This window comes from Musa acuminata, chromosome BXJ2-4, assembly GCF_036884655.1.
Source record: "Musa acuminata AAA Group cultivar baxijiao chromosome BXJ2-4, Cavendish_Baxijiao_AAA, whole genome shotgun sequence".
Taxonomy (NCBI): Eukaryota; Viridiplantae; Streptophyta; class Magnoliopsida; order Zingiberales; family Musaceae; genus Musa; species Musa acuminata.
Window position 1 is genome coordinate 12,222,180 of NC_088341.1, and position 72,089 is coordinate 12,294,268.

The 72,089-nt window shown below is 37.9% G+C and overlaps 2 protein-coding genes across 2 annotated transcripts; one reads left to right on the forward strand and one right to left on the reverse strand.

The window, feature by feature from the left end:
* Window positions 1-2,072: 2,072 nt before the first annotated feature.
* Window positions 2,073-2,420, reverse strand: LOC103981744 (uncharacterized). Its single transcript, XM_009398479.2, has one exon. The coding sequence runs from the start codon at window positions 2,418-2,420 to the stop codon at window positions 2,073-2,075; it is 348 nt and encodes a 115-aa protein (XP_009396754.2).
* Window positions 2,421-27,824: 25,404 nt separating this feature from the next.
* On the forward strand, window positions 27,825-39,152 carry LOC135610062 (splicing factor SF3a60 homolog). Its single transcript, XM_065104035.1, has 12 exons — window positions 27,825-28,129; window positions 28,267-28,383; window positions 28,697-28,801; window positions 30,965-31,107; window positions 31,850-31,946; window positions 32,546-32,710; window positions 33,528-33,599; window positions 35,471-35,620; window positions 36,446-36,523; window positions 38,216-38,344; window positions 38,597-38,743; window positions 38,863-39,152. The coding sequence occupies exons 1-12, from the start codon at window positions 27,956-27,958 to the stop codon at window positions 39,007-39,009; spliced, it is 1,524 nt and encodes a 507-aa protein (XP_064960107.1). The 5' UTR covers window positions 27,825-27,955; the 3' UTR covers window positions 39,010-39,152.
* The last annotated feature ends 32,937 nt before the right edge of the window (window positions 39,153-72,089 follow it).

Below are 72,089 nucleotides of genomic sequence, written 5' to 3' on the forward strand. Positions count from 1 at the left end.
GTCCAGCTATCTCGTTAGCTATCAACAAATTATCTCAATTTATGCATCGACTATCTACTATATATTGGTCTGTAATCAAACGAATCTTGCGATATCTTCGCGGAACCCTCAATCATGGACTTTTTTTTTCACAAACACTCCCCCCTTCATCTCCATACCTTTGTTGATGCTGATTGAGCAAGAAATTTTGATGACAAAACATCCACGTTAGGGTATATTATCTTTCTTAGACTCAATCTAATCAGTTAGAGTTCTAAGAAGCAAAAGACAGTTGTCCGTTCTACAACTGAAACTGAAAACCGTGTTATAGCAACCGCTGTTGTAGAACTCAATTGGGTCATGAATCTACTCAGGGAACTTGGCATCAACATCACCTCTACTCCTACAATATATTGTGATAATGTCTGAGCCACTTACCTATACGCCAATCCAGTATCTCACTCACGCATGAAACACATAGCCATCGATTTTCACTTTATACGAGAACAAATTGTTAGACATCAACTATATGTTTCTCACATAGATACGGTTGATAACTAGCGGACTCACTCGCGAAGTCTCTGACCCGTAAATCATTTTCATCACATCGATCCAAGAACGACATCCTTGATAGGCTGCTATCACCTCCTGGCTGCAATTGTGGTTGCATTTTTCACGTACGATCTTGCATCACAGTTTTCAGGTTTTTGAACATTGCATCTGCATGCGAGTGCGTAGAAGAAGAAGAAGCAACCATTTCTAACAACTTGCCTAACCAAAGAAACACAACACCTCCTTTAGTTCTCCCCGTGAAGCAATGCACATTGCAGTCAAACCTGGTTCACATTGCAGTCAAACCTGGTTCCTAAGGATGCTGCATTTTTCGCACCCTGCTTTGTCGTCCGTGCTGCAACCGCAGAGGGGACAACCGCAAGGAACAATGTCAGGAGCCATTTTCCGAACAAGACAGTTTAGTCTAATGATGCATGCATGCGTGCATGCATTGTTTCTCTGTTAGCATGCAACCGGCCACTGGCGGACGGACGACATGGGAACCAAACTCCAAAACAGCTTTAGTAGACCCGCAGAACCACACGTGCTGTGCATGCGCGCGCGCACACAACACATGCATGCACCAGAAGGTCTCTCTCGCCACCAACAACCCATATTCTATCCGTTTCAAATGAGATCAAATCGATGCGGACCTCAGATATTTGTTGTCATCAATGTAGCCGCTTTCTGCTGTTTCTAGTGTTCTTCATACGCTGTGCAGCCGATCCGTGTGAATACATATGTTCTTCCAAAGCCAAACAACTTGATTGTATGTATGTCGTTTTAGCTAATCTTCATTACAAGTGATTGTAAGTTGGATGCTAACGACTGAAACTTCGATTTATTTAATATCTTTTAGACCCCCATTGTGACACTAAAAGTAATGGGTTTGGGTTTCTTAGTTCTCTTGTATGATGCTAACAATTATATATATATATATATATATATATATATATATATATATATATATACGTAGAAAGAACCCATTAGCAACTCACGTATATTGGGTGGAATATATTAACAATTATGGCATATAATTGAGGATCTCTATGCATACACACCAAAGTTTATAATGATAAATATGTTATTTACAAACTTTTTAAAAGTATTTATATGTAGAAAGAACCCATTAAAAAATAACTAAATTGCTACCTCTTTCTTTCAAATCGAACCTTAATTTGGGTGTTCCTCGCCACCTTGATTTCCGTCCTGACTGGTGTAAAAAGGCGCCCGCAACTCTCTTACCAGAAAGCCATGCACTTCACCCCAATCATTTTTGGTAAGTAGACCGAACAACTCCAGTTCTTTGTTTGAGAGAAGTAATTATACTCCAGTATATATATTTATTTTTTGGGAATGTCGTTGGAAATTGATGTCTACATCCGATAAAGAGAACATAGAGAGGCCTCTCTGCCTTGTCTATCAATTCAAGCTTCCATATGGATCGAGACAGTGATATCAATCAAAGCGGCGGATTAATTCTGGGTACATGTAAGATTAATCTGCAAACCATCTATAACATTAACTTCATGGATCTAACGTTAATTCTCCGGTATGCTCTCGAGAGTGGGTCTCCAAAGGTCCCCGCCAGACGCAGGCTTTGCCGAGCTGAAGCTGCGGCCTTTCTCTTCTTTCAGTTCCCGCAGCATGCTTTCCACCTTTCTCCCATTGCTGCCGGCGAGCATGGATAGCAGCACGGCCGCCGCCTCCTTCGTCATCACCACCTTCACCCTCGCACCGACCTTGTTGCCGTCGTCCTCTGCTTGTGGCTGACCTCCTTTCTCAGGTTCATCCGCACGGTGGTGTAGTGGAGCCACGGCACCGTGAGGTCTGTTCTTGCTCTTACGTCTCCTGGGCTCATGAGCCAAGCTCGGCAAGCAGTTGCCCATGAGTGCCGAGGGAGAAGGGAGGAGAGAGAACGCAAAAAAGCGATGAGGTGGGAGATGCGACGAGCAGCTAACAACAAATATTTATATACATAGAGAGAGAGAGTACATTGAAATTAATATAGGGGAGCAAGGGCTGGAGAGAGACTGGTTCAAACGGACAGAAAAGCCAGACAATCCTTGGGACTGGAAGGTCAGGATGAAGAGCCAATGTAGGCGGGCAGACTGCAAGCGCAGAGGCTTTTACCGTCAAGGACGACGTCAAGAATTTTGATCGCTATAGGCCAAAAGGCGATGACTTGCATCATTATTCACATGTAGGTGCATGGAGTGAAAGATTGCCATTATTTGGAATCGCCAACAGGCTTAAGAAGACTTGACCAACTAGAAGAAGAATACTTAGTAGCGAGGCGAATCGTTAGGGTCGATTCAGCTTCTCCTGATGCAACTCTTAGCAGTCGGTCGATCGGTTCCAGGTCTTTTTTACTCATTATTCTGTGCTTTCGTTTGCTGACCGGTGGAACAAATGACGGTCGCCTTTGCATGTTCCATACGTTCATGGTATTTGAGTCGAAGTTGTCGGTATCTCCTTTGGCTTCCAAAACTTTCTAAGGTTATATTGTATATTCTGAACCTCCTTCAATTCCACGTTGACTGGGCATGGCCCTCCTACTTTGAAACTTGCAGCGCTCGTGATGACCGACGGCAAGTAAACTTGTCCTCTGCTCATCCCCAAAGCTTTCGTTCTAAAACGTTCAAGGCCCGCGTCCCCAATTTAATCGTGGTGACCTTTTCCTTTTCCGATCAGCTGTGGATGTTTGCAAATGGCGGAGCAAATTAGCACGAATCGAATGCATTCCGCTGGAGGAGTCCCAACTGGACGACGACTATCCAACTCCAAGCACATACGTATTCCTCGTATCATCAGCATAAGTTCCCATCATACACCGCTACAGTGTCATCTTGCTCGTGGATGCAAACATGACGTGCTTCATTCACTTATAGATGCGCGTTTTTGTGTAAAACACATCGATAACCATATATATATATATATATATATATATATATATATATATATATAGTGATGTTCATGGATCTGTGAACTGTGAAATATAAATTGAATCGTGATGAGATCATTATAATGAGACCGATTTATCTTTATACACAAATCATAAATAATCATGGTCAGAGGTTATTTGAGAGGGATATCGAGATAACTGGAGAGACTAATATGCTATATACTCATCCATATGATAGAGGCAGCTGGTCTTATAGCTGCTCATGTGGAGACACTAGGGATACAGTGCAGGTGTTCATTGGAGAATGAGTTCACCAATTGATTCACTCACGGAATGCTAGATGGTTAATTATACCTCATTGTCAAACAGTGATTTCGTTGTCCTAGTGATGTATATGGTCTTTAGACTTGAGACACTAAGGATGTCCTATATGAGTGCTCCACTCTTTGATACCAGACTTATATGTTTGGATGTTCCAAATCTAATACAACCGATCATCGAGAGTGACAGTCAACCTTACGAGGGCTATTGAGTGTCGATAGAGGATCATCTGCTCTCGGTGTCATGAGAGGAATATCCCATGTATTCTTGCTTAGACAAATCTCTAGTCAGGGTCATTCGGATTGAAAGAGAAAGAGTTCTCCGGGAGAATCTGATTAGAGCGAAACTCGAGTAAAAACTATACGGGTTTGATAGCACCATGCTTGGTATATGGTCTCTGAGATATTAGATGGATGATGGACTATAGGTATGTTAGGACTCTAGCTAGGAGAGTCCTAATTGAGTTTCATCGAAAGGGACATGCATGTAAAACCTACCTAGTCGACCTCTATTAAAGAGATGAAGAGGTCGAATAAGGATAGGATTACTTTGGAGGTTACTTCTTAAAGAAGCATTAAAAGTTGGCTAGAAATATGAGTCTTTAGTAGGAGTCCTATTATTAGTCTTGAATAGGTGTCCTATTAGGATTTGGGGTTTAGAAGCTCTATAAATAGTCATTTATTCATCCTCTTTTGAGAACAAATAGATGAATTTTTTTAGCAGCCTTTGAGCAGCAACCTGGAGGAAGGAACCCCTATAAAGTTCTAAGGAGGTCAATCCCCTAAAGAGATCAACCCCAAGCTTAGAATCCGCAAGGGTTCTTGCTAGTCATAGGGGCCCAACAAGCCAATCACATCAGTGACGGCACGTGTGACTTGACACGCAATCTCTGTTCACATACAGGCACGCTCCCTGCAGCAACGCCCGCAAGCACGGCGACCACCTGCGCACGGGCACTACGCCCACGCGCAAGGGCGGCGCTTGTGGTTGCTAAACCCGCGGGTAGAGGCGACACGCAACAACGACGCCCGCAAGCACTACCGCCTACGGGTGCTATTGCTAGTCATAGGTGCCCAGCAATCCAATCACGTGAGTGATGGCACGTGTAACTTGATACAGAGTCTTTTTGCTTATTATATTTTGGCATATATCACTTTATAACTATTGCATATATATATATATATATATATATATATATATATATATATATATATATATATATATATATATATATATATATATATATATATATATATATATATATATATATATATATATATATATATATATATATATATATTGTGATGTCCTTGGATTTGTGCAATGAGAATTGGATTGTGATGAGATCACGATAATGAGATCGATTCACCTTTAAACACAGATCCTAAATAATCCCGGTCACAGGCTACTCAAGAGGGACATCATGATAACCGGACAGACTGGTGTGCTGTATACCCGTCCATATGATGGACGCAACTGGTCTCATAGCTGCTCATGTAGGGACACTAGGGATACAGTACAGGTGCTCATTGGAAAATGACTTCACTGATTGATTGGCTTATGGAATACTGGATGGTTGATGATGCCTTATTGTTAGACAGCGATTCCGTAGTCCTAGTGGTGTATCTGGTCCTTAGACTTGAGACACCAAGGATGTCCTGTATGAGTGCTCCACTCTTTGATACCAGACTTATATGTTTGATTGTCTCAGATCTAGTACAATTGGTCATTGGGAGTGGTAGTCGACCTTACGAGGGCTATTGAGTGTCGATAGAGGATCATCCACTCTCGGCGTCATGAGAGGAATATCCCATGTGTTCTTGCTCAGACAAATCCCTGGCTAGGGTCATTTGGGTTGAGAGAGAAATATTTCTTTGGGAAAATTCGATTAGAGTGAGACTCGAGTAGAAACCGTATGGGTCGGAAAGCACTATGCTCGATATACGATCTCTGGGATATTAGATGGATGAGGGACTATAGGTACACGGTAACTGAGGATAGACAGGTCCAATGGATTGGATTTCCCTGTATCGTCTGGGGACTAGAGCGTAGTGGCCTAGTACGTCCGTAGTCGATGAGTCGAGTGAATTATTACAGAGATAATAATCCATTGAGTTAGAAGGAGTTCTAACAGGTATGACTCACGGCTAGCTCGATATTGGGCCTAGAGGGTCACACATATATGGTAGGCATTACGATGAGTAGAGGTTCGGATATGAGATATCCGACGGAGCCCTTGTCTTATTGGATATCCAATAAGCCCCTGAATTATTGGATCCCATGGACGAGATCCAATAAGAGCCCTTGAGAGATTATTGGATAGAGATCCACTAATCTAAAAGGCTTGGGTTATTGGATGGAGATCCAATACCCACTAGGGGAGGATTCATTAGGGTTTGATAGGGGACCTCTATAAATAGGAGGGATTCAAAGCCTCATAGGCTAGAGCCTTTGCTTGCCTCTCTTATTCTCCTTCCCCTCTCCACCTCAGAGCAAGCTTGGAGTTTTGAGGAGCGTCGTCGTAGCCCTGCTGTGTGGATCACCGCTAGAGAGGAGGACGCTTGACCTCCTTCACCCTCTCATAAAGATCTGTAAGGAAACAGGGATATACGATCTCCCTAGGTAACACAATCTACTCTATACGTAGTTTTCAGTTTCACGGATTTTGCGCACCAATCTTCGCACGACGACGAATATCTCTTTGGGAATCGGGGATTTTGTTTTCTTGTTCTTCCGTTGCGCATGTGATGTCGCCCCCAAGATTTCCCAACAATGGTATCAGAGCCAAGTTGTTCGTGCGAATGATTGGTTTTGAACTGCATGTATTATGTTTAGGAAGAATTTTGACGTCAAAATCGTTGACGCAATAACAAGGAAGGGCAGCAACAGTTGCTGCCCTCGATCTACGTGCAGGCAAGCAACCTACAACAACAGCCGCAAGGCCGCGCGCATGCAGCCAGCCCCCTATAGCGGCGCCCCCAAGTAGGGCCACAGGCACGGCGGCCACCTGCGCGGGCACTGCGCCCGCGCGCAAGGGAAACGGCGCTTGCGGCCGTTGCTCTCGCATGGTGACGCGCCGTAGGGCAGCGGCGCCTGTGGCCGCTGCTCCTGCGGGCAAAAACCCCGCAGGGGTGGCCGCCCGGTGAGGCAGCACCGCATGCGGGCGCTGCCTCGTGGGCAAAACAGCCCGCGGAAGGGGCCGCCCGCCCGCGGGGGTGCCCACCTGCATCGGCAGCGCCCTCGCCTCGCCGCACCGGCCGCTGCCAGCAGGGTGGCGACGGCGACGGTAGCAGGGGAGCAGGGCATTAGGGCATTCTTGGGTAAAAAGATAGTTTTACCCCTGTGAATTTCAGAAATTCAAATTCTGTCTTTTTATCCAAATTATGAAAATACCCTTATGAATTCAAAAATTCCCTATATGTCCCTGATTTCATAAAAACTAATTAATTAAAAGGTTTAGTTGATTATTATTTTTATCATTATCTAGTAGTCCTACTTGATGATGATTATTTATACATGTGATGTATGATGTGTGGACGGATGATCATGGACCGTGTGATGTGTGTACTTGTGATTATTATTATTGAGGTCTGTGAGCCTCCATTATATTTCTCGTTTATTGTCGGGCTTGCGTGCCTATGATTAAGTTGTAATCACATGAGGAGGCGCAGCGGGAGCGTGGATGCGATAAGGGGACCCACGAGACGGACGATCGTGATGCATGAAGATGCATCGAGATGTCGACGGAACCGACGAGGACGAGATGGATGATCACAGGGCATGGAGATGCACCGTTGCACACATAGATCTTAATGTGAGTGATTAGGCTTACTGGCTCGGGCCTAATCACATTAGGTTGTGGTTCATGATCATCTGGTGTGATAACTAATACACATACTAGATATGTATATATATTTGCATGCGATGTAAATATATATTAAATATGTATATGTGTGACATGTCATATTAGGAGACCAAATCATAAAAATATCTCTCTCGATAATATTAAGTCGATAAACGTGAGGTAATTAGATTGACCCACGTGGCCTTCCATCGTTATAAGTAGGAACCGATTCCCGGTGTAGGTTGAGTTGGTCGAGTCCCTCGAGACTCACCTATATCGTGATTCGCTATCTTGCTTACGACATAGAGATGTCACCGGTGACCTGAGGATATGGTATGCTTGGTCGAGTCCCTCGAGGGTATATCATCAAATCAGACTCATCTTGTAACGAAGGTGTTGACTTAACCGAGCATCATGGTTGGTCGAGTCCCTCGAGACCATGGTGATTCGGAGGCCGAATAGGATGGGAATCATAAGGAGTTATGATCGGCAAGAGTTGCCTACCTTTTAGGCTTAGTGTGATTGGTCGAGTCCCTCGAGGTTACACTAAGACGCTGATTGGATCCTGATCCCCACTAGAAGTCTGCCGGAGACTTCTATTTCACGTGCTAAGGGTGTCACATGACTCGTTAATAAAATAGTGGGAGCATATTAAGATAGAAGTCCATATCTTGATAGTCTTGCAAAATCTGCATGTTATTCATTTCTACTGCATCTTTATTTTCAGAAAATGTCGCTTTCAAATCCCTTACGTGGCATACTTGATGTCAACTGCCTCACTGGTCCAAACTATACGGATTGGCTCCGTAACTTGAGAATTGTTCTCACGATAGAGAAAATCGTATACGTCCTTAACACAATGATGCCTACGCTCGAAGAAGGGGCAAGCGAGGATGAGATCGCTCGCTACATGAAGTACATTGATGACTCCACTCTTGCTCAGTGCTATATGTTGGGCTCTGTGACTCCTGAGTTACAAAGACAATATGAAAAGATGGATGTCAGATCCATTCTCCTACATGTCTATAAATTGTTTGAGGAACAGGGAAGGACTCAACGATATGAGATATCCAAGAGCCTCTTCCGCGCTAGGATGACTGAGGGGATACTGATTCAGAACCATGTCCTAAAGATGATTGAGTGGATAGAGAAACTCACAGGTCTAGAAATGGTCCTAGAGGATAACTTGTGTGTGGACATTGTGCTTCAGTCCCTACCAAATTCCTTTTCATAGTTCATATTGAATTTTAATATGAACATACTTGAGGTGACTCTCCCAAAGCTCCTCAATATGTTGAGGGAGGTAGAGAGTACTATTAAGAAAGAGAAGTCAGTTCTCTACACTGGTGAGACCAGAAAGAAAAGGAAAGCAGAAATGTCCCTTAAGAAGGGAAAGGGAAGGGCAGACCAGGTAAAGCAAAGGTTGCTAAAAAAGACCCAGCAAAGGACAAAGGCCAGTGCTTCCACTATGGTAAAAATGGGCACTGAAAGAGGAACTGCAAAGAGTACCTTGCAGAGAGGGCGAAATAGAAGCTTGGAAAAGCTTCAAGTACATTTATGATCAATCTCCAATTGTTAGATTTTTGTGATAGTGCATTGGTATTGGATATCAGTATTGCTCATCATATATACAATTTATTGTAAATTCTAGCAAAGCCGAGGGGAGATTGGCGAGAGGAATATTGCATAAAGGTTTGTTTATGCTAGACACTACTCCACATATCATGAATGTAAGTGTGTCTAAGAGGAAACGAGATGAGGTGAACAGTGCATACCTATGACATTGTAGGCTAGGTCACATCCATGAGGGAATGATTCAAAAGTTGCTAAATGATGGATATCTAGATCCATTCGACTATGTGTCATATGCAACTTGTGAGCCTTGCCTTCGTGGAAAACTGACCAACTCTCCATTTAGTGGAATTGGAGAGAGAGCCACTGAGCTGTTGGAACTCATACATAGTGATGTATGTGGACCCATGTCAACTCATGTCATTGGTGGATACTCCTACTTCATTACCTTTACTGATAATTTCTCAAGGTATGGATATGTGTACTTAATGAAGTACAAGTCCGAGGCCTTTGAGAAATACAGAGAGTATAAGAATGAGGTGGAGAACCAGACTGGAAAGAGTATCAAAACTCTTCGATCAAATCGAGGAGGTGAGTACTTAAGTACAGAGTTTACTCAGTTCCTCAAGGACCATGGGATATTATCCCAATGGACACCTCCTTATACACCTCAGCTCAATGGTGTCTCTGAAAGGAGAAATCATACGCTATTAGACATGGTACGATCCATGATGAGTTTCGCTGACCTACCCATCTCATTCTAGGGATATCCCCTGGAAACCGTAGCTTACCTTCTGAACAGAGTTCCAACTAAGTCGGTAGTGTCTACACCATATGAGATATGGAAAGGGAAGAAGCCTAATCTTAAGGTTGTTAAGATTTGGGGCTGCCCTGCCCACGTTAAAAGACACAACCCCGATAAGTTAAAATCAAGGACAGAGCGATGCAAATTTGTGGGATACCCCAAGGAAACTTGTGGGTATTATTTCTATTATCTCGAGAACCAAAAGGTCTTTGTAGCTAAGAGAGTAGTGTTCCTTAAGAAGGAACACATTCTTGGCGGAGATAGTGAGAGCATAATAGAGTTGAGCGAGGTTGGAGAACCAAACTCAAGCACCACTCTACAGCCCGAGTCTATTTAGGTACCTAATACACAAGTTTCAACTTTACGTAGGTCTGATAGAGTATCCCATCCTCCTGAGTGATATGTGGGACATATTAGAAAAGATGATGTTGAGGATATTGATCCTCAGACCTACGAGGAGGCTAATATGAGTATAGACTCCGGGAAGTGGCAAGAAGCCATGAATTCTGAGATGGATTCTATGTACTCCAACAAGGTTTGGAACCTAGTTAATGCGCCCGAAGGTATTGTACCCATCGGTTGCAAGTGAATCTTTAAGAAAAAGATCGGAGTAGATGGAAAGGTAGAGACCTATAAAGTAAGGCTAGTGGCTAAGGGGTATCGTCAAAGGCAAGGTGTTAACTATGACGAAACCTTCTTACCCGTAGTAATGCTAAAATCCATCAGAATTCTATTGGTTATTGCAGCACACTATGATTATGAGATCTGGCAGATGGATGTGAAAACCGCATTCCTCAATAGGAACCTCGAGGAGGAGGTGTATATGATGCAACCTGAGGGATTCATGTCCAAGAACTGCCCAGATAAGGTGTGTAGGTTACTTAGATCCATTTATGGACTAAAGCAAGCTTCCTGAAGTTGGAACATAAGATTTGATGAGGCAATCAGATCTTATGACTTCGTTAAGAACGAAGATGAGCCTTATGTGTACAGGAAGGTAAGTGGGAGCGCTATCACCTTTTTGGTGGTATATGTGGATGACATCTTGATCATTGGGAATGACGTAATAATGCTATCCACAGTAAAGGCTTGGTTATCTAGACACTTCTTCATGAAGGACTTAGGGGAAACATTCTATATCTTGGGGATTGTAATCTATAGAGATAGATCTAAGAGGATGCTTGGCTTATCCCAGTCCAAGTACATAGAAACCATTGCCAAAAGGTTTGGCATGGAAAATTCCAATAGAGGTCTCATACCGATGAGACATGGGATATCACTTTCTACGAGTATGTCCCCAAAGACTCCAGAAGAAATGACAAACATGGATATGATACCTTATGCCTCAGCAATAGGGTCTATCATGTATGCCATGCTATGTACTAGGCCTGATATAGCGCATGCTCTGAGTGTCACGAGCAGGTATCAAGCAGATCCAGGCTTGTAGCATTGGAAAGCAGTAAAGTATATCCTTAAGTACTTGAGAAGGACTAAAGATCTTTTACTAGTATATGGAGGTGATAGCCTTAAGGTTGAAGGCTACACAGACTCAAGTTTTCAGTCTGATGTCGATGATAGCAAGTCGAATTCGGGGTACGTGTACACCTTGAATGGAGGAGCAGTGTGCTGGAAGAGTTCCAAGCAAGATACTACTACCGACTCGGCCATAGAGGCAGAGTATATTGCTGCATCAGATGCAGCAAAGGAGGAAGTCTGGGTGAAGAAGTTCATCACAGATTTGGGAGTCGTGCTGGGTAGCGAGGAGCCGATCTCCTTATATTGCGACAACAACGGGGTGATTGCTTAAGCGAAGGAACCCAGGTCTCATCAGAAATCTAAGCATGTTCTGAGGAGGTTCTACCTTATCATAGAGATCATAACTCGAGGAGATGTAGCAGTGGAAAGAGTTCCATTCGAAGATAACATTGCAGATCCACTAACAAAGCCGTTGTCTCATATTGTCTTTGAGCGTCACAGGGGTTTGATGGGGATCAGACACATAGGCGATTAGCTTTAGATCAAGTGGGAGATTGTTAGTCATAGGTGCCCAGAAGCCAATCACGTGAGTGATGGCACGTGTGACTTGATACAGAATCTTTTTGCTTATTATAATTTGGCATATATCACTTTATAACTATTACATATATGCACATATATTTTGTGATATCCTTGGATTTGTGCAATTGGAATCGGATCGTGATGAGCTCACGATAATGAGATCGATTTACCTTTAAACAGATATCCTAAATAATCCCGGTCACAGGTTACTCGAGAGGGACATCGTGATAACCGGACAGACTGGTGTGCTGTATACCTGTCCATATGATGGATGTAGCTGGTCTCAGAGCTGCTCGTGTAGGGACACTAGGGATACAATACAGATGTTCATTAGAGAATGAGTTCGCTGATTGACCCGCTTATGGAATGCTAGATGGTTGATGATGTCTTATTGTCAGACAATGATTCCATACTCCTAGTGGTGTATCGGGTCCTTAGACTTGAGACACCAGGGATGTCCTATATGTGTGCTCCACTCTTTGATACCAGACTTATAGGTTTAGCTGTCCCAGATCTAGTACAACTGGTCATTGGGAGTGGTAGTCGACCTTACGAGGGCTATTGAGTGTCGATAGAGGATCATCCACTCTCAGCGTCATGAGAGGAATATCCCATGTGTTCTTGCTCAGACAAATCCTTGGCCAGGGTCATTCGGGTTGAGAGAGAAAGAGTTCTCTACGAAAATCTGATTAGAGCGAGACTCGAGTAGAAACCGTATGGGTCTAACAGCACCATGTTCGATATATGGTCTCTGGGATATTAGATGGATGAGAGACTATAGGTACACGATAATTGAGGATAGACAGGTCTAATGGATTGGATTCCCCTGTATCGTCTGGGGACTACGGCGTAGTGGCCTAGTACGTCCGTAGTCGATAAGTCGAGTGAATTATTACAGAGATAATAATCCACTAAGTTAGAAGGAGTTCTAACAGGTATGACTCACGGCTAGCTCGATATTAGGCCTAGAGGGTCACACACATATGGTAGGCATTGCGATGAGTAGAGGTTCGGATATGAGATATCCGACGGAGCCCTTGTCTTATTGGATATCCAATAAGTCCCTGAATTATTGGATCCCATGGACGAGATCCAATAAGAGCCCATGAGAGATTATTGGATAGAGATTCACTAATCTAAAAGGCTTGGGTTATTGGATGCAGATCCAATACCCACTAGGGGAGGATCCATTAAGGTTTGACAATGGACCTCTATAAATAGGAGGGATTCAGAGCCTCATAGGCTAGAGCCTTTACTTGCCTCTCTTATTCTCCTTCCCCTCTCCACCTCAGAACAGGCTTGGAGTTTTGAAGAGCATCGTCGTAGCCCTGCTGTGTGGATCACCGCTAGAGAGGAGGATGCTTGACCTCCTTCACCGTCTCCTAAAGATCTGTAAGGAAACAGGGATATACGATCTCCCTAGGTAACACAATCTACTCTATACGTAGTTTTCAGTTTCGCGGATTTTGCGCACCAATCTTCGCATGACGATGAACATCTCTTTGGGAATCGGGGATTTTGTTTTCTTGTTCTTTCGCTACGCATGTGATGTCACCCCTAAGATTTCCCAATAGCTACGTGGGGTAGCGCCACCCGTAGGGGTGCTGCTCGCAGGGGCAGTGCCACCCGCAAAGGCGGCTGCCCGCGGGCAAGGGGAGTTTTAGGGTTTTGGGCAAAAAGATAGTTTTGCTCCTATGAATTTGAGAAATTTCAATTCTATCCTTTTATCCAAATTATGAAAATACTCCTCAAAAGTTAAAAAATTTCCTACATATCCCTGAATTCAAAAAATATTAATTAATTAAAAGATTTAATTGATTATTATTATTTATTATTATCTAGTATTCCTATATTATGATGATTTATACATGTAATATATGATATGTGGACGGATGATCATAGACCGTGTGATGTGTGTACTTGTGATTATTATTATTGGAGCCTACGAGCCTCCATTTTTATTTCTCATTTATTGTCGGGCTTGCGTATCTATGATTAAGTTGTAATCACACGAGCAGGCGCAGTAGGAGTGTGGAAGCGATAACGGAACCTATGAGACGAACGATTGCAATGCATGTAGATGCGTCGAGATGCCGACGGAATCGATGAGGATAAGATATACGATCATAGGGCATAGAGATGCAAGGTTGCACACATAGATCTTGATGTGAGTGGTTAGGCCCACTTTCTTGGGCCTGATCACATTAGGTTATGATCCATGATCATCTGGTGTGATTGCTTATACACCTACTAGATATGTATATGTATTTGCATGCGATGTAGATATATATTAAATATGTATATGTGTGACATGTCATATTAGGAGACCAAATCATAGAAACCCCTCTCTCGATAATATTAAGTCGATAAAAGTGAGACAATTAGATTGACCCACGTGGCCTTCTATCGTTATAGGTAGGGATCGATTCCTGGTGTAGGTTGAGTTGGTCGAGTCCCTCGAGGCTCACTTATATCATAATTCGTTATCTTGCTTATGACATAGAGATGTCACCAATGACCTGAGGACATGGTATGCTTGGTCGAGTCCCTCGAGGGTATATCATTGAATCAGACTCATCTTATAACGATGGTGTTGACTTAACTGAACATCATGGTTGGTCGAGTCTCTCGAGACTATGGTGATTCAGAGGCCGAACAGGACGGGAATCACAAGGAGTTATGATCGGCAAGAGTTGCCTACCTTTTGAGCTTAGTGTAATTGGTTGAGTCCCTCGAGGTTACACTAAGACCTTGATTGGATCCTGAACCCCACTAGAAGTCTGTCGGAGACTTTCGTTTCACGTGCTGAGGGTGTCGTGTGACTTGCCTGTAAAATAATGGGAGTATATTAAGATAGAAATTCATATCTTAATTATTTATTTTTTACAAAATCTGCATGTTATTTATTTCTGCTACATCTTTATTTTCGAAAAATGTCAATTTCAAATCCCATAATGGCATACTTGATGTCAATTACCTCACTGGTCCAAATTATACGGATTGGCTCTACAACTTGAGAATTGTTCTCACGGCGGAGAAAATCACGTACGTCCTTGATACAGTGATGCCTATGCCCGAGGAAGGGGCAAGCGAGGATGAGATCACTCGCTACGTGAAGTACATTGATGACTCCACTCTTACTTAGTATTATATGTTGGGCTCTGACTCCTGAGTTACAAAGACAACATGAAAAGATGGATGCTAGATCTATTCTCCTACATGTCTACAAACTGTTTGAGGAACATGGAATGACTCAGCGATATAAGATATCCAAGAGCCTCTTCCGTGCTAGGATGACTGAGGGGACACCAGTTCAGAACCATGTCCTAAAGATGATTGAGTGGATAGAGAAACTCGTAGGTCTAGGAATGGTCCTAGATGATAACTTGTGTGTGGACATTGTGCTTTAGTCCCTACTAAATTCTTTTTCATAATTCATAATAAATTTTAATATGAACAAGCTTGAGATGACTCTCCCGGAGCTCCTAAATATGTTGAGGGAGGCAGAGAGCACTATCAAGAAAGATAAGCCAGTTCTCTACACTAGTGAGACCAGAAGAAAATGAAAGCAGAAAAGTCTCTTAAGAAGAGAAAGGGCAAGAGCAGACCAGATAAAGCAAATGTTGCTAAGAAATACCTGGCAAAGGACAAAGGCCAGTGCTTCCACTGTGGCAAAGATGGGCATTGGAAGAGGAACCGCAAAGAGTACCTTGTAGAGAGAGCGAAACAAAAGCTTAGAGAAGCTTCAAGTACATTCTTGATCAGTCTCCATTTGTTAAAATCTTATGATAACACATGGGTATTGGATACCAGTAGTGCTTATCATATTTGCAATTCATTATAGGTTCTGGCAAGGCCTAGGAGATTGGCGAGAGATGAGATGGACCTTAAGATGGGCAAGGGAACAAAATTTACTACAGTAGCTGTTGGCGAGGTCGCCCTATATCTGCCTGGTGGAGCTATTATTACATTAGATGCATGTTATTTTGTTCCTTCTATTATCAAAAATATTATCTTCATTTCATGCTTGACAGTTAGTAGATATAAATTAGTTTTTGAGAATAATAGTTGTTCAATATTATTAGATGATGAGATCATCATGAAAGGAACATCACATAATGGTTTGTTTATGCTAGACACTACTCTATATATCATGAATGTAAGTGTGTCTAAGAAGAAATGAGATAAGGTGAACAGTGTATATTTGTGGCATTGTAGGCTAGGTCATATCCATGAGGGAAGGATTCAAAAATTGCTAAAACATGGATATATAGATCCATTCGACTATGAGTCATATGCAACTTGCGAGCCTTGCCTTCGTAGAAAACTAACCAACTCTCTATTTAGTGGAACTGGAGAGAGAGCCGCTGAGCTGTTGGAACTTATACATAGTGATGTATATGGACCCATGTCAACTCATGCCATTGGTGGTTTCTCCTACTTCATTACCTTTACTGATGATTTCTCAAGGTATGGATATATATACTTAATGAAGTACAAGTCCGAGGCCTTTGAGAAATTCAGAGAGTATAAGAATGAAGTAGAGAACCAGGCTGGAAAGAATATCAAGACTCTTCGATCAGGTCGAGGAGGTGAGTACTTAAGTACAGAGTTTACCTAGTTCCTCTAAGACCATGAGATTTTATCATAATGGACACCTCTTTATATACTTCAGCTCAATAGTGTATCTAAAAGGAGGAATCGTACATTGTTAGACATGGTACGATCCATGATGAGTTTCGCTGACCTACCCATCTCATTCTGGGGATATGCCCTAGAGATCACAGCTTACCTTCTGAACAGAGTTCCAACTAAGTCAGTATTGTCTACACCATATGAGATATGGAAATGGAAGAAGCTTAATCTTAAGGTTGTTAAGATTTGGGGTTGTCCTGCCCACGTTAAAAAACACAACCCCGATAAGTTGAAATCAAGGACTGAGCGGTGCAAGTTTGTGAGATACCCAAGGAAACTTATGAGTATTATTTTTATCATCTCAAGGACTAAAAGATCTTTGTAGCTAAAAAAACAATGTTCCTTGAGAATGAACACATTCTTGGCGGAGACAATGGGAGCATGATAGAGTTGAGCAAGATTAGAGAACCTAGCTCAAGCACCACTCTATAGCCCGAGTCTATTCATGTATCTAACACACAAGTTCCAACTTTACATAGGTCCGGTAGAGTATCCCATCCTCCTGAGAGATACGTGGGTAATATTGGAGGAGAGGATGTTGAGGATATTGATCCTCAAACCTACGAGAATGCTATTATGAGTATAGACTCCAAGAAGTGACAAGAAGCCATGAATTCTGAGATGGATTTCATGTACTCCAACAAGGTTTGGAACCTATTTGATGCGCCCGAGGCTATTATACCCATCGGTTGCAAGTGGATCTTTAACAAAAAGATCGGAGTAGATGGAAAGGTAGAAACATATAAAGCTAGGCTACTGGCTAAGGGGTATCGTCAAAGGCAATGTGTTGACTATAATGAAACCTTCTCACCCATAGCAATGCTAAAATCCATTCGAATTCTATTGGCTATTACAACACACTATGCTTATGAGATCTAGCAGGTGGATGTGAAAATCACATTCCTCAATGGGAACCTCAAGAAGGAGGTGTATATGATACAACCCGAGGGATTCATGTCCAAGGACTGCCTAGATAAGGTGTGCAGATTACTTAAATTCATTTATGGACAAGCAAGCTTCCCGAAGTTGGAACATAAGATTTAATGAGGCAATCAGATCTTATGACTTCGTTAAGAACGAAGATGAGGCTTATGTGTACAGGAAGGTAAGTGGGAGCACTATCACCTTCTTGGTGTTATATATAGATGACATCTTGATCATTGGGAATGATGTAAGAATGCTATCCACAGTAAAGGCTTGGTTATCTAGATAGTTCTCCATGAAGGGCTTAGAGGAAACATCCTATATCTTGGGGATTCAGATATATAGAGATAGATCCAAGAGGATGCTTGGCTTATTCTAGTCCAAGTACATAGACACTATTGCCAAAAGGTTTAGCATGAAAAATTCCAAGAGATGTCTCATACCGATAAGACATGAGATATCGCTTTCTAGGAGTATGTCCCCAAAGACTCCTGAAGAAAAGGCGAATATGGATAGGATACCTTATGCCTCAGAAATAAGGTATATCATGTATTTCATGCTATGTACCAGGCTTGATATAGCGCATGCTCTGAGTGTCACGAGCAGGTATCAAATGGAGCCAAGCTTAGAGCATTGGAAATCAGTAAAGTATATCCTTAAGTACTTGAGAATGACTAAGGATCTTTTACTAGTATTTAGAGGTAATAACTTTAGAGTTGAAGGCTACACGGACTCAAGTTTTTAGTCCGATGTTGATGATAGCAAGTCAAATTTGGGGTATGTGTATACCTTGAATGGAGGAGCAGTTTGCTGAAAGAGTTCCAAGCAAGATACCATTGCTAACTCGACCACAGAGGCAGAGTACATTGCAACAGCAGAGGCAACAAACGAGGGAGTCTGGATGAAGAAGTTCATCATAGATCTGGAAGTCGTGTCGAGTAGCAAGGAGATGATTTCCTTATATTGCAACAACAATGGGGCGATTACTCAAGTGAAGGAACCCAAGTCTCAGCATAAGTGTTTTGAGGAGGTTCCTCGTAATCAGAGAGATCATGACCCGAGGAGATGTAGGAGTGGAAAGAGTTCTATCCGAAGATTACATTACATATCCACTAACAAAGTCGTTATCTTAAATTGTTTTTGAGCATCACAGGGGCCTAATGGGGATCAATACCCCTACATGAGCAGCTATGAGACCAACTGCATCCATCATATAGACGGGTATACAACACACCAATCTGTCCGGTTATCTCGGTGTCTCTCTAGAGTAATCTATGATCGAGATTATTTAGGATCTATGTTTAAAGGTGAATCGGTCTCATTATCGTAATCTTATCACGATCCGATTCTCATTGCACAAATCCAAAGACATCACAATATATATATGTATGTATATATATATATGTATGTATATATATATATGTATGTATATATATATATATGTATGTATATATATATATGTATATATATATATATATGTATATATATATGTATGTATATATATATATATGTATATATGTATATATATGTATATATATGTATATATATATATATGTATATATATATATACATATATATACATATATACATATATATATTTATATATACATGTATATACATATATATGTATATATATGTATATATATGTATATATATATATGTATATATATATACATATATATATATATATGTATGTATATATATATGTATATATATACATATATGTATATATATATGCAACAAGTAATATAAAGTGATAAATGTCAAAATATAATAAGCAAAAAGATTATGTGTCAAGTCACACGTGTCATCACTCGCATGATTGGCTTGTATGACACCTATGACTAGCAATCTCCCACTTGACCTAAAGCCAATCACCTGTGTGTCTGATCCCCATCAGAACTCTGTGACGCTAAAAGACAATATGAGACAACGACTTTGTTAGTGGATCTGCAATGTTATCTTTAGATGGAACTCTTTCCATTCTTACATCTCCTCGGGTCACGATCTCTCTAATCAGGTAGAACATTCTCAAAACACCTTTGATGAGACCCAGGTTCCCTTATTTGAGCAATCGTCCTGTAGTTGTCGCAATATGAGGGAATCGACTCCTCGATACCTGGTACGACTCCCAGATCTATGATGAACTTCTTCATCCAAACTCCCTCTGCTATAGCAATGTATTCCGCCTTTGTGGTCGAGTCAGTAGTAGTGTCTTGCTTGGTCTTCCAGCATACTGCTCCTCCATTCAAGGTATACACATACCCCGAATTCGGCTTGCTATCATCAACATCAAATTAAAAACTCGAGTATGTGTAGCCTTCAACCCTGAGGCTACTACCTCCATATACTAGTAAAAGATCCTTAGTCCTTCTCAGGTACTTAAGGATACACTTTACTGCTTTCTAGTGCTTCAAGCCTGAATCTGTCTGATCCCTGCTTGTGACACTCAGAACATGTGTTATACACCTCGGGCAGTCCTTGGACACTAATTCCTCAGGCTGTATCATATACACCTCCTTCTCGAGGTTGTCATAGAGGAATGTGATTTTAACATCCATATGCCAAATATCATAATCATAGTGTATTGTAATAGCCAATAAAATTTATATAGATTTTAGCATAACTACGGGTGAGAATGTTTCATCATAGTCAACACATTACCTTTGACGATACCCCTTAGCCACTAGCCTTACTTTATAGGTCTTTACCTTTCCATCTACTCCGATCTTTTTGTTAAAGATCCACTTGTAACCGATAGATACAATAACCTCGGGCTCATCAACTAGATTACAAACCTTATTAGAGTACATGGAATCCATCTCAGAATTCATGACTTCTTGCCACTTCTCGGAGTCTATACTCATAATAGCCTCCTCGTAGGTTTGATGGTCAATATCCTCATCATCCTCTCCTCCAATATGTCCCACATATCTCTCGGGAGGATGAGATACTTTTCTGGACCTATATAAAATTGGAACTTATGTGTTAGGTACCTGAACATACTCTAGTTATGGAGTGGTACTTGAGCTAGGTTCTCCAACCTTGCTCAACTCTATCATGCTCCCACTATCTCCGCCAAGAATATATTCCTTCTTAAGGAACATCGCTCTCTTAGCTACAGAGACCTTTTGGTCCTTAGGATGATAGAAATAATATACACAAGTTTCTTTGGGGTATCACACAAACTTGCGTTGCTCCATCCTCGATTCCAACTTATCGGGGTTTTATCTTTTAACGTGGGCAGAGCAGCCCGAAATCTTAATAACTTTAAGATCATACTTCTTCCCTTTTCATATCTCATATAGTGTAGACACTACCGACATAGTTGGAACTCTATTCAGTAGGTAAGCTACGGTCTTTAGGGTATATCCCCAGAATAAGATGGGTAAGTCAGTGAAACTCATCATAGATCGTACCATATTTAACAGTGTATGATTCCTCCTTTTAGATACACCATTGAGCTGAGATGTATAAGAAGGTGTCCATTAGGATAGAATCTTATGGTCCTTGAGGAACTAGGTAAACTCTATACTCAAGTACTCACCTCCTCGATCTAATCAAAAATATACTCTTTCCAATCTGGTTCTCCGATTCATTCTTATATTTTCTGAATTTCTCAAAAGCCTTGGACTTATACTTCATTAAGTACACATGTCCATACCTTGAAAAATCATCAGTAAAGGTAATGAAGTAGGAGTAATCACCAATGACATGGGTTAACATGGGTCTACATACATCACTATGTATGAGTTCCAGTAGCTCAGTGGCTCTCTCTCTCTAGTTCTATTAAATGGAGAGTTGGTCAGTTTTTCACGAAGGCAAGGCTCGCAAGTTGTATATGACTGATAGTCAAATGGATCTAGATATCCATCCTTTAACAACTTTTGAATCTTTTCCCTAATGGATGTGACCAAGCCTACAATACCATATATATGCATTGTTCACATCATATTGTCTCCTCTTAGACACTTACATTCATGATATGTGGAGTAGTGTCTAGCACAAAAAAACCATTATGTAATATTTCTCTCGCCAATCTCCTCGGTTATGCCAGAATCTCCAATAAATTACAAATGTGATAAGCAATACCGGTATCCAATACCAATGTACTATCACAAAAATCTAACAATTGGAGATTGATCATGAATGTACCTGAAGCTTCTTCAAGCTTCTATTTCACCCTTTCTACAAGGTACTCTTTGCAGTTCCTCTTCCAGTGCCCATTTGTTGGGAAATCTTAGGGGGGGGGGCGACATCACATGTGTAGCAGAAGAAAAAAATCAAAATTCCCTATTCCCAAAGAGATGTTCATCGTCGTGCGAAGATTGGTATGCAAAAATCCATGAAATAGAAAACCACATATGAAATAGATTGTGTTACCTAGGGAGATCGTATATCCTTGAATCCTTACATATCTCTAGAAGATGGTGAAGGAGGTCAAGCGCCCTCCTCTATAGTAGTGATCCACACAGTAGGGCTGCGATAATGCTCCTCAAAACTCCAAGCCTACTCTGAGGTGGAGAGGGGGAGGAGAATAGGATAGGAAACAAAAGGCTCTATCCTATGAACTATTGAATCCCTTCTATTTATAGAGGTCCCCTATCAACTTAACCATTATGGATCCTCCCTCATTGGGCATTAGATCTCCATCCAACTACCCAAACCTCTTAGATTAGTGGATCTTTATCCAATAATCTCTCATGTGCTCTTATTGTATCTCATCCATATGATCCAATAATTTAAGGGCTTATTGGATATCCAATAAGATATGGGCTCCGACGGATATCTCATATCCGAACCTCTACTCATCGTAATACCTACTATATGTGTGTGACCATCTAGGCCTAATATCAAGTTGGTCGTTAGTCATACATGTCAGAACTCCTTCCGACTCGGTGAATTATTATCTTCATAATAATTCACTTGACTCATCAACTATGAACATACTATGCCACTACGCCGCAGTCCCCAAGCGATACAGGGGAATCCAATCCATTAGACATATATATCCTCAGTTACCATGTATTTATAGTCACTCATCCATCTAATATCCTAGAGACTATATACCAGGCATGGTGTTGTCAGATCAATACGGTTTCTACTCGAGTCTCGCTCTAATCGGATTCTCCCGGAGTACTCTTTTTATCTCAATCCGAATGACCCTGACCAGGGATATGTTTGAGCATGAACACATGGGACATTCCTCTCATGACACCAAGAGTGGATGATCCTCTATCGATACTCAATAGCCCTCATAAGATTGACTACCACTCCTGATGACCGGTTGTGCTAGATCTGGGACATCCAAACATATAAGTTCGATATCAAAGAATAGAGCACTCATACATGACATCCTTGGTATCTCAAGTCTAAGGACCAAATACACCATTGGGACTACGGAATCGCTATCTGACAATAAGACATCATCAACCATTCAACATTTTGTAAGCTGATCAATCAATGAATTCATTCCCCAATGAGCACCTATATTGTATCCATAGTATCCCCACACGAGCAGTTTTGAGATCAGCTGCATCCATTATAAGGACAGGTATACAACACACCAGTTTGTCCGATTATCTCGATGTCTCTCTCGAGTAATCTATAACCGAGATTATTTAGGATCTGCGTTTAAAGGTGAATCGATCTCATTCTCGTGATCTCATCATGATCTGATTCCTATTGCACAAATCCAAGGATATACACATATATATATATATATATATATATATATATATATATATATATATATATATATATATATATATATATATGTATGTATGTATATATATATGTATGTATGTATATATATATATATATATATATATATATATATATACATACATATATATATATATATATATATATATATATATATACATACATACATATATATATATATATATATATATACATATATATATATATATATATATATATATATATATACATACATACATATATATATATACATACATACATATATATATATATATATATATATATATATATATATATACATACATACATACATATATATATACATACATACATATATATATATATATATATATATATATATATATATATATATATATATATATATATATATATATATATATATATATATACATACATATATATTTATATATATATATATATATATATATATGTAACAAATAATATAAAGTGATAAATGCCAAAATATAATAAGCAAAAAGATAATATATCAAGTCACACGTGTTATTACTTACGTGATTGGCTTACAGGGCACCTATGACTAGTAGTGAACAGGTATTTGGAGACATATCTCAGATTTTTCACCAATGACCGACCAAAAGAGTGGATAGAGTGGCTTCCCTGGGCCGAGTGGTGTTATAATACAACTTATCATTCATCCACAAAATGTACTCTCTATGATACTATGTATGGTCGACCTCCTCTTATGATCTCAAAATGTGTTGGGCACCTCTAAAGTAGAACAAGTAGACAGAAAACTATAGGACAAAGATAAAATACCGAAGTTGCTAAAATATAATCTCATTACAAAGGCGAAAGAGAATTTTCAGTAGGAGATTGGGTCTTCCTATGGCTCCAGCCATACAAGCAAACATCAATCCAGACCAAAGCATCTATGAAGCTTTCACTTCGATTCTATGGACCCTACTAAATTTTGGAGCGTATCGGAGCGGTAGCATATAGATTGGACTTACCCGCTAGCTCCCGAATTCATCCAGTCTTCCATGTGTCGTGTTTGAAGCTCTGGGATAAAATGAGACAGCTCAAAGCCATCTACCAAATATGACTACCCAGGGAGAACTCTAGTCCCAACCGAGAGCTATTATTGATCGACAGATCATGACTCGACGACGACAACCTACTACTGAAGTGCTAATATAATGGGCGAACCTACCAGTAAAAGATGCCACTTTGGAGAAATATGATGACTTGAAGATCAAATTCTCAGAATTCATGGATCGTCAACCTCAAGGACAAGGTTGATTTAAAGAGGGCGGGTCTATTAGGACTCTAGCTAGGAGAGTCATAATTGAGTTTCATTGAAAGGGGCATGCATATAAAACCTACATAGCCAACCCCTATTAAAGAGGTGAAGAGACCGGCTAAGGATATGATTAGTTTGGAGGTTGCTTCTTAGAGAAGCATTATGAGTTGGTTAGAAGTAGGAGTCCTATTAGGAGTTGGGGTTTAGAAGCCCTATAAATAGTCATATATTCATTCTCTTTTAAGAACAAATAGATGAATCTTTTTATCAGCCTTTGAGTAGCAACCTGAAGGAAGGAACACATATAGAGTTCCAAGGAGGCCGATCCCCTAAAGTGATCAACTCCAAGCTTAGAATCCGCAAGGGTTCTAACAAGATACATGATAATTGAGGATAGATAGGTCCAATGGATTGGATTCCCCTGTATCGTTTAAGGACTGCGGTGTAGTGGCCTAGTACGTCCGTAGTCGATGAGTCCAGGTAATTATTATAGAGATAATAATTCACTAAATCATAATGAGTTCTAACAGGTATGACTCACTGCCAACTCGATATTGGGCCTAGAGGGTCACATACATATGGTAGGCATTGCGATGAGTAGAGGTTCAGATATGAGATATCCGCCAAAGTCCCTATCTTATTGGATATCCAATAAACCCCTGAATTATTGGATCCTATGAATGAGATCTAATAAAAGCCACTGAGAGATTATTGGATAGAGATCCACTAATCTAAGAGACTTGGGTAGTTGGATGGAAATCCAATATCCAATAGGGTAGGATCAATTAGGGTTAAGTTGATAGGGGACCTCTATAAATAGGAGGGAACCAATGGTTCATAGGCTAAAGCCTTTTTGGGTTACCATATCCTATTCTCCTCTCCCCTTCTCCTTCTCAAATAGTAGGCATGAAGATTTGAGGAGCATCGTTACAGCGTTGTTGTGTGTATCACCACTAGAAAGAAGAATGCTTGATATCCTTCATCCTCTCCTACAGATCTGCAGAGATTTAGGGATATACGATTTCTCTATGTAACATAATCTATCTCATATATGGCTTTTAAGTTTCATGAATTTTACGCACCAATCTTCGCATGATGATGAATACATCTTTGGAAATTTTGGAGATTTTGTTTTAATAGTCTTCCACTATGCATATGATATCGCATCATAGATTTCCCTAGAGAACCTAGTTGAACCGATATCTAATCCTCATTTAACTTGTCTGAAACTACCTTAAGCTAGTATAATTTAGACTAAATTAAATTTAAATTAGGTAAAACTAACTTGAATAATTTAATCAATTTGGAATCATCATAAATTTATTTGATTAATTAAGTCTGATTTAATTCAATCAAAATTTAGGCTCAAATCCAACAATTACATAATTGTGCTAACTCATATACTAGTCATGTGCAATGCACATAATTGTGCATGCATCACACTAGGCTAGGCCAACCTTGGCCCACGGATTAGTCATATGCATCGCACATGACTTCCCATGTTGGGTTGGGCTGGATTAGCTTGCGGGTTAGGGCCTAACTCATGGGTTGGACCTAGCTTGCGGGTTGTTTTAATCATATTTCTATCTAATTTTATCAATATATATTCACTAAAAATATAACATATATTCACTAAAAATAATACATTAAAACATAACAATAGATTATGAAATAAGATTGAAAGATATACTTCAAAAATAACATTCTTTATTCAATAAAAATTAGAAATCATATTTTGAATACATATGACATGAATAATTTCAACATGATCTAATCAAACGATAAAATTCTAAATCTTAAAAGGGATAAATTTTTTTTAGATAATGTATTATAATTTAATAATAAAAATTTTAACATTTAAAGGATTAAGAAATAATTTGTAAAATACTAATTATATATTTTAATCCAAATAAGATTAAAAGATAAAATGTAATATGAGAAAATAACATTCTTAATCCAAATATGAAAAATCAGATATCATGTATTTAATACATAAAAAATGTATAATTTTAATATGTTTAAATCGAAAATAAAAACCCTTAAAGAGGATTAAAGAATCCCTTAAAAATTTTAGATAATATATTTTAATTCAATAATAAATATTTTGATATTAAAATGATTGATAAATATTTTTAAATGATACAAAATTAATATTTAAAGAATCAAAATATAAACTTTTATTTTCAATAAAAGTAGGAAAACCTACCTCTCCTCAACAAAATGTAACTCCTCGTTTTTCTCGTTGCTCGTGCCTAAAATAACTAATATATTTTCAAAAACATAACATATTAGCTCTTCTTGTCAAGTCTTAATTAACAGACTTTAAAGTTTACTTATGTGATATACCGACTTATAATAAACTATTAATATAATAATATATATAATTTAAATTAAAAAAATTGAGATCACCATCAATGGTGGGAGGAGACGTCTTCGTGAAAGCGACCACCAGTAGAAACACTAAGCCGTTGTTGCCTAACAATGCGTTGTACGCATGCAATCTCTCCTACGTTGATGATAAGCTCAAGAGCTTCCGGTCCTACCTCAAGTAGATGTGCATTGACTAATCTGACGCTAAGTATACAATGATCTCCTAGTCCCTCTTCCTCCTCTTGGGTGTTTTCGTCCCCACCACCTCTCACTTCGTCCTCTCTTATGCCTTCACCCATCGTGCCTACGATGTGGTGATCCAGCACTTCCTCACTTCTACCTCTGCCCTCTTCTATCTCTACCTCTTCGTCTTCATCCAACGTTATGACCTTTGTTGCTTCCTTTTTCTCGACAAGATAGATTTTTTTAAAATTTAAATTAAATATATTATTATATTAATAATTTATTATGAGTTAACATATTTATATTCTAATATTTATTAAGTCAAACTTGACGAGAAGAGCTTATATGTTATATTTATAAAAAATATAAAGATAATCTTAGATACGATCAAATCATAACAATATAAGTAATCCGCGGCTTAACTCTGTTAGTAAGTAGTTGTTTATTTTCTTATTTTTAATGATTTTTTTTGGCATGCTCTTTCAACGATACGAAAGCATCCTCTAATCTCGACCGTAGATTGCACTTGTGAGCTACATCACACGGATCCAATAAGTTTTCTTTTGCTTTCGCGTCCCTCGAACAGACATACCGCCACCGTTCGATTAAACCGACGACATCGACCATCTCCCTCGCTTGGTTCTGCCGCTTCAAGAAACTCTGCCCCATCCAACAACCCTAGAAACGCTCCTCTGACTCCCCTTCGCCTCTCCATCTCTCTCAGGCGAGCGGAAGGCGCGGATGTCTTCGACCCTCCTGGAGGTGACGCGCTCCGCCCACGAGGACGTGGAGCGGCTCGAGCGGCTCATCGTGCGGGAGCTCCAGCGCGAACCGGCCAACAACCGGGACCGCCTCTTCCAGAGCCACCGCGTCCGCCACATGATCGATGTCATCACCAGCACCACCGAGAAGCTCGTAAGTTCTTGCGCGTTTTCCCTCTGGTTCCCCCTTGATACGGCCCTCATTTCTTTTGATTATGTTCCTGTTCTCTGCTTTCTTGATTCTGTGCGTTTCTTGTATAATAAATTGGTTTCGAATTCGTCTTTCGAAAGATTGATATATACGAGGACAAGGACAATGCGAGGAGAGATGAGATTGCGGCGCTCGGAGGGCAGACCGCAAGTGGCACAACCAATCTCTTCAGTGCGTTTTATGATCGTCTTAAGGAGGTAGGCGTTCTTTCAAGCCCTAGCCCTTGGAAAAGAAAATCACAATTATCAAGAAATTGTGATTTTTGACATTGAATTAAAAGACACTTGCATCCACTAGGACGTTCTTCATTCAAAATCTTGGACACTGGGCGTATGTTACATCCCTTGTCGCATATAGTTGCTTTATCTGATGAAGTTGGGCTAACTTAATCTTGAAATGGTTAGGCATTGCTTTGGTTTGCATGTACGTTTTGGTAATTTTTTGTTTAGTATACTTTTGTCATAAGCTTCTTTCTTGTTTACCTCACGTATTAGCCTTTTTGTTTTTCAGATTCGTGATTACCACAGAAGACATCCAGCTGCTCGCGTGGTTGATGCTACCGAGGATAATGAAGAGTTACTAAAGGAAGAACCACATATTGAGTTCAGTGGCGAGGTATTATCGGTTCCTATTAGAATTCAGGAGTTTATAAATGTGTAGTCATTTCATGTTGCTCTCTCTATGCACTACTGATATTTTTGTCTAGGCCGCATATCTAGACTTGATTCTATTTCTCCACCAAGGAACCATTATCACAGTTCAAGCTTATTCTATAAAATCATCTGGTGGCAACTCCATGATTTAATTTATTTACTTTTTCTTTATTACTGATCTGTAACAACGGAGGGGTAACTAGAAGATATGTCCCTGTTATATTTTCATTCAACAGTATTTATTATATACGTAACCCACAAGACCATCTTTGGTGATTTTAATAATAAGTAGATATAGGTTTAGCTGTTTACAAGATTAATGGAGTACTGTAGTGGCATGTGTATTATACCTAAAACATTAATGGTAAGCAGTAAGCACTAAAATTAGCAGTAAGAATGAAGGGAAGCATATGCGGCAATGACCCATAGATGTGATTACATATTTCAGTTGTGGGAACTCAGGATGTTGCCATGTTGTATATGCAATATTGTATTAGGGACGTAGTCTTACCACTGAATGAAGCTGCATAATTCTTGTCTGAGGTGATCAGATGACAACACACCTATTTGCATGCATATGAGCTGCTGCAAACATTAGGATCCTTGTTAAAATTTGAACAATCCTATATTGATTCAGTTTAAGTCGATTCTGAGCCTAAGTTGGTTTAAGTTGTGTGAGTTGAGTTTAGCATTTAAAAACTGATCAAACAGCCACTAATCTCGTTGGATCTATATTTTTGTACTTAGTGTATCCTGACAGGTCAGTGGAGCATAGATAATACATTAGTAATTATGATTGAATCTTGTGTATCTTTTTACTGTTGTTTATTGGTCCTTTTCTTCTAATTATTAAATTGTATAAGTACACATCTTGGTGATCTTGCCTCTAGATGGTTTCTCTATCGATAGTGGGGGCCAGGTGAATACAACAACACCAACAAAGTTGTAAGTCCTAACTATTTAGGATTGACTACATGGATCTTTTGCTGTCATTAATATTTGTAAAAAATCATTTAAGTTTAGAGTACCTAAATCTTTATTTATAATTTTTATTAAAATTTGTTTAGGTCTTTCTTGTACCGCTAACATTAACCATTTCACATCTTGTAACTATCGCATCTAGAGATCTCTTAAGCACATGTGTATACCTTCTTAAACTATTCTCTCTCATCTTATCCTTTATCGAAACGATACTTAGTTGTTCATGAATAAAAATATTTTTATTTCTGCCTTTCTTAGTAATTTCACATGTCCATCTCAGCATTTTCAGAGTACAGGGATATTGCATGGTTCATTTGGCTACTGCATCTCTTGTTAGATTCTTGGTGAAAAAGTGTGTATTATTTTATTTAAACCAAATCATTGTCATGACAATTGTTAGAAGTCCTTTTAGACCATTCTATCTCGTACTGCTACATGATATGTTTGCACATCCTTTATATGTTGTTTAGGCTTACCGTGCATACATTTTCTTTTTGTGCACATTATTTACTGTCTAACGTAGCAACATTAAAACACTTCTCTTTTAAGACTATGGGTAAGATTGTCATCTGGTATATGTTGAGATTTGATGTCAATGCAGGCATGTGCAAAAGCATCTAAATATGGTTAAGTTCTTCCATTGATTGATCACCCATAACATCACTTGTGTTTGAAAATTCAAATAAAAAGAATTTTTATCAGATTTTCATTGGTCCACACATTGGTAATTTATGTGACTTATCTCAACATGGGGAAAGAAGGGTTGGGTCATCTTAAACCTTTCCTTTTTGTGTACTCTTTTAAGTGTGTGTGAAACTTTTGTGAGCCACAATTTTGTTATATTTTCATGCATACATCACAATACAGAACAAAATCGACCTCTTTTGTGATTTTGTACTCTAATTTCTGCAGGATTTTATGATTTTGCTTGCAGGATCATGCTGGGACACATGGTAAGGTCTAGGAATTTAATTATGTGTTAAGCATCTGTTGCCTTGTTTTCAAATATGGGTGTTTTTGGTCCTGTGAATATTTTGGCAAAGCTTTTTATTGGTCTCTCTGGTTAATATCTCTGGTCAACTTCACTATGATTTCTTTTACTGATCATCTTATCTTTTTTCGAAATTTTGGTTTGATTTTGTAGGAAGGTTTTGGTCGATACCTAGACATGCATGAATTATACAATGAGTACATCAATTCAAAATTTGGTGAGACCATGGAGTACACTGCATTTTTGGATTCATTTTCACAAACGCAAAAAGTTCCTTGCAATCTAAAGTTGAGCAGGTAAGAGCCTAATCTAGATATATTTTGCTATTTGATTTCATCCCAGATATGACATCTTTACCATTTGCACAAAATAATCTTGAATGGTCTTCACTGTTTTCCAGCAAGGTTTAAAATCTCAATTCGATGATAGTATTGATATCTTGTTGGATCGGTATGGTACTGATACACTAGGTCATATGTCAACCATGAAAACAAAAAGAATTTTGACTGTCATTGAACTATATGGGCCAGTACCCAGTCCTTGATCAGACTTGTAATTATTGACTATGTATTGGTTCAGTTGGTATCTGTACCTTAATCTGCAGTATATACCCTGTTTGTACCTTAATCTTCAGTATCTACCATGAAAACAAAAAGAATTTTGACTGTCATTGAACTATATGGGCCTGTACCCAGTCCTTGATCAGACTGATAATTATTGACTATGTATTGATTTAGTTAGTATTTTTACCTTAATCTTCAGTATCTACCTTGTTTCTTCTTGTATTGCTCATGCATCACTCTTATCTCAATGGCTTTTGTTCTAGGAGATTGGAGGAAGATTATGATTTATCTAATTTTGTTACCATGTTGTCTGCCAGCTAATTTTTGAAGAAGTTTTCATGTGTTGTTGCTTTATTTATTAATAATTTTTCATGCGTTATTGCTTAACTTGTGATGGTAGATTTTGTTGAGAGTGAAAATAGTGACATGAACTGCAATGGGTATATCTGGCGTTACTTCTTGTTGTGTTCTGCAGGCAGTACAGAGAATATTTGGAGCATGTTCTGGAATATTTAATATCATTTGTGGAGCGTACTCAGCCGCTTCAAGATCTGGATAGGCTATTCGCCAAGGTTTCTTTTAATGTCCTCTTCTAATTCAGCTACATTAATTAATTTGGAGAATCCTTTTGATATCAATCTGTCAAGCGTTTTATTGGGTTTTGCATGAAGCGAAGCCCATTCTCTCTAGGCAAGCCATTTATTTATAAATTTCATTTGTGTGGGTAACCTGTATACTTGGATGCATAAATACACTCTTTGGCATGGGCTGCATCTCAGGTTGAGTTACTGTTGGGTAGTTTTGAGATGCTAAATCAGATAAAAAAATTCCAATTTGTAAATTCTGGTTGTCATAGTTACAACATTGAGATAAACACGTACTCAATTTTGTGTGGGTTAGGTTTCTCTTTCTATATTTCTTCTTTTCCATTACCCTAACTTTAGCTATTCCTGATCTATTAAGCATTGTGAACAAATTATGATATTTTCACCTTACCCTTGATATTTTGTTAGTTGTATGTTTGTGCAATATACCACTTTGCCTTGAGTTTAAGAAAATTGGTAATCACCTTGCTATCTGAAAGGAGGAAAAGCTGTTGGTTGGATCCTTTAATTTCATCAAACTTTATCTTTCATGATAGCAAATTGAGATGTTTATTTTTCCATAACAGGTGGGAACTGAGTTTGAACAACTGTGGGCTGATGGAACGGTTTTGGGATGGGAAAATAAGGGTTCAGAAGATGGTCTTATTCAGTCTCAGGAAGCTGTGATTGATCTTGATTATTACAGTTCTGTTGAAGAACTTATGGAAGTTGGACCTGAAAAATTGAAAGAGGTCAGTTTCTTTCCCTCTCCCATTTATTGTACTAACTTTTCTAGCTTAATTCAGTTATCTTTGCAGTTCTCATATAATTTTGCACTATTTAAAAAATTCACATTGATGATTGTTTTATGGGCAAATCTACTTTTTTCACCTTCGTGATCTTAATAGAGAAATTAAATCCCGGTTGCCTTTTGCCTAAACATAGTCATCCCATGTTGCTATATATTTAAAAATGATGTGTAAGTTTAGACGTCTCTGTCTGGGATTCGATAGCTCTACTGTTGTTTCATAAATTTGTTCTTGTAGAATATAGCACAGATCTACAGCTTTAGTAGAGAGGCTGGTTGCTGGGGATGATCCCTTAAAATATTTTATCCTGCTTTATGAAGTGTCACCAACAAGGCTGTCTATCCAACAAATGGTAATAGTTCTCATTGTCGGGCTTATTGTTTGATCTTTTCCAATGCTGCCCCATGACTTGATAAAGAAACAGGTTAAGCAATTTTTTCCATCATAAGATTTGTTAGATTTTCCAATGTTTGATCTTTTTCAATGGCTGAAAAGGATTCAACTAGCCGGCCACCAATATTTGGAACTGGGGCTTGTATTTGTTGTAAAGCATAAAGCAAATCCATTTAATACATAGACACTTAGTATACCAATAACGCTTGTTATATCTGTAAGGAGTTACTGTGGGCCATCTGTATTTATCTAGTTGAGCATGATTTATGCTTATCTTAGTAATTTCTTCTCTATTGTGAAAATTTTTTCAACCTTCTTTCTATTTTACTGACTACTTAGTACAGTAAACAACGATTTCATTTTTCAGGCCTTGGCTGCTCGGGGATTGAAAACTGGTGGTACACTTCAGCAGCGTGCAGAGCGGCTATTTTTGACAAAGGTTTCTGTTGTTAAATTTCTTCTCGTCTTTACTTATAATACGTAAATGCTGCATCTTGGGTTTCACTTTTCTACTCAAAACATATTTCATTCACCTTATTTATTTTTTTAACATAACTTTTATGGAAACTTTTGTTTTTGTAGATTTTGCATATAAATGTATTTTGTAAGACCTAAGGAAGTTTAAAGTGGTCTTCTCTTGTTTAGTTTTACATTTCACATTATGTACTTTTTGAATAAAACCTAAGAAAAATTTCAATGGTAACTCTCTTGGGCTTCTCTTGTTTTAGTGTTTTCAGTGTTTCCAGACTTCTGTTCGGATATCCTTTTTCTCTAGAAATTAAATATAATTATAGTTTTGCCCTCCTTTGTTTGGTAGCTCAGATGAGGCCTAAAAGTATTCCAAGGTAAATGAAATATTTTATGGCCTGGTAAACTTAGATGATAGGATTATCGTCTTAGAAGTAATCCTTTATATGGGACAACCAGTCTATGGATTTGTTTGGTGTTGATAGTCACTTGTGCCACTAAAATAATTAGGCATTCTTTTATGGTATTATCTTATCATATTTTTGGTTTTTGACTCTCTTGTTTGCATCCACTGTTATTTTAGGCAATTTTGAGATAATGGAATTTTTCACAATTTCTTATTTTAGTCCACTTTGAAATCTCAAAACCATTTTTATTACTGAGGTAAACCAGATTTCTTAGTTGAATAAGAATCTTACTTGAGTAGCTTGAAATAACAACTTATAAGTAATCAGCGGTAAATGGCTTCTGGGTCCTAGTACATTTCTTAGAGGCATTGAGTGTTCTATCTACAAGGATATTTGAGTAAAGAAGCCTTTTTAGCTCTGTAAATTTCAGTGAACGATTCCTTTCATCTTTACTTCCACTTGTTTGTTTTCTCTTGTTGTTTTCTCCTAGCATTTTTTTTGCATTCTTTCTCCGGCTTGTAGTCTCAATACCAGAGGCTATACACATAATTTAGTTATTAATATAATAATAAAGCAGAAACCATGATTGTTTTGTTTCTGGTTTCCTTGCTACCAAAATGAGAAGAAAGGAATAATGTTGAAAGATCTTTCTACATTTTGTCCTTTTAGATGGACAAATATTCTATATATGGTGCAAATATGATTATGATACAATGGAGAAGTTTGTTCTGCGCATCATGTTCATTTGGCATTGCAATCTTTTTCCATGTTAAGGCTAAACTTTGTGGTGTTCTCTTTTCTTGTTTTCATTGTCATCTTTTTTATGCTTTGCATGAAAACGGAAAAATGAATGTTCCGTAGAATACTAGAATAATAGCACGATATCATTGCTAGTAACTATATGGGATTCCAGAGGAATTTTAAAGTTGGAGAATAATCTGGCCAGAAGATTTTGACATCTGAAGTTGCATAATTATTGGTTTGATTCTTTGGGCTTCACTGCTACTTCTAAGCTGTAAATAGGGCCTCAAAAGCCCTAGATTATGATATGCCTCGACCACCATACATGCACATTGGGTTTATATATACCAATTAGCATGGACCCAAGATCCAAGCTTGTTCCAATAAGCTTATTGGATCGATGGTGAGGATCCATCATATTTTCGGGTCTGCAGGTGCCATTGTCATCTCAGTACCTAATGCATCTAGGTTTCTTGCAATGTTATAGTTGATCTTTTGTTCGACTTAAGATTGTTGATGTGTTTGCGTGGCCCTAGTTTTTTCCCACATTTTTCTATTAACAGTGATGAACATTTTTTTTAATGAGTACGTTATCTTGTATGTATCTTTGCTTGGACGTGTTCTTGTGTCATTTGTTCAATGTTTCAAGGATTTAATGACTTTATTTTGATACCCAGTTTCTTCTCTTGTGCAGTACACACCTTTAGACCAACTGGACAGAAAACATTTCACCAAAGGCTCACGAAACACACAACAAAATGGTGCTGCAGAGCAGATGAGTTCCAAGAAAGAAATTGCTTTAATGGAGGCAAAGTTGCAACGAATATGTGAGTTACTAAAAGAGGTGAGTCTCTGAAAACATCAGATGGCTGGTAAAAGAATATCTTATGCAATTTAATCGTGTGATTTGTTTTCTTTATATTTGGTTATATTTTTAAAGGATTGTGGTCAATGCTTCTGTTAAGCATGCTTTACCTAGTGTTTTTAGTGGCATGCTAGCCTCTTATATAAGTAAAATGTGCTGATGATATTCAGGTTTATATTTGAGACCTTGAGCTCTGACCTATTCTTGATACATCATAGTCATCATATTAAGAACTGGTGTTGGTTTTGGAAGTTATCAACTATGGTAATTGTCCTTTTGAATGTCAAGAAATGACATCTCGGTGGTGTATCTTTTGTTACAGATAAAGTAAGATCTAACTGCACTACACCAAGGTCTCCACCTTTTGTCTATTTCAACAGAATGATTGCATAAATTCTGTTTGCTCAGTTAGAATGGATTCCAGGCCAATTGTATTTTGCATGATTTTAAAATTTGCCAGCATGCCCCATGCTAATTATGAGTTTGTTCAATACGACATGGTTGGAATTTGGTTCAGTGTCGTTGCTCATTACAAGGGTCTGGGCATACTATTGGTACCTGTGATGTTACAGCATGGATGGAGCTTTGTGCAAATCGAAACCATGTCTAGTATCTAAATTTGGAATGAATCAGAAACAAGCAAATTTGGTCGTGTTTGTTCTTTCTGTGTGTATCACACATTTAGATAAGCTAAATATGCATGTCTACCATCACACACAACCCCTAAGTATGCTTAAGTTTGGACTCTGTCCATTGTTAGTGTTTATAACATACGGTTGTCTGTGTTTCTCATCCTGTTGGCAGGTTATTGAACAAACAAAAGAAAATGTTGAAAAGAAACAAGCTTTAACATATGAGGAAATGGAAGCAGAACGGGAAGAGGTAAGCATCCGTTATACTATGAAATCATTATGATGGTGACTGGTAACAAAAAAATGTTTAGTGTTTTGGGCCTTTACTGATGGATAAGATTTTCACGTTTTAATGCATCGTACTTTGTTGTTTAGATATTTTCAATCAAGTACATAGCATCACATGCTTTGGTAATTTCTGTAGCTTATGGAATGTTTGTGCTTTTGTATTTATTTATGTGCCTTGCGGACTTAGATTGCTATACACTTGTACTTCTTTTATATATAACTCTGATTCACTAAGTTAAGCCAGGTCTCATGACCCTGGTTTGATACACCACGTTCAATCATGCAACTTTTCTGTCAGAGGATAGTTTTCCTGTACCTATCTATAGAAGTCTGATTTGTTTTCTATTTCGGTAGTGTTTGCATGGAGATCTTTTTCAAGTTTAAGCAAAGTTCAATGAACATAGAATACCTCTGGAATATGCATGCTCTCGCTTGTGTTTGTTATTGTTGAAGAAGGCCAATTAAGCTGCTGATTGGCTGGTCGATTGTTGTGGCTGTCATGGACTGTACTTGTGCATGTCCGCTTTTGGTCTTCTACCTTTGATATCTGAGGTGCATATTGGAATTTTGATAGACTCAAGTGAATTACACCTTTTGTGGAATTGTACTTATTAGTTTCTAATTATTTAGTTTTATTACTTTATATTTGGATTGTATTTGTGTTAGCAAACTATCACGGACTTAGCTGGTTTTGCCTAAGTCGTGCGGTACCCTTGCGTGTCCGTCCGCAAAGGTCAGTCTCCCTGAAGCCTCCCATGGTCTCTTAGAATCCATAAAAGAGAGAACGGGATAGAGAAAACGCTTCACTCGGGATCCATAAGCAAACATTCCAGGAAACACTTCATAGACAATGCAAATTATAAATAGACTTTACAAGCTCTGAATAGTTGCACAACAAAGGGTCAAAATGGTCCATTACAGATCGAAAATCTCTCACAAGTGTTCACATGATACAACCTTTATTTACAAGCCTAAAACGACCACCAAACCCAACTAAAATGGGACTATTAAGCCTTCGACTGTCCCTCTACATATAAACATATATCAAAAGACACGGACATACATAAGCATTACATCAAACATCCTGTTTAGAAGTTTGTCCGTGACAAAACGACATGTGCAAATGTGGCCGTGCAGGTATTCTGGTACACTGCTCTCTTGCTGGTTCTAGATCTTTTGAGGTGGATGTACTAATCTACTAAAGTTACTAAACGTGTACGATGCATAGTCAGCAATATGATGCAAGATCACTTATGCCTCTTCCATGTCATGGATTTGATGTTTAATATCTCTTCTTCTTGATTGTTCAATTCTTTATTTGTAGCTAGTAGTTGAAAGATGTAACAAACTTGGGTGTAAGTCCTACCAGTTACTAGTGTGCTGGTGAATTGGTTTCAATAAATACTATTACTATATTTTTGTTCTTATTTTATTAGTGTACCAACTATTTTTTGTACTATACCTGCCTGTATGTAAAGGTCTAACCTGTATTTAATTTCTGAAACTGATATAGTTGTTAATAGCAAGATGCTTGTTTGTGATGATTATGTATAACATGTGATCTTTCATGCCTTAATAGTTATTTGGATCTTTAGCACCTTAAACTTTGTTGTGTCATTTCAGTCCCACTGATATACCTTTTTACCTCGATCAGGAGGTTATACAAGCTGATACAGAAAGTGACGATGAAGAGCAGCAGATCTACAATCCTCTCAAGTTACCTATGGGTTGGGATGGGAAGCCTATTCCCTACTGGCTTTATAAGCTTCATGGACTTGGTCAGGTATGCTGGTTTGGACTGTCTTCTTTTTTCATGCAGTTTGTATCTTTGTGTACTTTCTAAGCTGAGTTTTTTCCTCATCAAACTTTTGGGTAAGTTGGTCTAATTAATGTTGTGCTGAACCGTAGAGGTTTTTTTTATTATTTATTTTAAGGTCATAGTTTTTTAGGTCATCTGCTCAATATTTTTTATAGAAAAATATTATGCAGATGATGACATATCGGGGTTGACCATGACCTCCTCTGTTATCATCAGGAATTCAAATGCGAGATATGTGGGAACCAAAGTTACTGGGGACGAAGGGCATTCGAACGCCATTTCAAGGAGTGGCGTCACCAGCACGGAATGCGATGTCTCAATATTCCCAACACCAAGAACTTCAATGAGATCACATCCATCCAGGTAGTAATAAATATCTCTTTTTGTTATTTTTTTTTTGGGGGGAGGGGGGGGGATGTTAAATCTTTGAGAAATACCATCCCAAGCCTAACGAAAAGGTCTATCAATCCATATGAGAGCAGGAAGCCAAAGAACTTTGGGAGAAAATCCAAGAACGACAAGGATTGAGTAAGTGGAGGCCAGACCTTGAAGAAGAGTATGAAGACAGGGAAGGGAACATCTACAATAAAAAAACCTTCTCGGATCTGCAGCGGCAGGGCCTGATTTAAAAACCTTCACGGATCTGGTACGTTATTTTTCAGTGTTTGCTTTTGGAAGTCGCGTCAAAGATTTGCAGCGTTATTGTTGGTTGGATGATAGATATATCCTCAACTCATTATTAAAAATTTTCCAGAAGGGCCTGTGGATGGTAGTTTCTACTTTTTTTTTTGTTGTTTGCCTTGCCTTTCCCCCTCATTGCTTATTCTGCAGACTTCTTAGGTATTTGCAAAATGGGACCGGATTTAAAAATATAACAAATACCAAACAGGGCAATATCAGTGGCATGAATTTCACTAGAATTGACAATGGATGGTGCTCTTTTTATTTTTCGGTTAAAGCCTCGTAAGTCCAAAGAACCAGTGTTTCTATCATGGATAACTCGGTTTATTTACTTTCAGGATAAGTGTTTGGTTTTGAAGCTTCTGGAAACTCAAGTCGACGGCGTAAAAAATATTTGACTGATATTTTTCCAACGTGACACGTCTGATCTTCCTTCACGCTTCCCACAATCAACCTCATGAATGCAATTACCAAATCTCCTACTACTATTTACTCCATGCGGTATCGACTCCTGAAAACCAAAATGCATATGGAAAGAACAAAAACAGGCTTTATTCCATGTGAGAGAAAACATTTAATGAATTCTGGAACAGACATTGGAATGAACTTCACAAACAAAATCTATTGCTACAAACATTACGAGTATCAATTATGTGTTTTTAAAAGAAAAACAATAAGAAAATACACTCGCAGATTATTAGAAAGTTGATCTCAATGGAAATCACTGTTAAAGCTGGAGTATTTTTGTCATGCTATCTCAGATTTCCCATACAATAGTTTACGTATATACGGCCTACAATCACCAAAAAGATCTGTATGCATAAATAATATCACAGTTTAAGCAATTCTATTGCCTTGGGTGAAAAAGTGGGATTAAGACAAGCAATTAGTCCGGTATGTCAATTTTTTTTTCGACGAGTCTTCCGGCGAGCTTCCGATGAACTCTCGATGAACTCTCGGTGATGTTCCGACGAACTCTCGGCAATCTTCCAATGAGCTCTCGGTGATTTTCTGATGAGCTTCCGACGAACTCCCGATGAGCTCCCGACACACTTCCGGTACATCGTCTGAATCTTCGACTTCGACCCATCATCTACTTTATGCTTTACCTTTATCGTAGTTAATCCTACACACTTATCTCAACACATAGATTAAGTCAAATAATTTATTAATTGATTTCATCATCAAAATATGAGATTTAATAATCTCCTTCTTTTTTATGATGATCAAAATATGTGAAGGAGTTATCCTTAACTCTCCCTATCTATATGTCATACTTTGAGAAAAGATAATCTTAAATTCAAGGCCTTTGAATTCAAGTATCAAACTGATAAGTTATATTCATTTAAACTTATCGACATCCACATGATGATGCGAATGTGGAATATGATACCAATTCAAAATATGATACCAGGTATCTATTTTCAAAATTTGAAAGATGATGCGAATGTGGGATGTAGCAAGATGACAATTCATCATGGTATCAATTGTAAATAGCAAGTTAAGCTCATCATACCTCATCATAACATTTTGATACGAAATCAAGCATGATAAAACATTTACAAGTAATCATGCCATGATATATTTCAAGCCATTAAGATATTAAATGAATGATTTTATCACTTCATGCATGATAAAGTAGCCTTACAATGCATGAAACATCATCATTATATTGCATGGTAACATTCAAAAGTTTACAATATTAAGAATCCGATATTGCATCATACATTAAAATTTCACAACATCAAAAGTTCTTAATATTTAAGAGATCACAATCATTTAAAGAGATCACAACATCATCAAACATCATAACTTCAAAGTGAACATTACAACATTCAGAGAGATTCCGTCAACTTCTCATCCTTTGTCATCAGCAAAAAGACATACATTAGCTATTTATATCGAGGTAAGTCAAAATGTCTAAACAAAGTATTAAGTTGTCGATGAATCTGCTGCAACTCAGTTAAAATTTGATTTTGACGCTGTTCAAATCGATCCATTCGAGTCTATATATCATCGATAGAGGGTGCTTGCCCTGTTGGAGGTGTTGCCTCAAAGAGACCAGTAGGAGGAGATTGATGGACCCTAAATATTGGTGTTTCAAGTTTTGGATCAGGTGGGAGGGGGTCATTTCTTCTAGGTAATCTAGTCCATATCCAATTTCTGAATGTACATCTTAATCTTCTTAGTAGGTTTTTATTTATGATATTATATTTATCTTGTTTCATGACTTCTTCATCAGGTGGAATGATTATATCATATGCATGAATTAGTCTTGTGATCAAGCTACCAAATGAAAGTATTATATCCTTTTTCAATAATTCAATCATGTTTTGTTGTATAAAGTAGCCAAAACAATTTTGATGGCCTTTCATAATCCAATACATCGTTCCTATTTCCATTTGGTTAACTTCATCATGATGATATTGTTTTGGAATTATACTGGTTATCAAGATGTGACGAAGCAATTTGGTGTTGAAGGGTAGTAGATATTCACAGCTTTTTGGAAGGATTGACAAGTTTGAATTACCAAAAATTGTTTCTAAGGCATCAGAATAAGTGGTCCCAACTGATTATTCATCCAATTATCCTCTAAAGTAACAATCTCTATTTTTCCCAGTAATTCCTATGAGGTTACAAATTACACTATCCGTAATGGGTATATGATGTCCTAAGAGATAAGTGGAGACCCTATCGTGTTCATCAATATGCAAGTTGCTGTAAAATAACCTAACAAGTCTAAGATAGATAGGTTCACATATTTGAAGGATTGGGAAGATATCTAGGTTAACAAACCATTGAATAGGTTCCAAATCACTCAATTCTTTTAAGTCTGTTGAATCTCGGATTTTGATGATGAAACTAATTGATATGTGTTTATGATTTAATCTACGTTTTGAGTGATGCAGGTCTACTCGATCAGGATTAGACAGTTAACGCAGGAGGAATTGACGTTGCGCCGGAGGAGATCACATTAGGATATTGGATGGCAGAAGGCTTCGGACGTCATGCATCGGGCCAACTAATGACGTGCCGGGCAACAGAATGTCAATTCGCGTTGTAATAATTGTCTAGATCGGAGTAGAGTTTTGGCTTGTGTGTGCAGGTTTAACTACGATAACGATAAAGACATAAAGCGAAACAAAGTGTCGGAATCAAGCGCGAAGGATTTGTTGCAAGTTCAAGAGTTCGACGGAAGTCCGAAGGTTCGTCAGGAATGCTGCCGGAACTAGCCGAGAATGAGTAGGGAGTTTGCCGAAGGGTTTTTCGGAAGCTCGCCGGAAGGTTCGTTGGAAGTTCGCGGAGCTCGCCGAGAAAGATCGGAGCTTGCCGAAGAAGCTCGTTGGAACTCGCCAAGATCAAATCGTGAAGTCTAGGAGCTTGCTGGGAGTTCGTAGAATGGTTTCCGAGAGTTTATCGGAAGACCGCCGAAAGTTCGCCGGAAGCTCGCCGGAAGAAGTCTTGACTTGCGGACTTTGTAATAGCTTAGAAAATGTCTTTAAATTCGTAGTTAGCATATTAATTAGGATTAGGATTAAAAGATAATCCTATATCCTGGTTAGGGGCTATTTGGGCCCAAAATTAGACTTGGTTTGGGCTAAATTTAAAGCCCAACCAGTGAACCCGAGACCCAAGCAGTGGCACCGCCTGGACTGGGCGCTGGCACCGCTTGGCTGGGCGGTGGCACCGCCAGTCCACTGTCACTGTCAGACACTGACAGGCGGTGGCACCGCCACTGATAGGCGGTGACACCGCCAGCATCGGGAACCAAAGAGAATTCAAAATTTGGAGCCCAAATTTGAATCCTCTTGAGGCCTATAAATACCCCTCAAATCTCAGTTGAGATTACAACTTTTTGAGAAGCAATTGATTGAGAGAAAGGTCTTAGAAAAGTCTTAGCAAATCTTATTTTCAATTTGCTAGAGTGTTCACCTCCTTCTTTCTTGCTGAAAATTTGTGAGAGTGTGAATCGCTTGTAAAAAGTTGTAAGAGGGGTATTTGCCCTTCCCCTTCAAGAGATTTGCTAGTGGAAGGTGGGAGCCTCATCGAAGAGGGCCTCGCAAGTGGATGTAGGTCATTTGACCGAACCACTTTAAAATCGACGTGATCTCTGGTTTGCATTTCATTATTGCTATTTACATTACTACAAACCTTCTTATGTGCTTTATTTCCTCATTACCTTTGCTGCATACCTTTACGAACACGCGTTCGAGTTAATCTTTTCAAGTTCGGTTATTATCGTATCAAAAGATTTATCGAAACGAAAGTTTTAATCCGCTGCACTAATTCACCCCCCCCCCGCTTAGTGCCGCTCCGATCCTAACAATTGGTATCAGAGCCCGATATTTCTCATTTCAGATTTACACCCGAGAGAAATGGCTCTTCATGGCTTTCAAGAGGGCTTATCGGTTTTTCGTCCACCGTTGTTTAACGGATTGGACTACACTTATTGGAAAACTCGAATGAGAGTTTTCTTGATTTCTATGAATTTGGATTTATGGAATATCATTGAAAACGGTTTTCAACTTCCCTCTAAACTAATGAACGAATGGTCGGATTTGGAGAAAAAGTACTTTTCTTTAAACGCCAAGGCTATGAATGCCTTATTTTGTGCTTTGGACAAAAATGAATTCAATCAGATTTCAACGTGCGAAACGGCTTTTGATATTTGGTGAACACTTGAAATCACGCAGGAGGGAACTAGTAGAGTCAAAGACTCGAAAGTTAACATTTTAATGCATGATTTCGAGCTTTTTCGAATGAAGCCGAACGAAACCATTGTTGACATGTACACCCGTTTTACGGATGTCGTCAATGGTTTACAAGCTCTTGGCAAATGTTTCTCGAATTTTGAACTTGTTAGTAAAGTTTTACGATCACTTTCTAAAGCTTGGGAATCAAAAGTAACGACAATACAAGAAACAAAAGATTTAAATATTTTTCCACTTGAAGAACTTCTCGGCTCATTGATGACATATGAAATGGTGCGCAATGCACATGATGAACACAATCAACACTTGAACCACCTTCCAAAGAATAGGAAGGATTTGGAACTCCGGACAAATGAATACCACTTGAGCGATGACTCAAGTGATGAGGACAATGATGAACTTAAACTTCGGACACTAAATCTTAATAAGTTCATTAAACAAAAATCTAAAATAAACAATGAACTTGAATGGAGGAAGAGGCCAAAGAAGAGGAAGGCAACCAAGGATGAATCAAAAACTTCCAAAGGTGAAACGGTGAATTGGGCTTTGACGAGCTTCGACTACAAGGTAAGTAACTCAACTCTCTTGAATTATTTTGAAATTACATAATACTTTTCATGAGTTATTTTTAATTTAGTTTAGGGTTAATTACATAAAAATAAAAAAATTAGAAATCATGCTTATCATTCTAGTAATTTTGAAAATAATCATGAAAATTGTATGTTTATGATAAACAAAATGATTTTGATTAAAAATGCCTTATGAAATATGATATCATGCCTAATAAATTTATTTTTTGAAGCTATGCATGATGATGATGAGTTTTGGGTAATTTATAGTTTATTGATTATTGATGATTTCCATAATGATCTTTTACGATTTATGGATTATCGATTTATACCATGATGAAAGTTGCTTTAGAAAATTATGCACGACTTTTGTATGCAAACTAAGCATGAAAAGATAGATTCACCTAAAAAGAAAAATGTATGACTACAACAAATAACAAATGATTTTGGTTGAAAATACTTTATACTCAATGAAATCATCATTGATGAATATGTTTTATGTTTAATAGTTTCTTTGGCTTATATGCTCTATCATGATAAATATTTTAAAAATAAATGAAATCATGTTTGATTTGAAGTAATGCATAATGATCATGCTTAATGATGCATTTTTTGATGTGACATAAATGAAATAGGCATGCTTATATGAAATAGTGAAGTGTCATGCTCGACAATTGTATACTTAATGATGCATAAAGTTGTAACAAAAATATTAATATTTTAATACTATGATTTGATGATTTTATGCATGATATTGTAAAGTTATATATAATGATGCATAATAATGAAATTGTGTAATAAACATATTAAACATTTTGAAGCCATGTTTTAGTGTCATGCATATTGATCATGCTTAATAAATTTCGAAATTATGCATGATGAATCTTATGATTTATGGATTATTGATTTTTACCATAATGAAAGTACCTTATTGATCTTTGTTGAAATAAATTTTACTCTTTCAGTTTTAAACATGATATATGTTTTTATTTGGCATAAATGAAACAAAATCATATGTTTTGAAACAATCGAAAAGAGGAAAATATTCTTGAAAATTATTTTGCACAATCTTATTGATTTTGATGAATCCATTTGTATCATCTTTGTGAATCTCTTGGATTTTGATAATGATTTTGATGATTTAAATTTGAATAAATTTTTATCGAAATCACGATCTTGATAATTACGTTTTGAAACTTTATGTAAACCAAGAATGTTCATCATGATTCTCTCTTTGAATATTTAAAGAGGAGAATTTTCTAGATGAATCATGATTTTTATGATTGAATATTTGATGTGCATGAATTGAGATCTTGCTCTCCTACTATTCTTTTTGCTATTCACCAAAAGGAAGACTAATTCTAATAAACCATGATATGCTATATGAATTTTAATTGTATTCATGAAGTAATATCTCATCACTAATTTTTGTTTATATTCCTTCATGTGATGATATGAATGTATGAAACACTTATGATATGATTTTTTATACAATTCCATATTATAAATATTGATTTAATGTTTTGTATCATGAATACTCTAAATGATGAATGTTTGGTATCATGATCAAAATGTTGATAAATAGTTAAAAATTTTAGTATCATGTATGATATCCTCATAATGTTGATCGATTTATTCAATATCGTGCGTGAATAAATATAAGGTTTTTGAAAATGTGCATATTCTAATTTGAAAATATGATGATGCACAAATAAGATTGATACTTACCTTTGTCATAATTGATGTAAAGGGTCTTCCCTTCTTTTGGACAATGACAAAGGGGGAGATAGCTAGCTTGCACAAGTCAAGAAGATGCAAAAACTTGATTGCTAGCTTGCCTATCTTAAGTAACAAAGATTGCTAACTTGCTTATTTCAAGAAGCAAAAGTTGTCTTCTTGAATATCACTATCTTGCCTATCTCAAGAAGCAAGACTTGCAACCTGTACATTACAATAGGAAGCAAGAATCGATAGCTTACACACTTCAACAAGAAAGCTATCTTGTATTTGCTATCGTAAAAGTTGCTAGCTTGTAGAGAAGCAAAGAATTGCTATCTCGAAAGAAGCAAAAAATGTAAAACTTAGAAAACTTGCAATATAATTGCTCTTGCCATGCTTTGTATCAAAAATAGGTTGATATCTTTAAAAGCATCGCATTAAAGTTTTTAGTATCCGCAATGTATCACATGTATCGCAAATTGAAATTAATGAGACTATTATCATATCATGTTTAACAATTGATGTCTTTCATGACATGATTTCTTTGCATTTTTTTCTTGTATATATCATGTGATGAATTGAAATATTGATTGATGCAAATTCATAAGTTATGTAAAAGTCTAAATCATTGGTTCCTCTCCTTTTCGGCAATGACATAGGGGGAGAAAGATTGCTAGCTCAGGGCAAATGTTGGCTAGTTTGTACTCTTCCCTTCTTTTCGACAAAAACAAAGGGGAGAAAGCTTTTGCTAGTTAGAACATACAAAGAAAAGCAAAGTGTAATCTTGCACAAAAATTCAAGTGTTGAATTGCCATGAACTTAAGAATCTTGCTATGCTTTTGTGTTTATATGTTGTGATCTAGCTTCATGTTGCAAAAATTTGCATATCTTTTAAAATAGCTAGAGCTACTTCTCCTTTTTGTTGATGACATAGGGGGAGAAGTATATTGATGACTTCATGCATTGAATTGAATATTTTATATATATTTGCATGATGGTTTAAATGTTTTTCGTAACATGTGATGAATGTTACTTGGATTTGGGATAATCTAAGAGTTCTATCAATGACATATTGATAGGGGGAGTTTGGTTAAACTCCGGGGAGTTCAGGTTAACTCCGTTAGTCATCAATTAGTTGTCATCATCAAAAAAGGGGAGATTGTTGAACCTCGAATTTTGATGATGAAACTAATTGATATATGTTTATGATTTAATCTACGTTTTGAGTGATGCAAGTCTACTCGATCATGATTAGACAGTTAACGCAGGAGGAATTGACGTTGCCTCGGAGGAGATCACGTTAGGATATTGGATGACAGAAGGCTTCGGACGTCAGGCATTGGGCCAACCAATGACATGCCGAGCAATAGAATGTCAATTCGCATTGTAATAATTGACTAGATCGGAGTAGAGTTTTGGCTTGGGTGTGCAGGTTTAACTACGATAACGATGAAGACATAAAGTGAAACAAAGTGTCGGAGTCAAGCGCGAAGGATTTGTTGCGAGTTCGAGAGTTCGACGAAAGTCCGAAGGTTCGTCAGGAATGCTGCCGGAACTAGCCAAGAATGAGTAGGGAGCTTGCCGAAGGGTTTTTCGGAAGCTCGCCGGAAGGTTCGTTGGAAGTTCGCGGAGCTCGCCGAGAAAGATCGGAGCTTGCCGAAGAAGCTTGTTGGAACTCCCAAGATCAAATCGTGAAGTCTAGGAGCTTGCTGGGAGTCCGTAGAATGGTTTCCGAGAGTTTATTGGAAGATCGTCGAAAGTTCGTCGAAAGTTCGCCGGAAGCTCGCCGGAAGAAGTCTTGACTTGCGGACTTTGTAATAGCTTAGAAAATGTCTTTAAATTCGTAGTTAGCACATTAATTAGGATTAGGATTAAAAGATAATCCTATATCCTGGTTAGGGGCCAATTGGGCTCAAAATTAGACTTGGTTTGGGCTAAATTTAAAGCCCAACCAGTGAACCCGAGACCAAAGTAGTGGCACCGCCTGGACCGGGCGGTGGCACCGCCCAGCACCCGAGAGCCAGGCGGTGGCACCGCCTGGGCTGGGCTGTGGCACCGCCTAGCACTCGAGAGCTGGGCGGTGGCACCGCTTGGCTGGGCGGTGGCATCGCTAGTCCACTGTCAGTGTCAGACACTGACAGGCGGTGGCACCGCCAGCATCAGGAACCAAAGAGAATTCAAATTTTGGAGCCCAAATTTGAATTCTCTTGAGGCCTATAAATACCCCTCAAATCTCAGTTGAGATTACAACTTTTTGAGAAGCAATTGATTGAGAGAAAGGTCTTAGAAAAGTCTTAGCAAGTCTTATTTTCAATTTGCTAGAGTGTTCACCTCCTTCTTTCTTGCTGAAAATTTGTGAGAGTGTGAACCGCTTATAAAAAGTTGTAAGAGGGATATTTGTCCTTCCCCTTCAAGAGATTTGCTAGTGGAAGGTAGGAGCCTCATCGAAGAGGGCCTCGCAAGTGGATGTAGGTCATTTGACCGAACCACTTTAAAATCGGCGTGATCTCTAGTTTGCATTTCATTATTGCTATTTACATTACTGCAAACCTTCTTACGTGTTTTATTTCCTCATTACCTTTGCTGCATACCTTTATGAACACGCGTTCAAGTTAATCTTTTCAAGTTCGGTTATTATCGTATCAAAAGATTTATCGAAACGAAAGTTTTAATCCGCTGCACTAATTCACCCCCCCCCCCCCCCCCCTCTTAGTGCCGCTCCGATCCTAACAAAGTCTACATATTTGCCCTTATGAACATTTTTAGACTCTATGGTAGGAAATCTAAGGATATGTTGAGAAGAATAAAAAAGTAGGGAATTATAGGTTTCATTACTCTCCTCTTCCATTTGTCCCTTGAGGATCTTCTAGAAGTCATGGAGACTACATTTATGAAGAATAAATGAGAGGCAAAAATAGTTAATGTAAAGAAGAAAACAATTTAGTTTAGGGATTACCTTAGTGGTTTATCCTTCTTGTGATCACCCAAGGAAGGTTTGGGATTGATCCTTGATTTTGCAAAGGATGAGTGTTCCTTTGAGTTACTAGAGGGAGAGCAAGTGATTTGGGGCTCTTAGGAGAGGTGTAGAGTGAGTTGGGGTTGGTTCTACCATCGGCCCTAACTTGTCTTTATATAGGGCAGGTTACGGGCGGTGGCACTGCCTACAAGCAGTGACCACTAGCGGTGCTACCGCCAGCTAGGCGATGCCACCGCCTACAGGCAGTGAGCACTAGCTGCATTGCTGATTTATGTGGTGCCGACATTATGTGATTCCATCATGCAAGATTTTTATCATTATGTGGTGCACACACAAACATCATATAAGATTTTGAAGTACTACTTTCATAAGAGGATAAAATTTGTATGGAAGAATTCATATGGCTCATTAAGCATACCATAACTTCATAATTCAAATCTTATCTCAAGTGAAGAAATAGCGAACGACCTTGAAAAAAAATAGAACTCAATTAAGAAAATCCGGAGTAAAATTTAAAGAGGAACTCATGTATCAGAGAAATTTTGCATGCCTAATTCTCTTCTTATAAAATTAAATTATTCCTCAATCAAGGGTTTTGTGAAAATATCAGCTAATTGATATTTTGTATCAATAAATTCTAGAGATATGTTATGGTTGTTGACATGATCTCGTATAAAATGGTGCCTAATATCAATATGTTTAGTTCTAGAGTGTTGAATAGGATTTTTTGTTAAGCATATTGCACTAGTGTTGTTACACTTTATAGGTATATTTTTCAGATAAATTCCATAATCCTCTAAAGTGTTTTTCATCCAAATAACTTGAGCACAATATGCATCTGCCGTTATATACTCAGCTTTGGTTGTAGATAATGCAATCCAGTTTTGTTTCTTGGAAGACCAAGAGATAAGTGTGTCCTAAAAATTGACATGTTCCGGATGTGCTTTTTCTGTCTATTTAGCAGCTAGTAAAATCAACATCGGCATAACCAAACAATTCAAAGTTTTTTAATTTTGGATACATAATTCTAGTTTAGGAGTTCCTTTTAGGTATCTAAATTTTTTTTTAACGACTTTTAAATGAGATTGCTTAGGGTTAGATTGAAACCTAGTACAAAGTCCTACGCTAAACATAATGTCCGATCTGATTGCAATGAAGTATAGTAAACTACCTATCATACCCCTATAAGCTTTTTGGTCGAAGCTTTTTCTACTTTCGTTAATGTCTAACTTAATGGAGGAACTCATAGGAGTATTGATAACCTTTGAATTGTCCATATTAAATCGTTTTAATAAGCCTAGTGCATATTTTATTTGACTAATAAAAATACTATCATTGACTTGTTTAATTTATAAGCCTAAAAAGAAGGTTAATTCACCCATTAAACTCATTTCAAATTCTTGGCTCATACTTTTGGCAAATGATTCACATAAAGATTCATTCATGGAACCAAAAATAATATCATCAATATAAATTTAAATAATAAAAAAATTATTCTAAATTTTTTTAATAAACAATGTAGTATCGATATTTCCTTTAGAAAAATTATTTCGGATAAGAAAGGAGCTAAGTCTCTCATACCAAGCCCTCGGGGCTTGTTTTAATCCATAGAGAGCTTTAGTCAATTTAAATACATGATTTAAAAAGTTATCATTCTCAAATCCAGAAGGTTGTTCAACATAAACTTCTTCAGAAATAAAGCTATTAAGAAAAGAACTTTTAGTATCCATTTGAAATAACTTAAAATTATTACTACTAGTATAGGCAAGGAGCATCCTTATGGCATCTAGTCGTGCCATAGGAGTGAAGTTTTCTTCATAATCGATACATTCTTCTTAGTTGAAACTCTTGGCCACTAATCTAGCCTTGTTTCTAACCACGATACCAAATTCATCTTGCTTGTTTCTAAAGACCCATTTAGTACCAATAACTAAATGGTCATTTGGCCTAGGAACAAGCTTCCAAACCTCGTTTCTCTTAAATTGGTTTAACTCTTCTTATATTGCGATAACTCATAAATCATCTTTCAAGGCATCATCAATACATTTTGGTTCAATTTTAGAAAGAAAAGTGGCGTTGACACAAATTTTTAAAAGAAGAACGAGTTTGAACCACTTTTGATGTGTCTCCTATGATTAGCTCCTTAGGATGAGCATCTACGTACTTCCATTCATTTGGTAAGGATGTTTTGGAAGAAGATGCATCCAAGTTGCTAGTTGAAGGAGAAGGTTCATTTAAATTCAAAGCATCAAAATTAATATCATCATCTAACTCATTTTTCTTAGATTCTTCTATAACCAAAGTTCTTTTATTAAAAATACAAAAGGCTTCAGAAATTGAAGAGTAGCCAAGAAAAATCCCTTGATCGGATTTTACATCAAATTTTTCTAAGGCATCTTTTTTATTCAAGATAAAACATTTACAACCGAAAACTTTAAAATATGAAACGTTGGGTTTTTTTTTTGTTCCACAATTCATAAGGAGTTTTGGAAAGTAATGATCTTACTAGAACCCTATTCATGACATATCATACCGTATTAACGGCTTCGACTCAAAAATATTTGGGTAGGCTATATTCATTTAACATGGTTCTTGCTATTTCTTGTAAATTTCTATTTTTTTTTCTACTACTCTATTTTGTTGAGGATTTCTTGGAGTAGAGAAATTATGGTTGTATCGATTAGATTCACAAAATCTTTAGAAATCATGGTTTTGAAATTCGTTACCGTGATTACTCCGAATTGATGAAATCATAAAGTCTTTTTCATTTTGAACAAATTTACAATACTTAGAAAAATACCTAAAGCAATCACTTTTGTGAGCGAAGAAGTACGTCCAAGTGTATCTACTATAATCGTCTACAATGACAAAGGCATATTTGCTACCTCCTAAGCATGATGTATCAATTGGTCCAAACAAATCCATATGGATCAATTACAATGGTCTAAAGGTGCTTATTTGATTCTTTGGTTTGAAACTACCTTTTATTTATTTTCCTAATTGACATGCATCACACACATTGCCTTTAACAAACTTAATGTAAGGGATAACTCTTACAAGTTCTTTAGATGAGATTTGAGAGATTAGTTTCATGCTAGCATGACCTAATCTCCTACGTCAAAGCCAAGCATCATCATTCAAAACCGAAAAATATATTTCATTACAAAGATCATTAATATCGATAGTGTATACATTATTTTATTTTAGGCAATCATAGATGTGTTTTTGTGTGGTTTTTTAATAATACAAGCATTGGATTCAAATCTAATGATGTATTATTTATCACACAATTGACTAATGCTCAAAATATTATGCTTTAAGCCATCAACCAACAACACAACTTCAATCAAAAAGTTGGATTTGTTACTTATGGTTCCTTTACCAATGATTTTACCCTTGTTGTTGTCTCTGAAGATGACATACCCTTTGTTTAGGCTAGTGAGCTTAGAGAATTGAGATGGATCTCCAGTCATGTGCCTTGAGCATCTACTATCAAGGTACCATCTTTTGCTCCTAATTTGTGATGGTACACATTTCTACAAAAAAAGGATGATTTTTAAGTACCAATTTGACATTGGGTTCCTAAAAAATCGATCTACTTAACTTATCATTTTGTATAGAGTTTTTTGTGGTTCATTTAAGAACTCAAATTAATTTGTGTGAACTATATCTCTTAAATGGATATTTATAAGCAACATATCCAAATTCGTAACAAAAGTTGCATTTGTTTCGGGGTGAAACATGCAAAATTGGGCCAAAGATGGTTGGATTTTTATGAGTGTTACAAAGTTGATTCCATCTCTTTTATGTACATGATTCTTACTTGCAAGAATCATGTTTAAGGATTTGCCACCTATTTCAAATTTTTTTAAGGTTTCATGTAATTACAAATTCTCCTTTTTAATCGTTTCTAATTCATCATATTTTATGTAAGAAGCTAAACTATAATCATGCTCAATTTTTAATCTATCAAAATCACTAACAAGAGAAGCATGCTCCTTTTTTAACATTTTAGATTTTTTATTAACTAATTTACATTCATCAAATAAATTATGAAATGCACTTAGTAATTCATCAAAAGATAAATTTACATCTAATGAATTGCTTACCTCATCTCTGATAGCCATTAGTGCGTAATAAGCTACTTGCTCTTTGTTTGTTGGCTCTTCTTCTTTGCTTTAAGCATCTTTTTCCTTTTTGGTTGCTTCTTCTTTACTTGGGGACATTCACTTTTGAAGTGCCCCAACTTCTTGCATTCGTAGCAAATGATATGGTCCTTTTTTAGTTTATTTTTGTTTTTAGTTTTGTTTCTTCTTATGAATTTTTTGAATTTTCTAGTTAGAAGTGCTCAGTCATAATCATCATCATCGTCACTTGAGTTTTCTTTCAAGTAATCTTCTTGAGTTCTTCTTTATATACATCACATGATATTTCATAAGTCATCAAGGATCTGATAAGTTCTTCGAGTGGAAAGTTGTTTAAGTTCTTTGCTTCTTGAATAGAAATTACTTTAGGATCCCAACTCTTTGGAAGGGATCTTAGTATCTTATTAACAAGTTCAACATTAGAAAAACTTTTACCAAGGGCTTTTAGACCATTGATGACATCCGTAAACCGGGTGTACATGTCTCCAATGGTCTCACTTGGTTTCATGTGGAACAATTCATAACTATAAACCAAAAGATTGATTTTTGACTCCTTAACCCTACTTGTGCCTTCGTGTGTGATTTCAAGTGTATGCCAAATGTTATAAGTCGTTTCACAAATAGAAACTCTATTGAATTCGTTTTTATCCAAAGAACAAAACAAATAATTCATAGCTTTGGCATTCAAAGAGAAAGTATTCTTTTCCAAGTCATTCCATTCGCTCATTGGAAGAGAAGACTTTTGAAATCCGTTTTCAACGATATTCTATAACTCAAAATCCATAGAAATTAAGAAGATCTTCATCCTAGTTTTCCAATATGTGTAATCCGTCCCATTGAACATGGGAGAACGTGTAATTGAATGACCCTCTTGATTGCCGGCAAATGTTATCTCTCTTGGGCTTCAAACCAAATGAGAGTGACCTTGCTCTGATACCAATTGTTAGGATCAAGAGTGGCACTAAGAGGGAGGGTGAATTAGTGCAGCGAAAAAATCATTGGTTTTGAATATTTTTCGTTCGTTGAAAGCGATCTCGAAAAATGACTTAAAGGCGTGTTTGCTCGTAGAGTAGTGAAAGCCGCCACGTAAGGGGAAAGTGAAGCAATTGCAAAGTAAGTAAATGATGATAATAGAAATGTAAACCAGAATTTAGAGTGGTTCAATCATTGTGACCAACATCCACTTCGGATTCCTCCTCTGTCAAGGTCACTGGCATCAATTAATGGTCTTTCTTTAATAGGTGAAGACCAACCACCTTTTACCGCTCTTTCTCCTTTTACCGGGTTTAGGAGATAACCCTTATAAGCCTCACTCCTCTTTCTTGGATGGTTACAAAACTAAGAGAGGGAGGGGAGGACTCTTCTCACTTTTACAATACTTTAACAGCCTAGGAATTCAAGATTATGTTAACACTTTTCGTATCCTTTGATGTAGAAAAGTGTGGGGTATTTATAGGCCCCAATAGCTTCTGAATTGGAGCCAAAAAGTATCATATCCCCAGATTTCGGGGTATTGGCAGTACCATCACCATTATCGGGTGGTACTACCGCCTGTAGACTGACAGTGGGTGATACCACCGCTCAATCTGGGTGGTACGACTGCTTGACAAAGCTCGGAGACCGAGCTCTGGCGGTACATTGTTGGCAGGTAATAACTACCGGCGGTATCACCGCTGGAAGGTAATAACTGTCGACGGTACCACCACTCAGTTTGGGTAGTACCACCACCTAGAACACCTAGGAGATCGAGTCCCAAGCAGTGCCAATGCCAGCCATGGTTTCAGGTGTTGAATGGGCTATTCAATCTGGCCCAATTCAGCCCTGTTAAGAGCCCAATTGGTCCCTAACTGAGTTAGTGGGATTACTTCCCGAACCTAACTCAACTAATTATTAGGATCAAGAGTGGCACTAAGAGGGGGGGGATGAATTAGTGCAGCAAAAAACTTTCACGATTTCAGAAAATTGTTCGTTTCGTTTAAAACTAATTCCGATGAAAATGGTTTCGATTTAATCTGTTTCGGAGAGAAGTTGAACTTGAAAACTTTCATAAAAGTGCAAGAGAAGATTAAGGAGGTTTGTAGTAAAGTAAATTGCACAAATAAAAAGTAAATTAGAATTTAGAGTAGTTCGGTCAAGGTGACCTACATCCACTTTCGGATTCCTCCTCCGATGAGGTCTCCGACGTCCACTAAAGGCCTTCCTTCAATAGGTGAAAACCGAACACCTCTTTATAATATTTTCTCCTTTTCCCGGGTTTAGGAGAGAACCCTTACAAGTCTCACACCTCTTGTTAGGACTCTAGCTAGGAGAGTCCTAATTGAGAGGGACTTTCATGTAAAACCTACCTAAGCCGACCCCTATTAAAGAGGTGAAGTGGTCGGCTAGGGTTAGGAGGTTATTTCTTAGAGAAGAATAAGGAGTTGTAAAGGAATAGGAGTCTTGAGTAGGAGTCCTATTAGGAGTTGGTTAGAAGTAGGAGTCATATTAGGAGTTGGTTAGAAGTAGGAGTCTTAAGTAAGAGTCCTATTAGGAGTTAGGGTTTAGAGGCCCTATAAATAGTCATGTATTCCACCTCTTTTCATAAGCAATAGATGAATCTTTTCTGCAGCCTTTGAGCAGCAACTTGGAGGGAGGAACCCCTATAGAGTTCCAAGGAGGCCGATCCCCTAAAGAGATTAACCCCAAGTTTAGAATCTACAAGGGTTCTAACACCTAGTATCAGAGCAGCGTTCTTGGCATCTCGCTGCCCTTCCACAGCCATCCATCAACCCTCCACAGCCACCCAAAGCAATTCCCACAATTGCTTAAAAGATCGTCGCCAAATTCTGCCATCATCTCCACCACCACGGATCATCCTTTGATATCCCCGTGAATTGTAACAGGTTCTAGTTTCCTACCTTACTGTTGCTGCAATCTAGTTATCCTTATTTAAAAATTCTAAAACAATTATTCCTATATTGCTGCATAAACTTTTCATCACAAAATTTTCATCTCTACGACGAAAGATACATTGCAGAATTCCAACCGCATAGCACCATCTGTTTGATCTTGTTACTGTGTTTTTTCTATCCAAATTTCTACGAAATTTTTATGATATCTTTGATACTTCCTAACAGTAGATTTTCCTTTGGTTTCATCGAAATTTTTTTAATATAAACTACTGATCTTTTATGTCCAATCTGCTACACTTGAAAATCTATGCTGCAGAAAATTTCAGCCGCATATTGTTGCTTTAACCCATCTATTTGTAATCTTTTTTTAATGAAATTTCTTATACACTTCATAGATTATCTTGGCTTCCATCTAAGATTGATCTATTGAGAAATTCATCTCTAAAAACGATTTTGTGTTGCTGTAAATTTTCATCGTATACCGCTGAAATTTTTCGATGACAATTCTGCTATCGCAACTTGCACCAATTTTCTTGCTGTTATACTGCCAAAATTCTCTTGAATAAATTAGACATCCTTACTGTCGTATAAACTATGATTTTGCTATCAATTCCCTCCTCAATTCTCTTAAGTTTTTGGTAGAAATTACATCGAGAAACCATTGTTTCTTCGACGACAATTCTACTCTTACAAGACAACACATACTTGCTGCAACTTCCACTGATTTCTATCAAACCTTTGCTGTCATCTACCACAGATCCAAAAATTTCATCCACAGCCCTAAAACTCCACTAAACCACACCCTCAAACTGCACCCAAAACAGTCACAAAACAAGCCTAAATCGTAGCCTACATCCACCGATCCACCAACCCTTTTGACCATCACTTCTCTCAACCTATACATGCCTTTAACCTAACAACAAAAGAGAGATCTTAACATCATAGATTTGGAGGCATATACTATGGCATCTAAGGAGGTAATCAATGCTAAATTTGAAGTCTTGGAGGCGCGAATTGAGGATAAGATTCGGACGCTCTTTACCGAACTCAGATTGGGCCGACCACTAAGCCCGAAAAAATCATATCAAGGAGAGAACTTTGCCCAATCACACTAGGCCCGAAGAGATGAGTTCCAAGGGAGGGGAGGCTCTATGACTGACCCCAACTATCCATGCATGAGGGTAAATTTTCCTAGATGGGAAGAAGGAGACCCGATTGGTTGGATCTCGCGCGCGGAGCGATATTTTTGGTACCACAAAACCGCAGACGCATCTATGGTGAAAATTACAGCTATACATCTTGAATGGGATGCCATACAGTGGTTTGATTGGTTTAAACACGCTTATGGAGTCCTTTCATAGCGACAATTCAGAGAAGGACTGTTGATCCGCTTCAGACCAACGGATTACGAGAATATTGACGAACAACTAGCAAAGATCCGACAAACCTCCACCATTCAGGAGTACCAAACCAGGTTTGAAAGGTTATCTAATCAAACTCATGATTGGTCTCAAAAATAGCTATTGAGGACCTTCATTGAGGGCTTGAAGCCGGAGATCCGAGGAGAAGTTAAAGCACGACAACCGTACACGCTTATGGCATCCATCTCATTCGCACGACATCAAGAGGAGCAACTGAACCATGAAGCTCGGAGGACTAGGGTCGCTCCTCAACTAGCAATATTGAAGCCCTCAGCCCCCCCTACTATTGACCGAGTCCCTACACTAAAGAGGTTAACAAGAGAAGAGCTTCAAGAGCGATATACGAAGGGGTTATGTTGGCATTGCGACGAGCCGTGGAGTCGTGAGCATCATTGTAGTAAAGGGAGACTTCTTATGATTGAACCAATAGAAGAAGAGATCATTGAATATCTAGAAGAGAGCCTTAAACATGAAGAAGAAGATGCAGAAAAAGAGCCACAACCGACCGAAGTTACGGTACATGCACTAGCCGGCTACTTAAACCCACAAACGATGAAAGTTGGAGGCCTTCTCAAACAACAACCGATCACTGTTCTCATCGACATGGGCAGTACTAATAACTTTCTAAATAGTATGGTTGCTGTCCAGATGGCTTTATCTATCGAGAATTGCAGCAGGTTTGACGTTAAGGCCACCGATGGTTGGATTTTGAAGTATGATCGTAGGCGCCCGCAAGTGAAACTATTGCTGATCATAAGGCCTTCCCAAGAGATAATTGCATATTTCTTCCTTCTCCCACTTGATGATCATGAGGCCATGCTCAGAATTAAATGGTTGATGACATTAGGTGATATTTCTTGGAATTTTATGCAACTAATTATGAAATTTTACAGTAAGGAGAAACAAGTGATACTGAACGGGAAACGTGGGGGTGACGTAACAACGATTTGCACACAACAAATGGAGAATATTTTGAATAAAGCATGCAGCAGCTTTTTGGTACAACTTGAGCAACAAACTAAGGGAGAGTCAACAAAATTTGAAGATCCAAATCTACTTCCTTTGCTTGCTGAATTTTCAGATATATTTGACGAACCACGCAACCTACCTCTTACCCGTCGACATGATCATTGTATAACAATTCTTCCAGGCAAATCTCTAGCAAATGCTCAGCCATATCAGTATCCACATCTCCAGAAGGATGAAATAGAAAGGATTGTAAAAGAGATGCTCAAAACAGGAGTTATTCGGCCATGTTGCAGCCCCTACTCTTCACCGGTGCTCCTCGTACGAAAGAAGGATGGAATATGGCGATTATGTGTTGATTACCGAGCTCTCAATGGCATAACCATCAAGGATAAATACCCTATTCCAGTAGTAGATGAGTTACTAGATGAAAGGGAGCACAAATCTTCACAAAGCTGGACCTTCGATCCGGGTATCATCAAATACGAGTATGCGAAGAAGACATACCGAAAACCACCTTTTGAACACACAACAATCACTATGAATTTTTGCTTTCTTCAAAAGAAGGTGGAATATCTTGGGCATATCATATCAGAGGAAGGTGTGGCAGTAGACCCCTTCAAAATTGGAGTAATGCAAAACTGGCTGACCCCGAGGAACATAAAATTGCTACATGGCTTTCTGGGTTTAACAGGCTACTACTGCAAGCTCGTGAAAAACTATGGAGAGATCAGTGTACCACTTACTTCCTTACTGAAAAAATATATCTTCCAATGGTCGGACAGAGCCTCCGCTGCCTTCGACAAACTTAAGGCAGCCATGACGACGACGCCGGTGCTAACACTACCAGATTTCAACCGACCCTTCATTATTGAGGCCGACGCATCTGGAGTCGGAATTGGAGCCATTCTCATACAAGATGGTCGACCACTCACATACACTAGCAAGGAATTATCTCCCTCCCATCAAAATAAGTCAACATATGATAAGGAGATGCTCGCCATTGTGCGCGCAGCAACGAGGTGGAGACCCTACTTGATTGGCCGACGATTTCAAATTAAAACCGACCATAAAAGCCTCAAGTACTTTTTGGAGCGAAAGATATCATCCCCTGAGTAGCAAAAATGGGTAACAAAACTTCTTGGATTTGATTATGAAATAACTTACAAAAAGGGGAAAGAGAATGTTCTTGCAAATGTGCTTCCGCAACTACCCGAGCAAGTTGAAGTTTCGGCCGTTTCACTTCCGACCAGTGACTTTCTTAAGGATATTAAGATGGAATGGCAGGAAGATTCAAAGACTAGTAAGATTATAAAAAAATTGGAGGAAGCACCAAGCCCCATGGCTCATTACAATTGGGACTCAAAAGAATTACACTATAAGGGACGCATTGTGCTTATGATAAATTCTACTTGTATCTTCACGAACAGATTTTGGACAAATTTATTCCATATGCAGGGTACTAAATTGAAAAGGAGTATGTCATATCACCCACAAACCGATGGCCAGATGAAAGTTGTAAATAGGTGCTTGGAGACAGCCCAAAGCCACCCACCAAATATGACTACCCAAGGAGAACTTCAGACTCAGCCAAGTGCCATTATTGATCGACGGATCATGACTCGACGATGACGATCCACTACTGAATTGCTAATACAGTGGGAAAACCTACTAACAGAAGATGCCACTTGCGAGAACTATGATGACTTGAAGATCAAATTCTCAAAATTCATGAATCGTCAGCCTCGAGGACAAGGCTGATTTGAAGAGGGCGGGTTTGTTAGGACTCTAGCTAGGAGAGTCCTAATTGAGAGGGACTTTCATGTAAAACCTACCTAAGCCGACCCCTATTAAAGAGGTGAAGTGGCCGGCTAGGGTTAGAAGGTTATTTCTTAGAGAAGAATAAGGAGTTGTAAAGGAATAGGAGTCTTGAGTAGGAGTCCTATTAGGAGTTGGTTAGAAGTAGGAGTCTTGAGTAGGAGTCCTATTAGGAGTTGGTTAGAAGTATGAGTCTTAAGTAAGAGTCCTATTAGGAGTTAGGGTTTAGAGGCCCTATAAATAGTCATGTATTTCACCTCTTTTCATAAGCAATAGATGAATCTTTTCTGCAGCCTTTGAGCAGCAACTTGGAGGGAGGAACCCCTATAGAGTTCCAAGGAGGCCGATCCCCTAAAGAGATCAACTCCAAGTTTAGAATCTGCAAGGGTTCTAACACCTCTCTTGAATGATCTCAAAATTTAGAAAGGGAGGAGGACTTTAGCACTTGTTTACAATACCTTTACACCCGAACAACTCAAGATTATAATCACACTTTGGTACCTTTTTATGCTGAAAAGGGTGGGATATTTATAGGTCACAATGGCTTTCAAAAATGAAGTCAAAAAGTGTCTAATCCCATATTTTCGGGCTACTAGCGGTACCACCGCCATTATTGGGCGGTGCCACCGCCATTACTGGGCGGTACCACCGCTTGACAACTAACGCTGGGCAGTACCACCACCTGACAAGGGCAGTGCCACCTTTGGCAGCAATAACTACCAGCAGTACCACCGCCCAGACCACCTGGGAGATTGGGTCTTCTGGGTGGTGCCACTGCCGGCCAGGAATTCAGGGTCTGAATGGGTTGCTCAATTCAGCCCTGTTAAGAGCCCAGTTGGCCCCTAATTAAGTTAGTGAGATTATCTTCTAATCCTAACTTAATTTATGCTCTAACTATGATAATTAAGACATGATCACAACACTTCTTGTTCTGATGCGTCAACTCCTCTTCCAGCGAGCTTCCGACGAACATCCAACGAACTCTCGGCAATGCTTCGGTGGACTCCCGGCAAGCTCTTGGACTTTACAACGATCTTCTTAGCAAGTTCCGACGAGCTTTTTTGGCAAGCTCCTGGATTTCTTGGTTGGTTCCGGCAGAACTTCCAACGAACGTCCGGACTTCCGACGAACTCTTGAACTCCCGACGAGATCTCGATCTTGACTCTCGCACAATACCTGCTTTATGTCTTACTACTATCATAGTTAATCCTGCACACTTTTCTCAACATATAGATTGGTGTTAGGATCGGAGTGGCACTAAGAGGCGGGGGGGTGAATTAGTGCAGCGGATTAAAACTTCGGTTTTGGACAAATCTTTCGATACGATAAAAATCGAACTCGGAAGTGCTTAACTTGAAAGCGTATTTGTAAAGTTGTGCAGCAAAGGTAATGAGGAAATAAAGCACGTAAGAAGGTTTGCAGTAATGTAAATAGCAATAATAAAATGCAAACCAGAGATCACGCCGATTTTAAAGTGGTTCGGTCAAATGACCTACATCCACTTGCGAGGCCCTCTTCAATAAGGCTCCCACCTTCCACTAGCAAATCTCTTGAAGGGGAAGGGTAAATACCCCTCTTACAACTTTTTACAAGCGGTTCACTCTCTTACAGATTTTCAGCAAGAAAGAAGGAGGTGAACACCAGCAAATTGAAAACAAGACTTGCTAAGACTTTTGTAAGACCTTTCTCTCAATCAATTGCTTCTAAAAAAGTTGTAATCTCAGTTGAGATTTGAGGGGTATTTATAGGCCTCAAGAGGATTCAAATTTGGGCTCCAAAATTTGAATTCTCTTTGGTTTCCAATGCTGGCGGTGCCACCGCCTATCAGTGTCTGACACTGATAGTGGACTGGCGGTGCCACTGCCCAGCCAAGCAGTGACACCGCCTGGCTCTCGGGTGCTGGAAGGTGCCACCGCCTGGCTCTCGGGTGCTGGAAGGTGCCACCGCCTGGCTCTCGGGTGCTGGGCGGTGCCATCGCCAGACCCTTCGGTTCACTGGTTGGGCTTTAAATTTAGCCTAAACCAAGTCTAATTTTGGGCCCAATTGGCCCCTAACCAGGATATAGGATTATCTCTTAATCCTAATCCTAATTACAAGTGAACTACATAACTAAAAACATCCTAAGCAAGTTTTCAACCGCGAACGTCGAGTCTTGTTCCGGCGAGCTTTTCAACGAACTTCTTCCGATGGACTCCCAGCAAGCTCCCGATCTTGTGATGACTTTAATGAGTAGCCGAGCCTTCTCGGTGATCTCCGTGAAACTCCGACGATTTCTTCGGTGAGCTTCCGAAAATTTCGACAAGTTCCCGATTTCTTCTCGGTTGGTTTCGGCAGCATCTCCGATGATTCTTCGGACTCTTAAACGTCCATCGAACTGACTCTGGTATTCTTGCTTTGTGTTTTCTGGTTATCGTAGTTAATCCTTCATACACAAGCCAAAACTCTACTCCGATCTAGACAATTATTACAACGCGAATTGACATTCTGTTGCCCAGCACGTCATTGGTTGGCGCTTCGTCCGATTCTTCAGTGCATCGTCCTCTCTTGTGGCTTGTTACCCAATTGGCGGTTGACCTCCGCAACCCCGATATCCTTGGCACAATTCCGCTCTTGGCCCGATGCCCGACATCCGAAGCCTTCTGCCATCCAATATCCTAACGTGATCTCCTCCGTCGCAACGTCAATTCCTCCTGCGTTAACTGTCTAATCCTGATCGAGTAGACCTGCATCACTCAAAATGCAGTTAAACATCTAAACACAATCAATTAGTTTCATCATCAAAATCCGAGATTCAACAATTAGATCAAACAATTTACAATTGACTTCATCATCAAAATCCGAGATTCAACAATCTCTCCCTTTATCTATATGCCATACTTGAGAAAAGACATTCTTGAATTCAAGGCCTTTGAATTCAAGAAACAAACAGGTAAGATAAGTTTATTAAACTTATCAACATGCACATCATGATTCCTATCATGATCCAATATTCTCAAAATGATGTCAAGGCATGACATCCATTTTCAAGTATGATGTTTCAAATATGAAAGATGACAAAGATAGCAATTCATCATTCTATGGCAAGATATCAATTGTAAAATAGCAAGTTAAACTCTAGATATCTTATCATAATGAAGAAAATTTATCAAGCAAACATTTCAGGTATATATGATGAAATACATTGCATACATTTGTCATCAATTTATCACATTTTGGTATTATTTCTCCCCCTTTGTCATTAATAAAAAGAAGAACGATTCAACAATACAAGTGTGGTAAAAATTCATTCCACATTTCAATTTATATACCAATCATATTTTAAGCATTCATGACATGGTATCATTCAAAAGTTCTCACATTAAAAGTGATAAATATTAAAGAGATAGCTTCCATCAACTTCTCCCCTTTTTTCATCAAAACTTGGCATGAAGAAGGAAAGTAAGGAGGAAATCCACTAAGAACTAACTTTGTAAAATGATTTGAATCAAGTTAAAAATGATAAAAGAGCTTCATTAAATCATGCTTCAATTTTCTAAGGATCAAGATATTCATGTGAAATCAAATCAACTCCAATTGTTAGGATCAAGATATCCATTTATAAAATTCATCTTTCATGAGAAGACTAAGAAGCATCATATGAAAAAGAAATTCATAAGTCAAATCCATTTCTCATTAAAAAAAAAAATTTACAAGAGATAAACTCGTGAGAGATGTATTTGTTATTGAAATCCATGAAGTGATTAAGTGTATCAAAAATCATTTAGTGATGGAGCAAGGGTATGAAGTAAACTTGATACCAAGGAAGATAAAAACGAAATAAGTTCATGAAAGCTCCATTTATGAAATAAAAAAAGATAGTCCAGAAAAGATATACATCAAATTCATGCATTTGGATAAATTAATATTCCTAACTCTCTTCTAATAAAATCATATTGTTCTTCACTTAAAGGTTTTGTAAAGATATCAGCTAATTGATGTTTTGTATCAATAAACTCTGAGATTACATCATGATTATTAATATGATCTCGTATAAAGTGATGCCTAATATCAATATGTTTAGTTCTAGAGTATTGAATGAGATTTTTTGTTAAACATATTGCACTTGTGTTATCACATTTTATGGAAATATTTTTAAGATGAATCTTATAATCCTCTAAAGTGTTTTTCATCCACACAACTTGTGCATAACATGCATTGGCTGTAATGTACTCAGCTTCAGTTGTAGATAGAACAATTGAGTTTTGTTTCTTGGAAGACCAAGAAATAAGTGTGTGTCCTAAAAATTGACAAGTTCCGGATGTGCTTTTTCTATCTAATCTACATCCAGCAAAATCTGCATCAGCATATGCAATTAGTTCAAAGTTTTTAGATTTTGGATACCATAATCCTATATTAGTGGTACCTTTAAGATATCTAAGAATTCTCTTAACTACTTTAAGATGAGATATCTTAGGATTAGATTGAAACCTAGCACAAAGACCTACACTAAATATGATATCCGGTCTAGTTGCGGTGAGGTATAGTAAACTTCTTATCATACCCCTATAAGTTTTTTTATTAAAGCTTTCTCCATTTTCATCAATGTCTAACTTAATAGAGTTACTCATGGGAGTATTGATAGCCTTTGAGCTATCCATATTAAACATTTTTAGCAAATCTAAAGTATATTTTGTTTGACTAAGAAAAATGTCATTACTTAGTTGTTTGATTTATAAGCCTAAAAAGAAAGTTAATTCCCCCATCAAACTCATTTCAAATTCAAGACTTATACTTTTAGCAAATGATTCACAAAGAGATTTATTCATGGAACCGAAAATAATATCATCAACATAAATTTGAACAATAAGAAAATTATTTTTAAATTTTTTGATAAACAATGTAGTATCGACCTTGCATTTAGAGAAATTATTATGAATTAGAAATGAGCTAAGTCTCTCATACCAAGCCCTTGGGGCTTGTTTCAATCCATCGAGAGCTTTAGTCAATTTAAATACATGACTAGGGAAATCATCATTCTCAATCTAGGAGGTTGTTCAATATAAACTTCTTTAGAAATAAAGCAATTAAGAAAAACACTTTTAATATCAATTTGAAATAATTTAAAATTATTACTACTAGCATAGGCAAGGAGTATCCTTATGGCTTCTAATCGAGCCACATGAGTGAAGGTTTCTTCGTAATCGATACCTTCTTCTTGGTTGAAACTTTTGGCCACTAATCTAGCTTTATTTCTAACTAGGATACCAGATTCATCTTGCTTGTTTCTGAAGACTCATTTAGTACCAATAACTAAATGGTCATTTAGCCTTGGAACAAGCTTCCACACCTCATTTTTTTCTCAAATTGATTCAAATTTTCTTGTATTGCGATGACCCATAAAACATCTTTCATGGTCTCATCAATGCATTTAGGTACAATTTGGGAGAGAAAAGTAGCGTTGGCACAAAAATTTTTAAAAGAAGAATGAGTTTGAACCCCTTTCGATGTGTCTCCTATAATTAGCTCCTTAGGATGAGCATCTACATACTTCCATTCCTTTGGTAAAGAAGGTTCGGAAGAAGATGCATCCAAGTTGCTAGATGAAGAAGGGGAATCATTAAAATTCAAAGTATCAAAATTAAGATTACTATCAAAATCATTTTTCTTAACTTTGGAATTTTTATTAAAAACAACATGAATAGATTCTTCTATAATCAAAGTTCTTTTGTTAAAGATACGAAATACTTTAGAAACAAAAGAATAGCCAAGAAAAATTCCTTCATCAGATTTTACATCAAATTTACCTAAGGCATCTTTTTCATTCAAAATAAAACATTTACATCCGAAAACTTTAAAGTATGAAACGTTGGGTTTTTCGTTGTTCCACAACTCATAAGGAGTCTTGGAAAGTAGTGGCCTTACTAGAACCCTATTCATAACATATCATGTCGTATTTAAGGCTTCGGCCTAAAAATATTTGGGTAGCTATGTTCGTTTAACATGGTTCTTGCCATTTTTTGTAAGTTTCTATTCTTTCTTTCTACTACTCCATTTTATTGAGGATTTCTTAGAGTAGAGAAGTTGTGGTTGTATCCATTATATTCATAAAATTCTTAGAAATTATGGTTTTGAAATTCACCACCGTGATCACTTCGAATTGATGAAATCATAAAACCCTTTTCATTTTGAACAAACTTACAAAACTTAGAGAAATACCTAAAGCATTCACTTTTGTGTGCCAAAAAATAAGTCCATATGTATCTACTATAATCATCCATGATGGCAAATATGTATTTGCTACATCCTAGGCTTGATGTAGCAATTGATCCGAACAAGTCCATATGGATCAATTGCAAAGGTCTAGAGGTACTTATTTGGTTCTTAGGTTTAAAGCTACATTTTATTTGTTTTCCCAATTGACATGCATTACACACATTATCTTTGACGAACTTGATATGAGGAATTCCTCTTACAAGTTCTTTAGATGAAATTTGAGAGATTAGTTTCATGCTAACATGACCTAATCTACTATGCCAAAGCCAAGCATCATCATTCAAAATCAAAAAGCACATTTCATTACAAAAATCATCAATCTCTATAGTGTATACATTATTTTGTTTTAGGGCAATCATAAATATGTTTTTGTGTGATTTTTTAACAATACAAGCATTAGATTTAAATCTAACGATATATTCTTTATCACATAATTGACTAATACTCAAAAGGTTATATTTTAAACCATCAACTAACAATACATCTTCAATAAGAAGGTTGGATTTGTTATCTATGGTTCCTTTGCCAATGATTTTACCCTTGTTGTTGTCTTCGAAGGTGACATATCCTTCGTCTAGGCTAGTGAGCTTAGAGAAATGAGATGGATCTCCGGTCATATGCCTTGAGCATCCACTATCAAGGTACCATCTCTTGCTCCTAGCTTGTGATGGTATATTTTTCTTTAAAAAAGGATGATTTTTAGGTACCCATTTGACCTTGGGTGCCTCAAAAATCGATCTACATATCTTATCATGTTGCATTGAGTCATTTAAGGTTCTTTTATAAACCCAAATCAATCTATGTGGACTATATCTTTTAAGTGAACATTTATAGGTAATATGTTTGAGTTTGCAACAAAAGTTGCATTTGATGTGAGGTGAAACATGCAAGGTCGACCCTTTAACAAAGGTGGTTGGATTTTGATGAGAGCTACTCACAAATCCGATTCCACTTCTCCTATGAACGTGACCCTTATTGGTAAGGATCATGTTCAAAGACTTGCTACCAACCTCAAATTTTTCTAAGATTTCTTTGAGTAGCAAGTTTTCATTTTTAAGTATTTCTAGTTCATCACATTTCGTATAAGGAGTTAAACTACTATTATGCTTAACCTTTAATCTATCGAAATCACAAGAGAAGCATGCTTCTTTTTTAACAATTTATATTTTTTATTAATTGATTTGCCTTCATCAAATAAATCATGAAAAGAATTTAATAGTTCATTAAAGGATAAATTTGCATCAAATGAACTTGTTACCTCATCTCAAATGACCATTAGTGCATAGTGAGCAACTTGCTCGGTGATGGTGAGCTCCTCTTCTTCGGATGCACTTGAGTCATCCCATATTGCTTTGAGAGCCTTCTTCTTTAGTTGCCTTTTCTTGGCTAGAGGACATTCGCTCTTGTAATGTCCCAGCTTCTTGCATTTGTAGCATATTACTTAATCTTTCTTGGGTTTAAATTTATTCCTTTTTATTCTTTTTTTGAATTTTCTTGTTAAGAGTGACAAATCTTCATCAAGGTCCTCATCACTTAAGTTTTCTTTCAAGTGATCTTCTTGGGTTCTTAGTACCATATCCTTCCTGTTATTTGGAAGGGTGTCCTCAAGCTCTTCATGAGCTTTACAAGTTATTTCATAGGTCATTAGCGATCTAATTAGTTCTTCGAGAGGAAAATTATTCAGATCTTTGGCCTCTTGAATGACCGTTACTTTAGGGTTCCAACTCTTTGGAAGGGATCTTAAAATTTTATTAACAAGTTCAAAATCCGAGAAACTTTTACCAAGTCCTTTTAGACCATTGACGACATCAATAAATCGGGTGTACATATCTCTAATAGTCTCACTCGGTTTCATCCAAAACAACTCATAAGTGCACACTAAAAGATTAATTTTTGACTCCTTCACTCTACTAGTGCCTTCATGAGTCACTTCGAGTATGTGCCAAATATCGAAAACTGTTTAACAAATCAACACTCGATTAAACTCGTTTTTATCTAATGCACAAAATAAGGCATTCAAAACCTTGACATTTAAAGTGAAAGTCCTTTTCTCCAACTCATTCCAATCGTTCATTGGAAGAGAAGACTTTTAAAAACCATTTTTGACAATGTTCCATAGCTCAAAATCCATTAAAATTAGGAAGATCTTCATTCTAGTCTTCCAATATGTGTAATCCATCCCATTGAACATGGGCGGACGTGTAATTGAATGACCCTCTTGGTTGCTGGCAAATGCCATCTCTCTTGGATTTTAAACCAAACGAGAATGAATCTTGCTCTGATACCAACTGTTACGATCAAGAGCGGCACTAAGAGGGGGGAGTGAATTACTGTAGTGGAAAACTTTCACGATTTCAGAAAATTGTTTGTTTCATTTAAAACCGATTCTGATGAAAATGGTTTCGATTCAATTTATTTCGGACAGAAGTTGAACTTGAAAGCTTTGGTAAAAGTGCAAGAAAAGATTAAGGAGATTTATAGTAAAGTAAATTACATAAATGAAAAGCAAACCGGAATTTAGAGTGGTTTGGTCAAGGTGACCTACATCCACTTTTGGATTCCTCCTGCGACGAGGTCTCCGGCGTCCACTAAAGGCCTTCCTTCAATAGGTGAAGACCGAACACCTCTTTATAGCACTTTCTCTTTTTCCAGAGTTTAGGAGAGAACCCTTACAAGTCTAACACCTCTCTTGAATGATCTCAAAATTTAGAATGGGAGGAGGAGGACTTTAGCACTTGTTTACAACACTTTTACACCCCAATAACTTGAGATTATAATCACACTTTGGTACCTTTTCATGCTAAAAAAAGTGGGGTATTTATATGCCCCAATGACTTTCAAAAATGGAGTCAAAAAGTGTTTCATCTCAGATTTACCGAGTACTGGTGGTACCACCGCCTAACACCTGACACTAGGCGGTACCACCGCCTGACAAAGCTCGGAGACCGAGCTCTGGCGGTACCATTGCCTAACACCTTACACTAGGCAGTACCACTGCTTGACAAAGCTCGGAGACAGAGCTCTGGCGGTACCACCACTTGACAGGGGCAATACCACCGCCTGACAGCAATAATTGCCGACGGTACCACCGTCCAGACTACCTGGGAGACTGGGTTTTCTAAGCGGTGCCATCGCCGACCAAAAATTTAGTGGCTGAATGGGCTACTCAATTCGACCCAATTCAGCCTTGTTAAGGACCCAATTGGCCCCTAATTAAGTTAGTGGGATTACCTCCCAATTCTAACTGAATTTATGTTCTAACTATAATAATTAAGACATGATCACAGCACTTCTTATTCTGGTGTGTCAATTCCTCTTCCGACGAGCTTTCGGCGTACTTCCGGCGAACATCCGACGAACTCTCGGCAATGCTCCGACAGACTCCCAACAAGCTCCTGGATTTTACGATGATCTTCTTGACAAATTCTGATGAACTTCTTTGGTAAGCTCCTAGACTTCTCAATTGGTTCCGACAAAACTTTCGATGAATGTTTGGACTTCTGACAAACCCTTAAACTCCCAACGAGATCTCAATCTCGACTCTCACAAAATACCTGATTTATGTCTTACTGCAATCGTAGTTAATTTTGTACACTTTTCTCAGCATATATATTAGATCAAACAATTTACAATTGACTTCATCATCAAAATCCGAGATTCAACACTAATGTTTTAACTACATTTAAGGCAACCAATTAGTCCGGTATGTCGATTTTTCATTCGGCGAGTCTTCCAACGAGCATCCGGCGAACTCCCGACGAAATCTCGGCGATCTTCCAATGAACACTCGACAATCTTCCGACGAGATTCCAGCAAACTCCAAACGAACTCTCGACGAGCTCCCGACCCACTTCCAATACATCGTTCGAATCTTCGACTCTGGCCCATCAAATGCTTTATGCCTTACCGCTATCGTAGTTAATCATGCACAATTATCTCAACACATAAATTATGTCAAACAATTTATCAATTAATTTCAACATCAAAATCCAAAATTCAGCAATATATTTATATACATATATCTTTGTGTAGGGAATGTGCTGTTGAGCTATCATATTTGGGTGGGCTGAGTTAAAGATTTTGAGGCAACATTATTATCTAAAAAAATACTATATCATTAACAAGGTTCATATGAGTATATTATAGCAAATTAGACACTCTCGTGTCAATCTGCCTTAGTTGAAAAAGGCTTGTCCTCAAGTCCTTATTTGTTTCGTCAACATAATTTTGAAAATGACTTAAATCAACAACATTAAATGTTGGGGACACTCCGTAATCTTCAGGTAGCTCGATCTTATAAGCGTTTTTGCTAATTCTCTTAAATACTTTAAATGGACCATCAGCTTTTGGTTTCAATTTTCCAAATTTGTCCGGTAGAAAACTCTCCTTCCTTTGATGAATCCAAACCAAATCACTAACATTAAACTCCATATGTTTTGTATTTGTTGGCAACTTCCATGTACCTCTCATTTTGCTTTTCTATATTTGCTTTAACACCCTCATATAGCTTCTTTATTTGCTTTACTCTCTCATTAGCATCTCCGCTAAATTGCGTAGTTGTCGAATAAGGAATGAAGTCTAAAGGACCAGTAGGATTAGCACCATAAACAATCTCAAAATGACTCTTACCAATACTATGATGCATAGAACAATTGTAGGCAAACTCAATTTGTGGAAGAATGAGATCCAACTGCTTAATATTCTTGACAACATAGCTTCTAAGCAAATTTCTCGAGCTTCTATTCATTACCTTAGTTTGCCTATTGGTTTGTGAATGATGTGAGCTGCTGAAATTCAAAGAAGTACCCAGCTTCTTCCAAAGAGTTCTCCAAAAATTACTAAGAAATTTTGAATCTCGATCAGACACCATAGTTCTTGGAATACCATACAATTTAACAATCTCCTTAAAATACAAATCAACAATATGAGATGCATCATTCAATTTATTGCAGGGAACAAAGTGAAACATTTTTGAAAATATGTCAACAATAACCATAATAGAATCCTTGTTCCTTTGAGTTCTTGGCAGTCCTAAAACAAAATCAAGACTAATATCCTCCTATGGAGCATTTGGCATAGGCAATGAAGTGTACAATCCATAATTTTGACTTCTTATTTTTGCCAAATGACATATTCGGCATTGCTTTATATGTCTCTCCACATCTCTAAACAGCTTATGCCAATAGAAGTTTGATTGAACAAGAGCTAAAGTCTTGTCTCTACCGAAATATCAACCTAAAATACCACCGTGAGCTTCAGCTAGAATTACTTGTCTCAAAGAACAAGATGGAACACATAAAACATTAACTCAAAAAAGAAAACCATCAAAGATAGAAAATTATTGAAAGGAACCTGATTTACAATTATATCATATTAAGCTGAAATCCAAATCATTCTCACAGAGGTCTTTGAATGTTTTAAATCCAACCACTTTGACATCTATTACTGATAATAAAGAATACTTTCTGCTCAATGCATCAGCAACTACATTTTGAACACCAGATTTGTGCTTGATTGTAAAGTTATAAGATTTCAAAAACTCTACCCAAGCTGCATGC

Excerpts from the sequence above, each read along its gene's own strand:
- LOC103981744 (XM_009398479.2), bottom strand. The coding sequence starts at position 2,420 with ATGGGCAACTGCTTGCCGAGCTTGGCTCATGAGCCCAGGAGACGTAAG.
- LOC135610062 (XM_065104035.1), top strand. The coding sequence starts at position 27,956 with ATGTCTTCGACCCTCCTGGAGGTGACGCGCTCCGCCCACGAGGACGTG. Across the intron at positions 32,711-33,527 it reads GACCTGAAAAATTGAAAGAG|GCCTTGGCTGCTCGGGGATT; the intron begins GTCAGTTTCTTT and ends TTCATTTTTCAG. Across the intron at positions 33,600-35,470 it reads AGCGGCTATTTTTGACAAAG|TACACACCTTTAGACCAACT; the intron begins GTTTCTGTTGTT and ends TCTCTTGTGCAG.